Genomic DNA, 72,089 nt, shown 5'->3' with positions numbered 1-72,089 from the left:
GCCCAGAGAAGCTGTGGCTGCCCTATCCCTGGCAGTGTTCAAAGAAAAACACAAAAGAAAAAGACAAACCACATTTTACCCATTGATGGTTGCCAAAGAAAAAGAATTTCAGAAGTCTCCTGCACCTGATACTTGGGCCCACTTAGGACCTGTTATTTGTGTCTACTGAATTTAAATTATGAGCAAGAGATGAATTTATGTTATGTTGTGAAGTATCTGAACAGAGAAGAAAATTTGCATCTCTAGATGAAATCAAGGCAGACAACTGTATACCCCTCCATACTAAGAGTAGGGGAAGAACAGATGAGAAACAGTGTCCTCTTCTTGACTGACACTGGATCGGTGCCTGATCAAAGCCTGGTGTTTTGGGAGCATTTCTGAACTTACTATCCACTTGCTGTTGACCTCACAAAGCTACCTTCCCAAAGGAAAACACAATTTTCCTCACCTCTGGATACACAGGGAGGTTGATATGACTTTCACTATTTTGTGGGTAGTCCTGCCCAGACACCCATTTACCAGAGGCAAAGATTGAAAGTATTCTTGAAGCCTTGCGAAGCTTTACTTTGTCATCTTCATTGATACCCCAAGCTTTACCCTTCGTTCTCAGTCCCAGACATGAATATACAGTCTGCCTACATCACTCCTTGTGTTTTAATAAATTCTTATTCATATTGCCTTATCCAGTCTATACAGCAGGCAGCCAGTTGTACCTGATGTTATTATAATACCTTCGGAATTCTTCCGCAGCCCTCTCCTAACTTCCTTCCTGTCTTCTGTTCCACCATATCACATAGAATCTGCTTTGTAATTTTTCCTTGGCCTTATTATCAAACCATGTCCTACATCAAAAATATCCTCTTTCTTGGTACGTCTGAGTGTAACCAAGCTAGTGAAGCTTTAATGTAGTATTTAGACATTTCTACCATTTGTTCCTGGTAAAATCCTGTACAGATTTTCTTTTCCACACTCATTACTCCTCCATAAATAATCCTTCCTGAATCCATGTTCATGACTAAAGCAAAAATACTTCATATTTACCAAAGGTTAAGAGCACAAACAACCTGTCACTGGCGACTGTAAGGTCCTATTCCAGGAGGTCTTGCTGTATCTTGTTTATGTAGCCTTGTTCAACTTCAGCATCTCAAAACAGGCTGGGTCTATCCTGCCAAGCTTTTATGCTGCACAGTATGTCCTGCATCCTCCCCTGCGTACTCTTGCTGTAATTCAGCTGCACAGGCAGATGCTGTGCACCTTCCTCTGTACACTCTGATTTCCTGTTAGAAAAACTGGCTCTGTGTGTAGGAGGAATAGTACTAAATATCCCAAAGTCCCACAGCTGAAGTTGCAGGGGATTTGTCTGTGCATTATCTGGCTATTACAAAAGATCACCAAGACACGTCATACATTTAGTGACCATACCCTATGATCCCATGTCTCCTCTGCTGTTCTCTGTGTTGCTCTTTTGGAGAGCTAGCTATGTACACAAACACTTCCCTGCAGGTCAGACCGAAAACCATTTTTGCCCCATATCCTGTCTTTGGGTTATTAGCAAGAGATTCTGAGAGGACAAGAATAAGAAACATGGCAAATCAGAAATCCCTGTGCATACTCTGTCAGCTTCCAGCAATCAGCTGCTTAAAGGACTTTCTGAAGCAGAGCTTGCCACAGTACCATCATGTTAATAGTCCCCCATGGACTTATCATCAGTAATATATCTTTTTTTATGAACTCATAACATCCTGTGGAATGAGTTCCACAAAATAATTATGCCCTGCATGACAAAAGTTTGCTTTAAATTCCCTGTGTGATAATATTGGAACCCCCTTAGGTCCTGTATTGTCAGAAACAATGCATTAGTCACTATCACTTTCTCCATGACATTCATTATTGTGCATGTCTGTCTTTTTCCCCTTAGTAGATCCTCTGAAGGGTCTAGATTATTTACTCTCTCCCTGTTATCTTTCCCTGTACCTTTCCTAGTTCCATCCCTTTGAAATACAGAAATCAAGCAAATACAAGATTCAAGATGAGGGCACATGAGAAATGGGAATGGCATAGATTTTATCAGTCTGATTTGACTGGCCTTTCTCGTGACTGAATTGCACTTAGCAAGTTTGGCCATCACCAGGACAAAAATAAAGACAACAATTAAAAGAATATTGGCTGGCAAATGGTAGCAGAAAACAGACAGGTTTCTCAAGGAACTACTTGGAACAAAAATAAACGGGTGCAATAAAAAATAATCACAAGATAATTTCCAAACTGAACAGTCAGTTCTTTTCTCCAACCTATAGTGAAAGCTTCTTTGCTCTGGGAGGAAATTCTCATGGAATTTCTCCCCCGCTTCAGGGGAATGAAAAATCAAGGGAAATGCATAGCTGACTCTTGAGGTCTCTGTGATATCACAGACAATTGCATCTGCTCTGCTGTTGACCCCTTGAACAGGGTTTCAGAAAATCTGTGCATTTAAGAAACACTACATGACAGCTTATTACTTGCTAGAACTGTCATTTATATCTGGTTGCAAGTGACTCAGCTGAACACATATCATCCCCTACATTATGATGTATTTGTTACCAGCAAGATTGGTTTTCTTATGCATCGTCAGCACAACACTTTTTCTCTTCCAAAGGCAAAAAGCTAAGATATATTTAGGTTGAAGAGCTCAGTATTTTAATAAGACCCTTCTTTGACGCAGCTGCACCTCTGGACACTCTCAAAGCACCTATACCAGGAGTTGGGCTCCTCAGTATTACTTGATTTGTGACAACAAACTCTAGTCATTCCTTCCTCATTCAGAGCAGAATGGAGGCACCTCTTCACTAGGACAAAGCGTGTTTGCAGTCACAGGTAGCAGGAGGCAAAATCCTAGCAAGGGTGTAACAGCCTGCAACTGGTTCAGTCCTGCCACAGGCTGAGTCTGACACAGCCCATGTGACCATTACAGACTGCCTTGTCCTCATTATGGTTTTCTCTTACTCTTTTTCCCTAGTGAAACAAAAATTTCTTCTTCAAAAACGTGTTTTTTATAGAGCAGCTGATAACCAATTTAACAGCAAGTAATTGAGGTACTTCACTGGGATCTGGAATTGCCTTCCTCAAACCACCCTCAAGAATTAGCACCCTTAATGACCTCTAGAATTAAGCACCAAGGCTCTTGTCTGGTGCAGAGACCCTGTGCAGGTGGCAGAGATCAAGACAAGCTGTCAATAATTATGGAAGAATATACTTCCATGTATCATGCCAGCATAACTGAAATCTTTGATCTTTTAGGTCTGTAGATACTTGGATATTCTTCGAGGAAACGTTATAACATTATATTATGCCAAATCTCCTGTTATCATTAAGAAAACATTAAACAAGTTAAATAGACATCTCTTGTTCTGCTGGCTTTACTAACCTAAAAGTTCATCTGTCAGTTGACAGAGAGCTGTGGCAAATTCCATGAAAAATGTATGTGACAATAACGTATTTCCCTATGCTTCTGAATAGAGATGGAAAAATGGGGTATGCTGTTATTTGTTACTGAATAAAAGTTTCAAATGTTTTGTCAAGCACTGAAGTACTTGCATCTAACCCCAGTGAGCGTTTAACCCACTGCAAATGAAAACCCCAAGCACTGCCATTTCCTAAGGGCAAAGCCTCCTCTGCCACAGCCGTAAACCTGGCTGGACTTCAGAGCCCTCCTGCCATCAAGGCTACATCAAACTCATGCCATGGGTCCAAGCTGAGAAGAATGACTCTTTAGAGAGAGCATCCAGCCAGAACCTTCTGACCTCCACACACTCTTTCCTTCTTTCTTGCTCTCACCTTTAAGGTTGAGCATAATTGTTTTTGCAATAGAAGCAATGCTGATTTGAAAAATGAGTCCTCAGGGCAGTAGGAAGACACTAATGAATATCACTAGTGCAACACTAGCAAACCAGATCAGCAAGCCAAGACTGGCGAGCCAGCTTCTTGACAGGACAATGACTAGTTCAATACTGCCTGTTCTGTGGCTTAAGATACTAAGTTTGAATGGTAATTTACACTGCACAGATAAAACAAGACATGGTGTGAGGTGACAGAATCATATAATCATTTGGGTTGGAAAAGATCTTGAAGATTGTTAAATCCAACCATTGATGTAACACTGCCAAGTCCACCACTAAACCATGTCCCTAGGCACCACATCTACATGTCTTTAAAGTACCTCCAGGGATGGTAGCTCCACCACTTCCCTGGGCAGCCTGTTCCAGTGCTTGACAACTCTTTCAGTGAAGAAATTGTTCCTAATATCCAGCCTAAGCTTCCCCTGGCACAGCTTGAGGTCTTTATCTCTACTACTATCACTTGTTACTTGGGACAAGAGACCAATATGGAAGATGAAGTATTTTCTCCGTCTGGAATTTTTAAGGGACTTTTAGGGGATCTGTTCACAGGATATGGCCATGGAAGAAGGCAAAGAAAGACTGCATAAGCCAGTTTTGATGCGAGCTTGTGGCATGGGGCATACAGTGATGCAGGAAGGAGGACAAAAAGATTCTGGTAACCACCTAAAATAACCTGCTGTCAAAAATAATTGCATCTGCATTTTGAATTAATTTTTTTTTTAAAGTTTTGCATCACATTCTGTTAAATAACAATACTACTCAAAATATGTAACAGTAAAACATTAAAAAAATGATGAAACCACTGCTGTTGTTTATCATATGTGAATACAGGTGCATACAGCAGTATTTCCAGTGTTTCTATTGAGTTTTCTAAAACCCGTTTTTGAATGCATTCAGAACAGGAATTGATGGAAATACATTTATCTGTCCAGGAGAGAAAATACTTCAAACTGTCTACTGAAAAGGCATGCAAGGAAAAAAATTGGTAAAAAAAAAACCCAACAACCCCCCCCCCCCAAAAAAAAAACCAAGAAACAAAACCCAAAAAAACCCTGACATTGAAGAGATAAGGATTAGTCAGCTGTAATATGCTATTTGAATCAGCTTGTAAAACAAAGTAATAATCTTAAAAAGGCTTTAATATAGGCAGACACGAAGTCAGATATGTCAAAAGAGAAAATGTAGGTCACACTAACAACACAGAATACCATATCCTGAAATGCAGTGACACTGAAAAGGACTTCAGGAAGTCAATTTACCATGAATTCCCTATGCAATCTATGGGCTAAGGTTAATGCAATACTTGCATGATTATGCAGGAGACCATGATATTACAGGTATGTATCGCTGACGGGACCAGCATTGCTATGTCTGGTTCTGGTATCCAATTTTCAAATAATGATGACTCTGGAATATTGCAAGGGAGTCAAGAATGAGTCACTAAATTACTTGAAACCATGGAAACCTTACCTGTGCATATTAAACTGCAGACAGTTTAATATCAAAAAAGGCAGGGATATCTCGTCACAGTGCCAGGGAAGTGCTGGAAAGGGACAGCCCTGACACCAGTGGATTTTCAGCTAGGAAGCAAAGTAATTAATGATTAAGAAATAGGAAGTAGACAAATGCAGGTTGGAAAACAATTTGTCTTTTTTTTTAATGACTAAATATTAGGTTAAAATTAATTGCTTGAAAGCAGTGGATGCAATAAGCTGATGTCTTTTCAGTATGAACAGCAGCCTTTAACAAAAGATACACTGCAGCTTATCTGTGACCCAGGGGCTGAAATCACATGGCTGGCATGATGCAAAAAATAACACTAGATGTTCTTAATAACTGTTAAGCCTTAAAATCATGATACATTCACTAGAGTATAGATATTTTGACACAAACAGGAAGCAGAAGTGAGGGGAAAAAAATGTTTATGTTTACATGGCAAGCTGTTTACCAGCTAGCTTTCAAGACAGAACCCCCCACCTCAGCTGAAACCCAAACAGAAATACACATGCCACTGCCTTAAAAAACACAGGACAGGAATTAGGTCTGCGAAAGAACTTCACAATCAAGCAGTCAAAATAAAAATAAATAATATTTTCATGCATGCACACAGACTGAGGCATATACCTAAGAAGGAGGAGGACTGAAGGAGGAACAAATGAGGTTTTAAGGATGACATGTTCAAAGATCCCAAATATTCTATTTACACCGGTATTCAAAATTTGATTCTAAGTTATCATTTCAGCACATCTGTTCTCCCACGTAAGAAAAATAAATCACTATTAAAGCCTGTTTTCATGGCAGAAGGTGCTGCAACATTTGTGTCTGGGAGCAACAGCTCTCCAGAACTGGCTGGTGTGCGTGCAAACATTTGTGAGGAAGTGTTGGAGAAACTAATTACACCCCCCTACATCCTTGCTCATTGCCATCAGCTGCTGGAGAGCTGGAAGCTGCTATATGAGTATTAGCTTTAAAAACCCTGTTAAGCTAGCCTTGAAAATTGTAGCCTACTAAACTTGACTGCCAGGAAAACATAACTGTCAAAACAAAAATAAAGTATGAAAACAACCAGATTTTCATTACATAAAAGACAAAGAAGAGTGCAGAGCTTTTTAAAGGAAAAAGAAGACTCAGAAACTTAAATATTTCAGAACTGCCTCAAGTATTAGCACGTCCGATTAATCTACTGGTCTTTCTGGAAACAGTTGATAGCCTTCATCACAAAAAGCGACAAAGGGAACAAAACCAACTTGGGAAGTAAAAGTCACCAAAGAGGAGGAAGAAGAAAAGGCTTTCAATTGCTTTGACAATGAAGTGACTTAAAGAACTGTGTTAGGTGCAGTGTTGTTTAATATGTTAGCAAACAGAAGGGGCTTCAAAATCCTGCTGATAACATTGGAATTTGATAGAATTATTGAGACTTGTCCAATATTATGAACAACTTCAGAAGGACCTAATGAACTAAACAGGCAGAAAGATGGCAAATGAAGGTCACTGGAGAGAGACACATGTGAATGCATATTAGAAAGAATTACTCCCATGCATCTGTGCTAAAAGGCCTGCACTGACACCGCCTTCAAGCACGTACAAAATGGTATTTGTGGGTAGTGCTATTGACGTTGCTAGAAGAGCTCCGGTAGGGAAACAACATACTTGTCTGGATCAGAACCCACGCTGAATTTGTGACTGTTGTAGGGGGAGGTGAAACAGAGTAAAACTGGGGGCAGCTGGCTGACAATCTGTCTGCATGCAAGAACAGGCAAAGAAATAAAGCAAACCAAAACGTGCTCTTTCTGCTCCACCATAAACAACTCGACCACGAAAAGAAAGACTAGGTACAGCTAAATTAGGAAATAGTGGGGCCATTACAATTTCTTTTTGTAAAGGAGTGATTTGGCCTTTTCGCATAGCCCAAGGAATTGCAGAAATTAAATGGGTTCCAGAAGTGGCCACAGAAATTATTAGCTTGCTGAGGAGAGAGCAGAGGGAGGCTCACCCCCGGTGATGTGTCCATCCGCTCCCTGCAAGAGCCAAGCTGCCATCAGGAGACTCTGGTAAGAAGCTGTAGCAAATGATCCTTAGGGAATTATCCTGGTGAATTACCCTGGGGACCCAGGGGAGGGTTGGAGAAGTGTGGTGGAGTCACATCTCCTGCAGCATGCTCCCAGTCCCTGAGAGAAAACTAAACCCAGGGAGGCTGTAAGCCTTCCACAAGCCAGAACTGGTACCAGGGGACCACAGCTCAGGAGGCCCAGCCATGAGCACCTCCACCCCTTGCATGAGGAGGACTTGCTGACACAAGGGATTTTGAAGCCTTCTTCAGGATAAGAGCCAAAGGCATTAAGCACCTCAGGAAATGTAGCTAAGCTCCAGAGATGCTATAATAATACCAGCTTCGTTTACATGAAAATGGGGGCTCCATGCAGGCTTCAGTGCCTGACTATGGAGCAAGTTTTAAGACTAGGCAAAAAGGGTCTATCTTCATAATGGAAAAAATAACATTGTCATATAACTAAGTTTCAGAAGGTATTAGCGACAAAACAGAAATTGTTCAGTATTTTCTGGTATAATAAACAGATACAGAACAGAATAAAAAGATATCTGCGTGTTTTACATTGTGCTTTTATGTACTGTGCATTGAGCTTGCCTAAGAGCTAAACAGCATTTGATTTGTGCCTAGCAGTAACTAGGAAAAGGATTGCCAATTAGGAATGTGGGGCATCTATTTTTAACGAAATGTTTTTAAACTTTTGGCTAACTACGAGAGAAAGGCAGTGCCATCTGTTGGGGAAACCCAGCCGGTTCAGGAAAGCTCAGCGGGCATGTCGCTGCACTGACTTTGGTAGAACAAAAGCCCATTTAGAGTCAGGACGTGACAAGCCTGGTTTGATGCAGGAGAAACTTTTGCTGGTGATAAGAAAGGAGAGGGAAAACAATCTGGATGGATTCAACACTGAATGGTCTTAACCAGCAGCTATTAGATGTATTTAGTACCTTTGCACTCTTTCATTTGATACTTCCGTGCACAGGCTGGAGAAGCCACCGTGGGATAAATTCACACGACCTTGGCCACTGCAGCAGCAGCAATTTTCCTTCCTTGCTGCTTCATGAGTCAGCACTTCTGATGTCAAGACTTCACCCTCAAATTGAAATGAGCAGCAGTCCTGTGTGGGAGGAAGATAAAGCTGAGCTCCACAAAGGGACAAGCTGGCAAGCTTAGGTGGTCTGCCAATAACTGGGACTTGTGTAATTTTTACTCAGCATTTGCAGACTGCTAGTGATTTTGCTTTAAATACATAGCAGCCAGATGGTTGTAGTCAAGTGCAAGTTTTGATCCTTGCACTGAATTTGAAAGCCAACGTATTTAACATTTAAATACACTGCACTCACCTTGTGCATTATTTAGTCACACCAGCCTTTCTAGAGATGAACGTATATTCTCACACCCACACATGCATAGCAGCACAAACACACCTATGCATATCAGCTGAGTCTTTCAGCTAACCGTGCTTTTCTGTAGCTATTTAGCATGTTTGTGTTTAGCATATCTTCATTTACAGGTCAGGGTAGGGCAATGGATATCAAACATGGACCTTTATTTTTTCCCAGTGAAGGACTGACACATTGGCTACAATCATGTTGACGGTTATTCAACAGAACTGTGGTAGCCGCTATTTTTGCTCTGTTCCCACAGCAGCAATAAAACAGTAGCACAAAACGGAAAGTGACACACCAGATACATTGAACAGCAGCTGTCCTTAAAAACCAAGCAGCCCCCATGGACTGATTTGCCATTAGCAAATGGCTATTTAATTCTTCTTTTTTTTTTTTTCTGTACTAAGGGGTGTAATTAAAGAAGGGCAAAAAGTGGGATCATATGGCAGGAAGAGACCAGAAATACATTTCTTCAGTTGAATAACTGTGCTTTGAGAGATGCGTGGAGAGGAACGCATCCATAAGGTGTTTTCTTTAAGAAAAGATTATCAGGAATAGCAGGTGACAGTCTCAAGCTTCACTCTCCAGTCCTTGCCTGATTGGTAAAAAAAATTTTAAATCATTTTTTAGCCAATACCAAAGCAAGCAGTTGTGAATAAAAGCCACAAAAATGGTAAAAGCATACATCAAATGTGCCCTTGGGCAGGATTAATGTATAGACAAGCTTTTGGAAAAGAATCTTTTTCTTTTTTTCAAGATAAAAGTATTTGGAACTAAGCCAGGAAGACTTATTTTTACGGTGTTGCATGCTGCCCTGTTTTAAGTATTGTACATCATAAGCTATGAAATGAAAAAAGCACTTCTCTGGTACCAAAGGGGAGAGGTAGTTTAAAGTACCACTCACAGAAATACCACCTCACTTGTACCAAGTGTACTTAGATTATTTTTTCTTGCACACTTACAGAGTTCAGCTGGGAAATCCAAGCACAGAGAATATTAATCTTTGATGAAACAAACCTAAAATTGTATAGGCTTGGATTGCACCATAATTATATTGTATTCAAATGCCAGGGCTTCTTTCTGAATAAATGCACTGAAAGTATTATGTGGAACAGTGTTCTGCGGGGAGACTGAACTAAACAGCACTTTCGAACTCAAGATGAAAATCCAGGCCAACCAGAATGGGAGCTAAAAATATTCAATGACCCTACCACTGCATAGCTTGTGATAGTAGCCTTTTTTTTTTCATAGCATATGTTCACAGATTTGTCATCATCATCTGCTGTCAGACTAGTGGCAAATAAAGACTTACAGATTTTCCTAGATTTTTCACATCTCTGCTTGTTCCAGCAGTAACATCTCCTGCTTGCCTTTTATTCAGTATGTCTGGCATGTTCTAGTAATTCTCAGTCCTGATAAGATCTTGTGCCCTTGATACTTGTTTGCTTGGCTTTTTAAAGTAGATGTACGGCAATCACCATCATTTTTCCTCCTTCTTTTTATCTGTATTACATTTAATTCTTCTGATTTAGGAAGGACAGGAGACCCTTTCTATATCCTGTACACACTCTCAACAATTTAAGATTCAAGTCATTCTTTAATTTAATATCAACACAAAACTCCAGCTGTATTCGATAATGGATGAATATGTAACTATCAGCATAGCAAAGCTCAGCTAAAAGGCCTGCCCCCACTTCTTCTAGCCTGGGGATCTGAAAACACTTCCCAGCTTCTGTGACTGTCCTTCCTGCATGTCAGGATGAGACTCAAGTCTTACTCATCTCTCTTATTCTGATTTTCACTGGGAGAAGTCCAAGGGGTACAGGTTAGGAACATGCCACAGCATGCTGTAATAGGTCTGGATGATCTGAACAACAAGGCACTGGGACTACAGGGTACAGCCTTAGAGTGTCTTATGCATTTGGATATTTACAGCATTGGAATGGGTTTTTTATGCCCCAAACCCCAGGAGCTAGGAGAATGGAAAATTAATTTCCAAAGTGTGAAAGAAAGTGAGTATTAGCTGGCATTACATGTACCCACCATTAGAATTCTTTCATCATACAAAATAAGCCACAGTTTTACTCAAAAATTATTATTCTACCCACTCAGGCATGGATCAGCAAGCAAGGTAAATGTGTTCAGAACTTCACATCGCAGTGGGGTGACCCAAGTGAGTAAAGGCAAAATTGTATTAAAAAAAGTGTATTGTCAATGCTTACACTAGGTAAATTGCACTTATCTTACTGATGCTGTACCAAACATGCAGATTTTAAGGCCATGAGTTAGTTTCTCTGATACAGATGGCAACTTTAACCTCAGTCAAGGAAGTGTCTGTGCCTGAAGGAGCCTGAAGATGCCAATGATCACTAGCAAGTGATGAGTGTCTGTGCTGAATGATCCCATTTAAAATCCTGCCAGGCATCTATTTGCCTCTTCAGCTCCTTAGTTACTTTTGTGTATCTGGCCTTTGTTATTTGGAGAGTCTTTGGTTTATTTTTCTTTCTATAGTCTTTTGTCTTTGAAGGATTGATTTATTGCTACCTGATATGAGATACATAATCCAGCAAAATTGCCTTGTCTCAACAGTTTATAGTTCCGCTCAAGATTTATATTTCATCCATCCTTTCAAAGAAAGTACTTGCTTTCTTTTTTTAAAATGTTTGCCTATTCAGAAATAAAATCCTCTGTTAGGAAAGGAAATTAAACTAGAAACTGAATCACTTTAAACTGTGAGATAGCTCAGTTTAGGACCCGCATTTTGTAACCTAAAACCATACATGTTGCCTGCCATCCGTGTTGCCCTGTGCATTTTTCCTAATGCATTTGGATTGTTCTTCTGCCTCACTCCAGCTTTTCCACAAAACTTCCTCACTTTCCACCCAAACTTCCCTTTTTGATGTTTCACCTTTTTTAAAACGCTGTGACCAACAAAATTTTCTTTGGTCCTGTCCTGCCATTCACTCCCTCTTGAATATCTGTGATTCTTTTTCTTCCACTACCTGGGATGAGCATTCTACCTCATGGGCAACTATGGCCATGCATAATTGTCTCCTCAATTGCTTAATCTCTTATCTGTCATCTTTCACTCATCTTTCGTCACACACTGAAGTCCCTTTCTTCCTTCCCAAATATGGATTCTGTGTTAAAATCCGCAAGAAGAAAACATTCTGAAAGCTGCTGTAATAACATATTGTTTCTGATGCAATGATGAATGCTGCAGTTTAACATAAATAGCTATTTTACTTATTGGTAAACGATTCTATTAGAACAGCCTAAACAGAGTTCTGCAATGCACCTTGCCTTGCCACCAAATACAGCACAGAAAGGGACAGTCTGAGAACAGTAGCTTTATGCTTACTTGTGCATCAACAAATTGTGGAATCGCATGGGAAAACCGTGAAAAATTCTGTAGCTCAGAGAGCTTCAAGAAAGGGAACTCCAACCAAGGACTTCTCACCACCTTCCAAAATTGCCAAGTGTCTAAGCTGACTCTCCGTTACCCCTGTTTGGAGCCCTAAGGCTGCTGGAGAGTTCTAACACCTCACAGCACCATTGCACCAAGGAATGGCTGGAAGAATAGAACATGGTCCTATAGATCTAAATGTCCAGTGAAGCAGTGAGGCTGTGGAGAGGTGAAAGGGGACATGGCTTGGGTTTTTCTCCTGCAGAATTTTAGGTCCCAGCTATTGAGTCTGGAAGAGAGTCACATTGGTACTTTAAGAACCCAAAAGAATCTTCAACATCCTCTCCTTTGTGGATACACTCATAAACAAATACAGAAAGGTGGCCAAACATGCAGTTTTCACAGCAATAAAACACACATTCAGAGTGAGAATGTTTTAGAAATGAGAAGCCTATGAAAAAACAGGTGACCTTTACATGGACCCTTTGACTCACCTGTACAGCTACACTTTTTTTTTGCCTCAGCTACTTTTCTTCAAAGGTGTCAGAAATCCTGCAGCCTCTACATCAGCAGAAGGCACAGATACCTGCTGTCTTTTAATGATCAGCCCATTAAGTTTGATGCCATTGATCCCTGCAGCAGTGCTTACTATGCACAAAATACAATATTAAACATTTTAAGAGTGTTTTTTATGTTTTTTTCAAAGAAAGTATTTTTGATTAAGTCAGTTCAATTCCTATCACAGTTTGCATCTAAAGCTTTATGAGGTTTACAATAATCTTCTGTACCTAAAGCAAGAGTGATGACTAACTTTAGGTGTGCATGCAAATATTTTTAAGTACATAACACAATTAGGAGTAGCCATATAGGCTTTGCTGCTCTCAACTAAGCTACATATGGGATTTCTGATGTGATCATTCATGTTTATAATGACTGTTGATCCAACATCTGCTTTTACCATATCGAACTGTGAATATTTCAGATCAACAACTGAAATCCAGATGTGTTTGTGTCATGAGCTCTGTGCACTCTATTTGAAATGATTTGTCTTTAAAAACAGAACTAAGGATGCACTCACACTTGCAACAGTATCCTGAAATGTTCCCTGTGCACAGCAGAGCTTTTGTGGCAGAATCCAGCCACCTGGGTCCAAATTTCCTAGCACCCTGGGCAAGAGGCATGTGCATTCTCAGTCCGCAGCTGTAAGTACAAAACAAACCATCATCACATTCTATGCCATTATTATCCCCACTTCTAATTTAATTCTTTTGCATTAACCCCCCCAAACTTCTATACTGTCTCCCCTCTAAGGATAGCATACACTTTATACATGGTCACAAAACCAATAAAAGTGATACAATTTTTTTCCCATGTCTCTCTACACAGCTGGATAATTTGAAAAAGAAAATGGTTTAAACAAGCAGTACATTTGTAATCTGCCATGTTTTATCAATTATCCTGTCTCTGTCTGTTTCTTACTGTTCAAGTTTAGGATTTCTGTCCTGGTCAATGGCTTCCCCCTCTTTCCCTCATGTAGGAGGAGAGAAGGGATGAGAGCTGTAGGAGAGCTGGAGCAGTGATGACATGTAAGGAACAAAAGGGGCAGGATGGGCTATGGATCAAACCTTATAAACTGTGGGTACAGCTATGGGAATTTTTTAGACTGACTTTGTGAGGACCATGAGGTAAATACTAAACATAGGTAATTTTGCATACACCAAATGCTTTAACATCCCCCCCAGAATAGTGAAATGTTTCTGGTTACAACACAGGAAAGTTGTTGTTAAGGCTTAACTCCTACCAGAACTTCTTAAGAGCAATTATTAGCTTTTTTTCTTCATTTTATCATTTCATCAAGCCTGGGTACTAACTGGTTCCATAGCTGGAATTCATGTGCATGCGAGAGCAGCACATCCAGCAGCTCACTTGCACATGAAATCAAACATGGATGCCCGGACACTGGCATCCAGCTCGTACTAAGGTCCTCTATTTGCAAGAGAAAATAGCTGTTCAGAGATTTGACCAGCTCCATCTGGAGTTTAAAGCATTGCTACTTTCACAGGAGTACAGAGGACTGTTCATTTCTCTGTGTGCGGTAAAACATGCAGACTTGCTCTCTTGTTTACCATTTGTGTATTCCAATGTGGTTTTCAAACTCTCAGCAACATGATGGGAGCATGGGAGTGTGCACAGCTACACAGCAGCTCTCCCCCAGTCACCAGGGCAGCCGTGCACAGCCCTGCTCCAGGCTCTAGGGAGAAGTATATCTTGAAGACAGAGAATGAACTCACTCTTACTAGAGCTGCACTTCAGAACTATGCCACAGAGCTTAAAAACACAGCACTGAGTAAGGTGAAAAGATGGGAAAGAAATACAGATAGTGCTCACCATTAGCCAAAAGACATATTTACCAATCTGGGTCACAAATGCAGTTTATTTTCCCAGTTTCTGCTCATTAATACATTTATTGCATCACCTAGTTCAGACTTTACTAACTTCAGAAGCACATTCCTTGTTTGTTAAAGGTACCTGGCACTTCCCATATTCTATGGAGAATTCATATTTTTAGACAAGAGCTCAAGCAATAGTGCTTTTAAGACAGCAGCTACAACCAATCAGGAGTTATTTAGACAAAAGTTTTTCACTGGAAAATACTGATTCATGGAATCCTGCCCTTTCTTTTCTCTTCTCCTTTTTTTTTTTTTTTTTTAGTAGGAAGAAGGTCAAAGAAATATTTTTCAGAACTTTCTGGGAAAAAAAAAAAGAAAGCTATACAGAATAAAGACATTACTGTTTTCACCTGAGACACAGGAGACCCAGATTCAACTTAGAGCTTTACCTGATTTGATTTTAGCCTCAGTACATCCCAGGTGTATGCCCTGACTGACTGCATGCATCTCAGACACTGATACTGGCCCAGGGTATTGATGAAGGCTGGGAGTTAAAAATGTTCCTTGGATGCTCATTGAGAAAATTAAATAGAAAAATGAAAAATAGAATTTCTTCCAACAGGGCTAAAATGCCCATTTACAGTGATAAATATGCTTTAGCAAGCCTCTTGAAAAAAAACTAAGGAGCATCAAATCCTAATATCCCTAAGTCTGAGGAAAACTCCCAGTGACTTTATTAAGGGTTTTGTTTTGATCAATAGAGATTTTGGAGTTCAGGAGATGGCCCTGAAATTTCAGGGTCAGATCTCTTCAGTAGCACAACTGAACAGAAAAAAACCAAGCTCAAAGGAATCACCCAGGACTCTGAGATCCTCCTCCTCCCCCTAGGGCATCACGCAGCAATGTATGAGTTGCAAATGGGATGTGTGATTTGGCTTCTATTTGCCAAGACTTGGATTCCTGTTCTGATCCAGATTGTTGTGGTATCACACTGGATGTCACTGCAGACTCAATAAATGTCATAAGACGCTACAAGCCCATGGTTTCTCAGACTATGTTTCCCACACTGCTTAGATTTACTTGTCACTATTTTCCTGCTTGATAACTGCAGGGATGAGAATATTAGGAGTGGCAGTTTAATCAGTGACCATTCTGGGTATTCAACCTGTCAGAGTTGAAAACTCATGAATGAGCTGCAGTGGGTCAGTGATATGCTAACATACCAACCAGAGCAGAAGGTTCCTCTACAACAGGGTTTTTCTTTATCACACACCCAAGAGACAAATTGAAGCCATAGAATAAAATAAAACCCACAAGGCAAAACCAAACAAGGATCAAAAACCCATACAACATAGATAGATATCATATAACAAAATTATTTACTTGTACTTTAGACACAGTATCAGGCAGGCATTGAGCTTAAAGTTGCATTTTCTTTGCAAAGCCATATAAAAGATCTGACCCTTTCTCACATAGTGGATCCAAATGAGAGATGTGAAAAAATCCTTATAAATCTCATCAATACCTATTAAATATATACTCAACAAAACCCACAAGTGCAAGCAAATGAATTCAAACGTTCACATTACTCAATTAAAGCTCAGCCAGAGATGGGCCTGGGCAGCTATGGCCCCAGTTCAACAAACCACTTAAGCATATGCTTAAAACAAGCTCTGGATCAATTCCCAGTGAGGATTAATGCATATTCATAAATGCTTTGCTCCTTTGGTGATCACAGAATGAAATATTCCTGAAAAAGCCTTACAAAGTAAAAGCACAATTTTTGCTGCTTGTTTTTAAATTAGCTTAAGCCAAACTGAATATTCTAGATGCAGCAAACTCTCCACAGACGAATGTTTATTTTCATTCTATAGCACCTTCTGCAATAAAATTAAAATTTCAGGATGTAGCACAGGGCAGCCAGAGGGAAATATGATGACAGAAGGTGGAGGTTAATGCATAAGGACTGCCTGAGCTTTCCAAGTACATTATAACAGAAGCATATGAATGGGATGGCTAAGCTGGTAAATAATGATAAATCTATTTACTGCTATTTCTTGGCTCTGCAAGATGCACATGTCCTGACACTCCTGTTTATGTATTAAATAGAGAATGTGAATTGATACAAAGTTAAAAGTTTTCTTTCCCTCAAGGTCCTTTTGTGCTTAGGCTGATGTTCACACTCCACTCTCCTCCTTTGGTTAACCTAAGAAATAAATTCTTGATTAGATCACATTATTCATGTTTTGCAGAGAATTTTTTGCCTACCCATACAAGTCCTGCTGGGATAAGCCAGCAGAGACCTATTGACTTAGTGTCATACCAAATTACATGGACCTATAGTCAGATGAAATATTAACTCAAGGGACTGATATTTTCACTGGATCAAAGACCAACTAATTGGAAACAGAATACTTATTTTCAAAGAGGTTTTTTTTAGAACGAAACACAGACCACTTAATATAGTGCAAAAGTTACAGTAACTTCCCAATAGTTTGCTTGCCTATAAATCTCTTAGCCTTGATTTATTAATACTAGATGCTGTGCCAAGTTCATGTCATAAAGGATAGATGCTGTGTGCCCACGCTCTGCTTGGAACTGCATAAACATGATCATCAACTAGATTTGACATCATAATCAAAACAATGAAAATAAGCTAAAGGTGGCAGGCAATATCCTAGAAACTGTATTAAGAAGCTCTGTCTACATTAAGAGAAACAAAATTTGTCTCCACTGGTGGAGAGAAGGACCTGTTTTTTAAAGGAATTCAGGTGCTTAAAGAAGCAGATGGGTGCACAGTAGGATTTTTAGAAGCTCTTAGATGGCAACTCCCACTGAAATCGCTGTATATTAGGCAGCTAGGTATTTTGGAAAATTCACATTACCTGCATCTTTAAGCACCTAAATACCTTTAAATATTTGGCCCAAAGACAGCTTACTGTAATGTCATCAGAAACAGAACAGTCCCTGCTCAAGGGAAAATAGTTTATAGTATGGCCAATTAATTTTCAAGCAAGACAAATCCATATAAACAATTTGTAAGAGAAATAAGGCCACAGAACTCCCGAGCTACGACTTTTGAACAGTAGTTCGTAATTGAAAGAAGAGGTATGGTACACAAAGAAATCTTGGGCACTTTTTGGAGAGATTATAACAGAGATGATACAGCTACAGATGAGGTGCTCATATTAAACTGGAGCACAACTGGAATGCAAGGGCCTTAATCTCATAAAGAGTAAAAGATAAATGGGAGACCTTGGTGTTTGCGAAGGGAGTTGGGAGCTGGTAAGTGCAAGGGCTACAGGAGAGACACACACCCTGCAGAGAAGGCAGGCAAATGGACATAGGTGTCATTTGTCTCTTTATTCTCAGAGAAAGACATCTGCAGTTGCTCTTGTTCTGTCCTGAGGAAGCTCAGGAATTACAAAGATTTTTAGGGACATCTATGTCCGTCACTGTGATGGGAAGGGGGCACCATGGAGGTGACACTGCATCCAACCTGGCTCACTGCCATTTAGTTTTCTAATTCCACTGGTCCAAGTGTGGACTGAAGAGGCCTAAGAAAAAATCCCACACAAATCCCTTGACTCCTATTCAGCAGTGGGAGCCACAAATAAAGAAGGCCATCTATAGCAGGACTGCCATTCAGGCTTTTCCATATTAGCCTGAGGCCCAGGAAATCCAACAAGTTTCTTGGCTTACCTCTTGCAGAAGAGGAAGATAAGTTATAGTTTTGCACTGTGTCATCTTTCAGTGGCAGAAGAGGATTTCTCCTGCATCACCAATCTGTGTATCCCTTCCAAGTCACTACATTTAATGTAGAAAACAGTGACAGAACAGGGCCCTTAGAGTAAGGCTCCCAGCATAATGCAGTCACAAGGATTTAACAAGTGGGATATACTTAACTGGTCACTAACATTAGCATTGCTTTAAAGATACATGGCTGAAAGTGTTTCTCTGGTCATAAAGAAAGAGAACTGAGAGAGCAGAGAAAATGCCTGGCAAGCAAACTCTCCCCTTTTTGTTTAATAGCTCTCTTCAGACTTGTAAGCCTAGAAAAAGCTTCATTAGAGTTAATGGACAAATCTTCCAGGAAAAAAAAAAAAGTACTTAAATGTTACTAGTTTTGGTCTGAACACGCAAAATTTCCCTCACTTGCTGGCCTTGCCTTAGAATAGCAATCTTCAGGGAGGATTACATAAATATTGACAGCTTTCAGGCTGGCTTTGTACCTCAGCGACAAATGACTGATTGGCAGAGTTCACAGGCCAGGTTCACAAGCCCAGTAAGTGGGCACAGCTTCACTGAAGTCAGTGGGGGACTTGCACACATTACAGGAACCTTCCATAAATAGAACAGAACTGTGTCAATTCGTACAAGAAATGACTGCAAATTACTGCCAGCAACTTCACAGAGAACATTTTTCACTCTGTAGACTTCAGGCAAGCAGTTCCTGAAGATATACAAAAATACTCCCTCACCCTCCCAAGTCACTTCCTTACCTGCTGCAATATAGCAGCCTCTCTCTTAACATTTAAATCTTTTTTTTTTACACACTTATGCCCATTGCAATTAGCCTTGCTACACCTCCAGGTGTGCTGCTATGCTTATTTTTTCAGTAGACGACTCAGGCACAGGCTGTGACATTCACTGGGTCCCAGTGAGTCAATGGAGAGAAACAGCAAGGTGCTGGGGTAAAGAAAGTTTAATATAATCCCTTATACACTGCGCTTAGTACTCAGTCTTTACACACAACAGTCATTTCACAGAAGAAATGCTTTAAAAGCTTCTTTATAGATTCACAGAAGAGAAAGAAATAAACTTACCCTGCTTTATGTGTCTAAAGCAAAATTTACAAAGCTCAGTTAAACTCAGAGGACCCATACATACTGCCATTTGAGGTCTTAAATGGGTGGCCATTAAAAAAAGGATGCAAAATAAAACTGCAACAAAGGATGGGACTCTGCACAAAGGCTGCATTCTAGTACCACACAACCTGAGGTGAGACACAGCAAACATAATCCACAGTTCCCATTTGGGTGTTAAGAAGTGTAAGACCAGTGTTTGAGATGTCCTATTCTTGCCAGACATGAATGATGCAATCAAAGATCAAGTATCCTGCTGTGAAGTCTGCAGTTCATACAGGGAGCAGAATGTAACAGAGACCACTTACACAACATGAGACTCCTGACTGCCCTTGGTACAAGGTTGGCAGAAACCTTTTGGGATAAACAAGAAGGAAAAATTTCTCATTACTGGCCTGTTCCCAAAATTTTACACACTCTCTTCTTACAAGACAGTATGATATTACTAACTGCTGTTCGCCCAAAATGAATACAGTTAAAACAATAGAAGAAGGGGTGGGTTGTAATGCATATGTGACTTGCTTTGTCAATTTTCAGCAGTACATCAGTAAAGTGCATTGTGTTGTGGCTTTGTTAAGCAGAGTCAAGTGCATTAGCAGAACAGTCAGTGAAGTACTCCTAAAGGGATTTTAAAAATCTGAAAGGATATAAAGGATCTCCTGGCAGCACTGTAGGCTCCTCAGCAAAACCCACAGAGTTTTAATAGACTGTCTGCTCTCCAGCTTATAAACTGAGGCCAAAAAATATGGGTCTGATGATCCTGCTTTAAGCCAGAAGACTGAACACTCATGTAGGCACCAGGAAAAGCTGTTCTAGACAGGAAAAAAAATTTAAAATAAATAAGTAAACTTTGGGGGGTTCAACCTGACAAACCTCACATCTTTCCCATCAAAACTGAGGGGGAGAAATCCAATACTTCACTGTGCAAACTCAGTAGTCCAGGCGGGGAGCTGACAGTACAGGACAGAATGGGATCCACAGGGGACCTGATGTTTGCAGCTTTGCCTTTGGATCCCCAGCACCTGTTGAAGTTTCAGCAAAGCTATTCTAATTTACTCCTGAAAGCACACTCACCCAAACAAGCTGTAGGAGCTCAGGTTGCTGCAGACATTATGTTGACATTTATATGTCCTGAATGACCTCCTGAAGAAAGTTGAGTGAATACCTGCTTTTCAAGGACGAGCTTCATGCTTTAGGCATAATCTAGTTTATGCAGACTCTAGCTTTTTTATTCTTTACTTTCAGCTCCAAAAACTCCTTAACACTGAGTTGTCTAATTTTAATGTCCATCTTTATGACTTTGTAACCCCTGAAATGCAGTGTCAGAAGGCTTTCAGAGCTCCCAACTGCCCTTAAAGATGGAGACAAGTGTGTCCTAGCCCATGGGAAACACAGGGAAAGGTTATCAGCTAATAGCAACTTTCCTTCCCCATTGCAGCTCAGGGCTCTACTCCCTGTGTGCAGCTGCAGTCACTGCAGCTTTCATGTTCATTGTTCCTGCAGCTGTTGAGCTGCACACTCCTCCCGCATGTATCCACCTGAGCAGCAGCCCTAGTTCACACCTCCCACTCCCTGAAGAGGTTGTTCACTTGAGATATTTTTTACCAGTCACTAGCTTTTAGTTCTCTTTGGGTTAGACACACAAAACTCATTCTCTGGACTAATCTACCATCTGTAATTTTAGATCTGGATTGAGAATTCCCTGGGGCAGGGCCAGCTTTCTGTTCGGTTTGTACAGTGCCTCCCTTAAGCTTTAAGGGCTTTTCCGTGATAAATGAAATAGTGAATACATAAACCTCCATGGCATTAAAGGGAGACATTGGCAAAAGGAGGAAATAATTGCTAATACCCATTACGTTAATCTGTGGATTATGCTTCCTCTCTACAACCATAGTGATCCAATGAAAAAATTGATCAGTTTAATTGTTTCAACGTTAGATGCAGAATTTGAAATCAGAAAGTGAGCAGCTGCTTGAAAGCCAGTGTAAGTATCACCATCTCACCTGTAGATAAACTGGTGAGAGTGAAGATAATATTCTGAATCACAGTACTTTACTTGAACATTTTCCAGTAGGCTTCCCTGAAAAGCTGCTATAAGTAAAGTGAATTTGAAAAGGTGCTTTTCAAGAACTCCACATAAAAGACAGGGGGAGGAATTTTACCACTTTTCTCCAAAGCCCACTAGTATCACTTGGCAATTTTTTGTCACATTGATTCACATTCACATTTCCTCTTGAGAAGTATAAGAATTCACCATCTTTCCCTCTCTGACTTCTCCTGTCAAACACATCAGGAAGCATGTACCTCTCCATAATTCAAATTCTTTCCTGCCCACCTTAATTGTATGTCTCTTTCCTAGATGTAACATAGCAAGAATGGGCTGTCTTGAAGGGAGATTTCTTCTAGATGTCCTTATATGGCAGGTATACATGATCACTGGAGGATGAGTCCTATGTATAATTCTTCTGTCATCAATTTATTTTATGTCCCCATGCTTCATGACAGCCATTTTGTCTACAGGGAATATTGCTATGAGCTTCTTAGACATTGCAAGGAATGAAAGGAAATTTGTACCTCCAAGTAATTCCAGCTGTTCAAGGAGAATGCAAAATGGTAAATTCACGCTCCTCAGAAGCAATAAAACAGATCTTAATTTAGCTAATTGAATTAACATAGGAGTTGAGGATAACTGCACATTTCTGTGGAAGACAGTTAAGATCTCACCTATATCCATTTACCTTTAGTAGCTTCCAGTCAGCTGATAAACAGATCTGTTGACAAGAGGTTGGTATGAGAGACAGTAATTGCTAGAAAAGAGTAGGTATTCATCTCTGCGCTTCAAGTTTCACTGAGCTTCAACAGATTCTAGATCCTGGAATTTGGATGCACAAGGCTTTTTGGTTATACTGACTGTCCCCAGTGTTAAACAGAAGGCATGTGGGCCCCCATGGTATTTGTGCTACAGCTTCAGGGATTAGGGCTCTGCAGCTCTGCACCTCCACCTTTTGGACTCCAGATGTCACACAGTGCTGGGGAGGATCTTTACAAATACCCAAAATTTTATTTGCAGTACTTTATTCGTTCAACACAGTATCTTTCTGAAACATCTTCACCATGAGAACCTGTGGTACCCACTGAGGATTTTAAACATCGGTACAGGTAAGGAGAGGAGTAGAGGGGAAGAAATTCCTTTGCACCAACTAAGTATCATAAAAATATTGAACAAAAAAGAGAGAGAAAAGAAAGAAAAGAGAAAGAAGACAAGCCAACTGTGATGTGGAAAGATGTTCTTACCCTAATACATTTGGGACTTCTGAAAAGAGTTCAAAACTCAGCAGTGTGAAAAAACGTCAAGGTTATCAAACCTAAGGTATGTCTTTGCTACCTGTTGCTTAATCCTTTTACTCTTTAAGTGACTCCCTGCCCAGCTTCCCTAGAACTTTGTAAAGTGTACAAAATGCATCCTTTACACTAGATGATCAATACTTTGGGCTAAATTCCCATCGCTTACTGTGCAATCAAAGAGCTGTCCCCTTGTTTTTGTACCACATTTAAAGAAACTGAACAGATACACAAAGGAGGCGTTAAGCCTGTTTCTGTCCATACAGAATAAATCTGGCAGAGGGGTTGTGCACATGTGTGTTTGGTAGTGGAGAAGCTAGGAAGTTCTGCCATTGATTATCTTCAAACTGTCAATCTCTTCAACAGAAAAAAATACACCCCACAATAAAAAAACCCAGCACATGAAGTAAAAAGCTGTTCCATTCTTTTTGTATACTCCCAGTATTCCAGAATATCTATAGTGGAGATTTCCCCTCTTTTAAAAGAAGAATCTTCTTAAGACTTCCAATTCTATGAGACCTGCTCAGGCTTATCATCATTCAAAGAATTTCTTATTCAGTTAAATCACTGCATATTTAGAAACCTAGCATTCAGTTCTGTATATTACTCCTTGGTGCTCTCAGCATCTAAAGTTATGGCTCTATGGACCACCACCACCACCACCACACACCCCCCTCAAAACCTGACAGAAAAGGCACCAGCAGCTGTGCTTGAGTTGCTGTTCTTGCCTTTTACTTCCATGCCCTGTTCAGACAGATTCAACCTTGAAAGAATCCTGCCATTGCCTACTGCTGGCTGAAGCCCCTTCCTGCTCAAGTCAGAGAGAATCAGAATAACGTTTGGAAAAAAACTGAGAATAAAAATAAAACCATCACCCAGCAAACAGAGTAAAAAGATATTGTAAGCAAGTATTTGTATCAGTAAACCTGAACAACATCATCTGCTGTCTTCACTTAATGTCAATAGTTACTGATGTCCACTCTCATAAATATCATCTTGTAACTGGCTTTTCGTCCCTTTCCATATATGCCATCCCTCCCCTTCAACACCACTTTGCTGTGACACACAGAAAAATTGAGCTCTTTTAAGTAAATTCCAGGCTGGTGCATTGGCAAACTTCAACAGATTTCCATGCAGTGCTGGCAATTTACACTTATAGCTAATTTGACCCATTAAAGAAGTTATTCTGGTCAATGAATTAGTTTGTTTATGAGTAAAAGGAAGTAGTAGCTGTAAACTAAAGTGTTATTTGAATATTCTTTATTTACAAACTCTGATTCAGCAAGGCTTACACTGCAGCTACATTTGATTTACAACCGATTCTGTTGAGCAACTTGAGCACAGGTTATCTAACGTCTAACTAAAATGACACATTTTACTAATAAATAGTAATACTGAATTCTACCTCTGTTCCTCCAACTCTTTCAGAAAAAAAGAATAAATCCATAAATATACATGTACTGTTCATATGCCTGAAGGCTGAGTGAATATACTTAGTGCTAGTTGAAATAAGACAGTTGAAGGCTGCTGAAATCTTACTGAAGTAGCTAGCGAAAGGCCTCAGGAACTGAACACAAGAAGCGTTCAGAAAGATCTCACAATGTAATAATCAATGTGTAATATGAGCTAGGGGTTAGTTAAATAAAATGTGAAAGCTGTATTAATGAACCCTTCCGCTGTCCAACACAGCATTTCATTTTCTTTCATAGGCTGCATAATGCAGGGTTTGGGAATAAATTATAGATGAAACCCCCATCATATGTTTATAAATACACTAACATTAGCATTTTACTTCCTCATAAATCTGCACCAAACATTCAGGCACAAGATAGAAAGCCCTGTAAAACAATGATATATTCTCTGCTTGCAAGACTTGCCTAGTGGCCCATTCATTTCTACTGCTGTTCTTCAAACATTACTTCCTTCGCTCATGCCCCCTCATTTAAAATCCATTTTAATTTAAAGATGTTCGATGCAGTCCTAGTGGTACATTTACTCATCCTGGTTATACATCATGGAGCAGGGAAAAGAAAATTGTTTAATCTACAGATACGGTTCACTGTGGTCACCACTGAACAGTGGAGTAATTACGAGATCAGCTCTGCTAAAAATGCACTCAGGGTGTTCTGTGACCTATCATCTTCTAATCTGCATAGTGAAGTATAGCTTCATAACTATAAATTGCTGACTTAATTAAAACCAGGACCTTTCTGTCATTTAATTACAGGGAGAAAGGTTATTGCTTAAATGCAATTTTCCAAATGTGATTTCTTAACAGTTATTAACTGCTTCACCATCATTTATTGTTTCAGATTTTTCAATTTGAAAATAGTCCCTGTGACAGAAGTAATGACTTCATGAAAAACTCAATCTAGATGGAGCTGAGCAGACCCATTTGTTTCTCGTAAGTGGAGCAGACAGAAAACTTGAAAATGTCACAGGAGGATCCTGTGATTGCTCCACTTTACAGAAGTAATTAAAAACCAAAAGGTTGTATTAAAGGTGAAGAGAAGAGGTTTATGACAATTTCAAGGCTTTTCCCCCCTTACCGAAACATAGTGCTTGTATTTTCAACTCTATTAGGAGAGGTACAGATTAATAATTGTTAACCTAGCCCAGTCCAATACACGATACTAGTATCAATACACTAAAATAAGCCAGGTAGCTCTGCAGGTCTTCTACTGAGCTCCCAAGAGCCACCTTAATTTGAAGAAAAATGAGTTCCATGTAATTTCCCTCTGCACATAAAGCTTTTCACTTCCAAGAACTGTTGTCACCACAAAGTGTGCAAATGCTTTTTAACTAAAAAAAGATTAAAAAAAAGACAACCCAAACCAGATGATTGCTGTTGCTAGGATCATTTTTTGCTCCCAATAAGAACAGGTTTTTAATGTGAATTTTCCTTGCATCCCATTTTGTGTAATTAACACTGCTTTCAAAATACATGTAAATGTTACATGCAAGAGGTTTGGCAGATCAAGGTAAGCTTCATTACTCAAGTATACCTTAGGGAGATAAGAAGCTTTCTACCAGGCAGCCACATAGTCCTTTGCCCTTGTGGCAAGACACCTCCATTCACATAAAGCTTCACTGATGTCTCTGATGGGGTCTTTAAGGTATGAGAGGAGCTAGGAGTGGATATGGCAGGCAGCACTACAGGAGCCAACCATTTTAAACAGCTTTGTGATCCCATAGTACATAAATACTCCAAGATCACCCACACTGGTGACAGGAGAGCTGCTGTCCCCTCACTGTCATTGGTGTGGAGCTGAAGGAGAGAGGACATGTCCCAGACCATAGGCTGGGACCTCCAGCTCCTGGGTTAGGAGCAAAGGCTCTCTTTTCCTGAACAATCAAGTCACAAGGATTCATTTTATGACCACTTTTCTGATCTGTTCATCTGCATATGTACTGATTGTGACAATCTGAAACTTGGGGGAAACTGTTTGTTAGTACTTAAATTCTGCAGAGCAGTTTGCTGCAGATGCTCACCATATGCATGGTGCTGGATTGCATAAACCATGTGGCAATGTTTCCTCTCCCTGCAGCAACACAGCTGAATATTGCCCATTCAGAATTTGCTCTGGATTTACCACTAACGCAATACAAAATATTTTCAAACCATGTGTCACCTCTCTTCCAAATTGCATTACTAAGTGGAAAACAAGCTTTTGACTCTCTTTTCCTCCTTTTGTACTGAGAACAAATCCTATTTTTGTGTAGTCACCAAACATATGTGGTATTGGTTTTGTTCCCTGACTGGTAGCCTTGCATAACTTAGCAATGAAATCAAAACTGTAAACAAACAACATATGTGCATGTACAATGTGCAGTTTGCTTTCAGCTAATGATCAAGCACTCTGGGTTACAGTTTGCCCTTGGCAAGTATCTGTACCAGCATAGCTTGAATCCTTACATGTTTACACTCAGTGCTGGCAGGGGAGTGGCAGTGTGGCACAGGAAATAGCACGAGGGAACACGAATTATCTATTTTCAGACTCTCTGGAGATGGCCTCTGCAAGAATAAAAACTACGGAGAAAGAAAATGCAAAAGAGAGAGAGAGAAAACGGAAGCGCTTAGGAGAAAATGGGAAAGACAAAATGCAGCCACTATAGACAGAGAACAGGAAAAGGGACTGGGGGAATACAGCCACATTCTTTGGAATGAAAATGCAGCAGCTTTCAGCAGAAAGCATCAGACAGACAGTCTTGACAAGGACTCAAAATCTGGACTACCCTGCCAAGCCAAAGCATCATCTTAGTGATATATACTGTGGCCTTAACTATTTAGAAACCAGTGTTATTGCCAGGTTCATGGAATTACATGGTAGTGCTAATAAATTACGTGACTTTTGCGACATTCTCACTACACAGAAGAAAGGCTCCCTTGTTGCTGAGAGTTCATCAGAGTACATCAGTATCTCCTGAAGAAAACAATGCATCTTCCATCCTCGTTTGAAATGAGGTTAGCAATTGCACTCTAAGGAATGTTCACTACTCCAGTGCACTGGAGAAGTCTGGTGACAATTTTCTAGTTTCAGTTCTACACTCAATACACTTCTGCTTAATTCCCTAAATCTAGTAGCTACTCCACAGGCAAAAAAAAGGGAAAGCCAGTGCCTGACATTGCAGACTTTCTGCTGAATTGTGTCCTATGGAAGTTGCAGAAGAGCTACTTACTATCACATCCATGCTGGCTGCGAGATTTTATACTTGTACAAGTCTCCTAGGGAACAGACATTTTGTAGAAGTTCCTAAAGTGCACTTGTAAAATAGACTGGTACCTTTTGACTCCAACCCTTCTCAAATACTTTTCTGATGCCATTGTAGATTGATTTGACTAATCTGAGAATCAGAGACCAAGTTCCTAATAGCAGAGGGCAGGTCCTCTTCACAGAAGAGAGAATATTTCCAAACTTTGATCACTCTTACCCAAGTTTAACTGAAATTCACAAAGAAGTAAACCTAATAAATTCCAGGTGGCATTTTCCATTTGCCTTGCAGCTGCTAAGGCTCAGAAGGCAACAGGACACCTACCACAATTCTTGGACTTAGGAAAGTGCACTGGATACAGCGACAGTTACTTTATGAATACTTGAGGACTAAATTCAAGTGAACCCATAACATCTAAGCTATTTCTTCTTTAGTATCTGGCAGATTCTTGTGGGTTTTTATAAAGTAGATACTCTTTTAGTGAACACCAAAATAGCAATGGATGCCATAGGTCAGTTAAATTCATCACTTAACTTTGGATATGCTGGGGACCAGTTATCTGCTCTGAAGCAAACCTCTCATGCTCACCTATTCAGGAATACATAGTCCTATTTTACAGGCAGGATTGGCTAGATCACATGAAACAAGACCTGCTTTCAGTGGAATCTGCCCAAGCATGTTGTTACAAAAGCCATCATGCCTTGCCATCTTAAGAGCTTCACATATGACCCCATGAATTACAAAAACAAATACTCTCAGGGAAGCAACACATGCATTGCGAGCCACACCATTGTAACAGGACATAATGGCCATGCAGGTTAATAGCCTGAAAATATAGAATGAGCCTTTTTTGTAATTCTCTTTAGTTTTTTCATTTGATTAATTGAACCCATTCATTGAAGACTATTAAGAAGTCTGTAGCTCTAGCTATTTTTGTCTGCAACACTCAGCTTGGAGATTTCAGAAGCTTAACATTCTAGCTGCATGTCACTGCCACCATTGTCTCTTGTCACAATTCTAATTCTATGTTCTGATAATAAAATTTCATTAGTGTCTGCACATCCTTTGCCTTACCTTTGAAGTACTGTCTTGTGCTGAAACGATTAGTGGTACTTTACGTCATATCACTTGACTGTTTGACAGCCATTGTGAGTGAGCTAAACGGGGAGAAATTAAAATTTCTGACAATTTCCATTACATCTAAATTGCTGAGAAATTAAGGGATATTTACTTTTACAAATATTAAAGGTTGTTTAAAATGTAAACTGACTTCATTTTATTAGTAGATTCCACAATGTGCTAATTCAAAATGACTACATGGCCTTATGTGAATAAATTACCAACTCATTTTCCAGGAGAGAAGGACATTTCCTCCAGGCTGCTTCTTGACTGTTTGTGTCAGTGGAAAAAGAAAACAAAAAAACTTATGAATATTTCAGAACAGAAGATATTCCTTGGTGCCTGTATTCCTTGTTTCATTTCAACAGAATAATAAGGTTGTTCCTGTATGATAGTATGATTGTATTCCATACAATGACTGAGCTTCATTTTAAAACTAAGTTTTTCTATTCCCCTCCTTCTATGCACTCTGCACAAGAATCTCCCCACTTTGAGAGGTATATACATATGTACATATGCGGACTTTTGCAAATTGTGTTGTTCTTTCCAAATGAACTGGCCACCTTTCCCTCTGAATGCACCAGCCATCTTCCCAGGCCTTAATGGCTGGCCACCAAGTTAGACCACCTGTGCTGTGCCTCAAGGCCACAAAACTGAGAATTTACATGTTTGGTGTCACAGTTGCTTCCATGATTCAGTGTTTCCTCAAAACTAAGTGGTCATTATCAATGCAGACTCCGAAGAGACTTCAAACACTTAAGCAAGAGAGATCCTAAGAGGTTTAGCACACCTGCGTGGGCTTGGGAGGTGCCATCAGTCAGCTACCTATTTCAGACATAAATATAACCAGGTCTGATTTGTCATTTAACTGCACAGAGATGTAGCTCAGTTCTTCTGCTGACTTAAAAACTGAGCTAGTAGAGCTGCCTACAGTTATTTAGGTTTCAGGTTTGGAATGAGTGTTGTTAACAATAGTCACAACTTCCTTTTATCTAAGCTGAAGTATTACAGGGAGGCTAGACTTGCCTATACATTTTGAATTGCAGCCAAGAACATGTGATCATGGCTCCTCTACTCTAAAACCTTTCCTTTGATTCCTGTCATGGTTTAAACCCAGGACAATTCCCCAGACCCTCTTCCACACTAGCTTTATTCCTATACTGCTGAATCTCCACTCCATCATTTATTAGGGATTTATCTTGAACTCTTTCCAAGACTTTTTCTTAGTGTCTAATCACAGCTTTCTTCACAAAATTATTTTTTAAAGCTCCTTGAAAAAGGCCCAAAGACAAACACTGCTCCTAAAAGTCCTAATGCTTTGCCATGTAGGTACCTCTTTTATAGACTCAATCGTAGATAGCATTCACATGATCATTCTAGGATGAAATCCGTAATGGCTGCTTATAGTGTGCTAAATGCAGATTATTCCATGAAGTCTGGCACTCATAAAATGTATATAATAGTCACGTACCACATAGAATGTTGTAAGGCTTAATTTGTTACTGCTGTAAAGCATTTTAGACCCTTAGAAGAAGGGTATTATGAAAACAGAAAGTGCTATTGCCAGAAAACATTTTCTGGCTGAAAGTTCTCTTGTAACACTGGTCCGCTTGAAACACAGAGAGAGATGTAGGGAATCAGTGTCTTACCAGGCATTTTCCATTAAGAAAATAAAGAAGTACCGCTTTATTTGGTGTCACCACATATATTCTAAGATTCTTGGTGACGGAGAAGGAGGAAGAGCACTGAGTATGTCTATTGCATAAAGCATATGTGACTAAAACATTACTAGGACATAGACAAGCTATTTCTCACCAGCTAAGTGCATTTACCAAGAAAAGCAGGTATGTAAATGCAGGAACTTTTAAAACTTTAAGTCCTTCAGATTAAAGCAAATAATAATGAATAATGCAAACTGTGTAAGAAATACTGACTGAGAATGTGAAACTGAAGAATGATTACAGTATTTTTGATGACTTGTTTGTGGGCTAGTGTTTTGTTTTGTTGGGATTTTTGAGAAGCAACAATCACAGAGGTAAATGTAACCATGTTCAGTGGCTGCTACCAAAGTTCACTGTGTTTGAAATTCTTTTTTACATGCTTTGCTGAATCAGGACTTTGGAACACAAAATGTACTTTGATCTTGGCAGTGTTTGATCTTTGTCTTTTGATCTTCAATTATTTTTGTTAAAGTCAAAGACCATTTTGGCTTGGTTTTGGTTTTGTTGCTTTTTTTTTTTTTTCCACTTTGATGCACCACCAAGATCATGCACATTCATTCTCAAAATATATCCACATAATAGGGTTATAATAAATAGTTCTTTTAACAATTTGTTTAGGATTCCAAAATTATGAGGTTTGCAAAATGCAAAGAAAAATCAGATCAATATTTTTAAGCAAACTGTAACTCCTGAATTAATACTACAACTAAAAGAAAATTAAATCTAAGTATACGTGACCCAAAGGCTCTGGGGCAGCATACAGTAATATGCTAAAAACAGACTCACAACTACAAGGTACATTTCAGACTCAAATCACATACAAGTGGCACATTTCAAATGTTGTTCTACTTAAAACAGATGTACTTACCAGATGCTGACAAATGGCAACTCCATAAATGGGTAAAGAAAGATTTCTTCCTGCTCATATTTGATATTCACTTGCATTCTATGTCACATCCAGGTTCTGCTCACATGACACTGAGTCAAGAATAGAGCTATTTCATGAGAAATGTTGATGTGTGATATTTTTGGTCTGCCCAGAAGACAACACACCATGTGACAACACACATTTCATACAAGACTTTTGTTGAGTTCACTAGAAATCCTCATAGAGGTGCTCATAACCTGGGCTTTACATTTTGAATCAAAAAATCAGAGGTTGTTAAGTCTCAAAAGGAACTCTAAAACCCTGAGCTGTCCTGAGCAAAACAAACACCACAATATTCCTCCAGCAAATTGGAAAGATTCAGAAGAGCATTTCAATTTTCAGGAATATACTAGATCAAACTTCCAAACCTCTTCCAACAATGTAGAAACAGAAATAAATCTGGCAGGTGCATCTTTTGCAATGTCCTCTAACATAAAAGTCATAGGTCACTTAACTGAAGAGATTGGAAGTCAAAGAAGATAACCTAAATATATACAGCCATTCTGTGAAGTCTGCTATATCACAGCTGGACTTCCAAAAAGTTGCAGTGAATCCAGTAATAATATTTAAAATTAAATAGAACAAAATAAGCTTTACTTTAAATTCTGATAAAACTGAAGAGTGATATTGTATCCTAGAGTACAACTATAAGAACAAATCATTGCAAGAAGAGCTTAGGTGAATTCTCTATGTAATGACCAGCTTCACAACCAGTTGCCTATGTTGCCTGTGCTCTCCCTCACTGCAAATGGCTAACACTGCTGTATAGATATATTTATACCAAGTCCACACCTTACCTTGCCTCTCAATAATTTGTATAAGCATACCTGGAGAAGGGATTACTGTTACGATCATGTCAACAGATTCTGATCTCAAGACACTAACATATGGAGTACTCATTGCTAGTAAACCTGTGGCTGCCCTAAGTGGAATGTGGGATATTGCCACCATTAAAATGCCAGCACTCCAGCTCTGAGAAAAACTCTAGAATTTATGACCTTGTGCCACTACTCTGCAAGTGTCTGCCCCAGTGTTACAAGATCTTTGGCAAGTGTTTCTAAATACGTAAACACAGGTAATTTTACATTCAGATCACAGCCTTTACCCTTACAGAAAGTACTATTAAGCAAATTTAGCACACAACTTGGTTGGTATGCTGCCTACCTCTTACCACCAGTATACAGAGTCATTTCTGCATTTGTTTCATGTGGGACTAACAACTTCTAGTACCCTACTCTAACTAATTTTAGCCTTAGAGATTTCCATCTTAACAGAAGAGTTTCACTGACTGCATAGTGGCAAACGGAAGACTGTCACTTGTTTTTAAAGTGTTTGATTTTTACAGTGAAGAGCATGAAGTGTACCAGCAACGTTAACCTTCCGGAAACACACAATATTTAAATTACACTGCTCACAGCACAGTAATTGAGCCAAACAGACATAAGTTCATATCCACTGAGCTTTCAAATAGCAAATGTTGCCATCAATCCCTCTGAAATGCCCTAAGGATGTTTTATATGCCCAGAATGTTATGGGATTTTTTTTTTCCAAATCTAGCAGTATATTTAATAAGCTAATAACATCCCCTTGCAAACCTTACCTCAGTCATGTACTCTAGGGATATTCAGAGACTTGGCTAACTCAGGCCTTTCAAACATACTTAGCTAAAATCCTGAGTAAACAATAAAATACCTCTCTATGTACTTTCTTTGCCCCATTCTTGATTGAGCAGACAGACTGCAGCCCATGCATAGACAAGATCATACAGTTCTAAACTGCGATGTAGATGAAGAGTCATCATGTTATTAACAAACATTTTAAGAAAAGATTAATCAATCACTTCAGATGCCTGATTTGTTTATGACTTGTACCTAATACCAGTAACAATACTGTACACAAAGGCTGTCATATTTTTATCATTCATGGGTCCAGATCCCTGTTCATCAGCCTTTACTCCACTATTTGCAAACCAAAGTATAACAACAGATGAGCTGCTTGCCTACTGAATTCCTCAGGAAAAACATACTTTAATTCCTGTTGTAATTTTCCATCATCTGAATCTACTTTGGGCACACATAGGAGTATCACAGACACCAGAACACTTAGTTGCCACACAGATGTTACCAGATGTCTCAGCCTGGGTGCTGCTGGATTCCAGGGTAAATGAATACTAATATTGCTAGAAAAGGAAGGATTATCTTGCCTGTAAGGTAAAGTCAGCATGCATTCTTACTTGTTACACACCACTGCAATGACTCTGGCATCAGAGTTACCTACAAAGCTGCCTTGAACTAAGAAAACAAGTAAGGCAACTTCCAGCTTCTTAGTATCTTGCAGTGAAACATAATATATATAATCTAACAAACTTTTATTTCCCTATCTCCTCTTTACTTTGCATGTCATGCGCTGAGCTTCTGCAATCACTACACTTTGCAGCAGTAGTGACATTTCAAGGTGTTTCAGGGTTAAGTGTAACCTCTATGGAGAACCTGCACGTGGTGTTATGAACCACTATGGTGCCTCCCTTATCTTCAAAGCAAGGTACATTCACCCCTTCTGAGAATACCAAAAAGTGTTGTGCTCACCCTGCTGGGTTACACAGGCACAAAGCAGATTAGGCAGAGACACAAGCAAACACATTTACCCGGCCAAGAAATCCAAACATCTTCTTAAAAATTAAGGCCTAAACTAGCTTTTGGGGGAAAGTGTATTATATACATGAATAAATAAATATCTTTATTATCTGTTAAGAATCTGTGCTAAAGCATTGTTTTACTCACTTTAAAAATCTTGTTTCACTGATGTATCCAGCTCTCAATACACAAGAAATAAGCAGATGCTCAATGCTGTCTATTAGCTCTCGTATCAGTTTATTAGAATGACATACTGAGGCTTAATAGCAGATTTTAAATAAGAATTCTGTAAGCCCAGGTGCAAAGCACGTGTTGTGTCACAAATATCCAGGTTTCACAATGTCATCCAAAGCCAATTTTGCTGACTCTTTGCAGATTATGTATCTTGGAAGAAGCTCTGTTCATCTCCGATAACACTAGAACTTTAGTTCTACTTGTTTAGTAACAGATTAAATTCTATCAACTATCCTGAACCCTCACACTCTCACAAACTAAATAACAACACCTTTTCACTCTCCTTCTACCTTTACATATCCTATCCTACAAGCAGGAAGAACACCACATACATTCATGCACTTTCAATTTCACATTCCTAATGTCTGAGTCTAAAGAATGCTCATAACCAAATCTCATTCCAGAACCCAGTTTTGCTGGATTGAGTCCCTCTGTAATCCCAAATTCAAAGTAATGGGTCACACTGCAGGCCAAATTCTTCTAAAATAACATACTTGGGGAGATAGTGATTTAACTGTAGGTTTATTCTAGGGGAAGAAAAGTTGATGGCCTAGATCCTGATTCAGCAACATTCATGTTGACTGAAACAGAATTGTTATTGAAACCAGCCATGAACTGAAGCACCTTGCAGAATTTGTCCCTAAAATATATAAATGATAAAAAAAAAGAAACCCTTCAGATGTAAGTCTTTTTCTGCTCCAAAAGCACACCTCATACTCCTAAAAGCAGCAGTTCAATTTAAGGAAAAGACTCTGAGTACATCATTTAACACCCTATCCTTTCTATGAGCATTGGTCAATTAAAAACCCTCATATTTATTTATTTTCTTATTCTAGGCAGACTTGTTTATGGTTCTCTCTTTTCTAAAAAGAAAAAAAAAAAACAAAAAACCACAACCACTATAAAGTCACCCTCCTCAGATTAGATTAAAACCAACTCAGGAACCCTAATTATACCTTTGCCTTTGTAACTTTTTCTCATTCAGATTCACAGAGAATTCTTGAAATCTTGTTGATGAAAGCAAAAGATCCAGGTTACTACTATCAAGCACTTAGATTGTGTGTAAATTTACTTAGTGTTTTACAAATAGAGATAAGATATACTTCCTACCCCCTTGGAATCAACGTAAGATATGACAAGCATAAAGGCATACGGATGTAAAAGGAAGAATGCAAGGGTGAAATAGGGCGATTAGAGAGAGTGTAATCTGAAGGGACTCGTCTCTCATAATCGAAGTGCATTAAATGACCAAGCCGCTTCCTTCCTATCCAACAGCAGGTGGGGCTACTGCAGTACCCTGCGCTGGCGTTTCAGCCTTGCCGGGACCGTCAGAAACGGGAATATTTGGCATTTCAAACTTACCTGTAGAAAACAGAAGTCTCGGATTCACAAAGTAACACAAAGGGCCTGATTTTCAGATTACTTATTTCAGTTCCTGTTGGCTTCAGCAAGGTTTATCAAAACTCCAGGGCACTGATCCAGAAAGATACAGGCTATAGACTTGTCCGAAGTCTGGATTGGATCTTCAGTGGCAAAGGTACAAAGTAAGTCTACACCAGTTGACGAGCACATTTGAATGACTTCTAAAAATTTTCAGTGCATTTCATTTAGAACACATACTGCAGATCAAAGCTAGCTATGTATAATATGTATAATAATGGTCAACTCTATGTGAAGATCATTCCCATTACCCTAACAAAGTCAGGAATCATGTTCAAAGTAGAATGCAAGAAGTCCTGAGGACAAATCTTGTTAACTGAAAGACAGATTATTTTCAAATCCAAAGGTCTAATTCTGCTGAACAGGAAACAGAGCCCTTTTTCAGGACAGGAAATAGGCACACACAGGTGGTGCTGGGTTTAGCATCCAAAAACTACCTGCAAGGATAATAGATCCAAATTCTAGACTCCATCAAGCAGGCACACATCAGTGAGGAGAGGTACTGGCTGGCTTTGCAGAGCCCAGATATTCAGTTCAGCTCTGTGGACCTTCATTAGCCTAACAGCTTACACAAGCTATGCCACAGGGTAACACGAGAACTTCAGGGATCAGTCTGTGGCAGGTAATATCCATATATCTTTGGTTGGGGTTTGAAGCCCAGTTTTCATGCTCTATTTCTACCATTTTCAAGTCAGTGGCAGGTTGTTCTGCAGCTTGACAGTGTCTTCCAGTGCTTTCTGTCTTCCAGAATCATGCACCATGGGAAAATTTTAACAGTCCTGGTCATCATTTTTCCAGCACGGGCTGGAAATATACGTCCAGCACTAGAGTGAAAGCATCACTGTCTCCCCATCCCTTCTCTGACATGCCAGCCACAAAACTGCTCTATGTAGAAGCCAGTATTACCTTTGCCTCTTTTTCTAGCTTTGATCTCATAGCATTTACTCTGTATGTGCTGAGGGTGTGTCTGGATGAACATTTATACCACTCATCCAAACCACTGTCACTGTTTCCTATTAGCTAGAACAGCTACATCCCATCCAGAGCAGTGTGGTACCCAGGACAAGCTGCAAAACTCACCCAAGAAGCAAAATAAACACTGTGGCACTTATTTCACTCATTGCTAAGTAACAATTCATTGTGAAATTGTTAACAGCTACCTCAGGGTATCCCTGCAAGCAGCAGTTGCTGCAGCGTCAACGTACCTTGAGATACACACACAAGGTCTCTGGAGACATTTATAACTTGGTTGCCAGCCAGTGCTGCTGCATCCTCACTGCTACTATTACCTCTGCTGGTTAAATTAAGACAGGCCAACATGCTACAATCACACCTTCATTTCGCTGGTAGACCTATGGAGATAAAGACAGCCCCAAATCAAAAGAAAGTCCCTGATCACAGTGAGAGACAGATGCATAAAGGACAGCACAAACTGTAATTCTTTTAGAGAACATAGTAATTCTACTCTTTGAAGAGCAGCATACAGAACCAAAAGATGCTAAACAAGGCGTGGGGCTGGCCATGTCTCAAACACCACTGAGGTAGGCAAAGCTGCTTCCTAGCAAGTGCACAGCACCTCTTACAGGCTCAGCCAGCCAGCCACAGCAGGACAGCATGGGGGTGTGTGGAACAGGATGAGTAAGAGGGCTTGGTGCCAAAGTTAAGGACTCTCCTGACCTTTTTTCACTCAGTGATCCTGCCTTTCCTCACCTTTCGTCACCTGTCTGATGCTACTGTGTGTAGTGACATGCACAGCGCCCTGATAACCAGAGAGCTCAGAGATCATGGAATCATAGAATAGTAGAGTAGGTAGGGTTGGAAAGAACCTTAAGATCATCTAGTTCCAACTCCCCAGCCATGGGCAGACACACCTCACACTAAACCATGTCACCCAAGGCTCTGTCCAACCTGACCTTGAACACCGCCAGGGATGGAGCATTCACAGCTTCCCTGGGCAACCCATTCCAGTGCCTCACCACCCTTACAGTAAAGAACTTCCTCCTTATAGCCAATCTGAACTTCCCCTGTTTTAAGTTTTAACCCCTTGCCCCTTGTCCTATCACTACAGTCCCTAATGAAGAGTCCCTCCCCAGTATCCTTATAGGGCCCCTTCAGATACTGGAAGGCTGCCATGAGGTCTCCACACAGCCTTCTGCAGGCTGAACAGCCCCAACTTTCTCAGCCTGTCTTCATATGGGAGGTGCTCCAGTCCCCTGATCATCCTCGTGGCCCTCCTCTGGACTTGTTCCAACAGTTCCATGTCCTTTTTATGTTGAGGACACCAGAACTGCACACAATACTCCAGGTGAGGTCTCACAAGAGCAGAATAGAGGGGCAGGGTCACCTCCTTCGACCTGCTGGTCACGCTCCTTTTGATGCAGCCCAGGATACGGTTGGCTTTCTGGGCTGCGAGCGCACACTGAGGCCGGCTCATGTTCATTTTCTCATCGCCCAACACCCCCAAGTCCTTCTCTGCAGGGCTGCTCTGAATCTCTTCTCTGCCCAACCTGTAGCTGTGCCTGGGATTGCTCCAACCCAGGTGTAGGACCTTGCACTTGGCATGGTTAAACTTCATGAGGTTGGCATCAGCCCACCTCACAAGTGTGTCAAGGTCCCTCTGGATGGCATTCTTTCCCTCCAGCGTTATCAACCGAACCACACAGCTTGGTGTCACTGGCAAACTTGCTGAGGGCGCACTCAATCCCACTGCCCATGTCACCGGCACAGATGTTGAACAAGACCGGTCCCAACACCGATCCCTGAGGGACACCACTCATTACTGGTATCCAGCTGGACATTGAGCCATTGACCACAACTCTTTGCGTGCGGCCACCCAGCCAGTTCTTTATCCACCGAGTGGTCCATCCATCAAATTGACGTCTCTCCAATTTAGAGACAAGCATGCCATGTGGGACAGTGTCGAATGCTTTGCACAAATCCAGGTAGATGACATCAACAGCTCTACCCCTGTCCATCACTTCCGTAGCCCCATCATAGAAAACCACCAAATTGGTCAGGCAGGATTTCCCCTTAGTGAAGCCATGCTGGCTGTCACCGAGCACCTCATTGTTTTTCATGTGCTTTAGCATGCCTTCCAGGAGAATCTGCTCCAAGATTTTGCCAGGCACAGAGGTGAGACTGACTGGTCTGTGGTTCCCTGGGTCATCCATTTTCCCCTTCTTGAAAATGGGGGTTATATTTCCCTTTTTCTATTCGTTGGGAACTTCACCTGACTGCCATGATTTTTCAAGTATGATGGACAGTGGCTTAGCAACTTCATTTGCCAGCTTCTTCAGGACCTGCGGATGGATTTCATCAGGTCGCATGGACTTGGGCACGTTCAGGTTCTTAAGATGGTCTCGAACCAGATCCTCTCCTACAGTATCACAGTATCACAGTATGCTAGAGATTGGAAGGGACCTCAAAAGATCATCTAGTCCAATCCCCCTGCCGGAGCAGGAACACCTAGATAATGTTATACAGGAATGTGTCCAGGCGAGTTTTGAATGTCTCCAGGGAAGGACACTCCACAACCTCCCTGGGCAGCCTGTTCCAGTGCTCTGTCACCCTCACTGAGAAGAAGTTTCTTCTCAAGTTTAAGTGAAACCTCTTGTGTTCCAGTTTGTACCCATTACCCCTTGTCCTATCATTGTTTGCCACTGAGTAGAGCCTGGCTCCATCCTCGTGACACTCCCCCTTTATATATTTATAGACACTAATAAGGTCACCCCTCAGTCTCCTCTTCTCTAAACTATAGAGACCCAGCTCCCTCAGTCTTTCCTCATAAGGGAGATGCTCCACTCCCTTAATCATCTTCGTTGCCCTGCGCTGGACTCTCTCCAGCAGGTCCCTGTCCTTCTTGAACTGAGGGGCCCAGAACTGGACACAATATTCCAGATGCGGTCTCACCAGGGCAGAGTAGAGGGGAAGGAGGACCTCTCTCGACCTACTAACCACCCCCCTTCTAATACACCCCAGGATGCCATTGGCCTTCTTAGCCACAAGGGCACAGTGCTGGCTCATGGTCATCCCGTCGTCCACTAGGACCCCCAGGTCCCTCTCCCCTACACTGCTCTCTAACAGGTCGTTCCCCAACCTATACTGGAACCTGGGGCTGTTCCTGCCCAGATGCAGGACTCTACACTTTCCCTTGTTATATTTCATCAAGTTATTCCCTGCCCAACTCTCCAGCCTGTCCAGGTCTCGCTGGATGGCAGCACAGCCTTCTGGCGTGTCAGCCACTCCTCCCAGCTTAGTGTCATCAGCAAACTTGCTGATAGTACACTCAATTCCCTCATCTAAATCATTGATGAATATATGATGAATGTACAAAGGGGCCTTCTTGGATTTCTGTATTGGAGCAGTATAGAAGGGAGATAGGATGTCCTGTGGCATTAATACTATGTATTTTTTTCCATGGGTGAGGCTGCTTGTAGTTCAGCACAGCTAGAGAGAGCAGTATCTAAGGCAGATGAAGAGAGAGGACCACCTGTTGTTTGGATATTTAAGCTTTGACTTCTGCAGGGACTAAGCAAGGAACTTTATTCTAGGTGGTGTAGTTGGGCTTCCTTGCAGGCATTTGTCTGATGTGGGTGAGGAAGTTTCCCTGTGCCATATGGTTTTGGCTTTCTGTGGGAAATGTGAATTGCCGATTCCAAATTGCAGCATGTAAGAACTCCTGGGCTGTGTTGAGGGTGTGTAGCAGACCATTCAGCTTTCCTCAGCTGATTAGGTTACTGCTTTAGTACAAAATGCATGGCAAAGCAGTCATTTCTATGCATGTTCTACAGAGGTACATTATTGCATTTTAGCACTTGACATTGAGAGTAATTTACACACAGTCACTGCTTTGTCTTCCATGAAAAACAAACCGTCTACTAACAGATGCAAAAAAGTCTGCTAAAGATTTCGTATTATTAATGTTCAGGGCACTTGTTGTAGTGCTGCCTGTTAATTACCATATTGAAAAGTGTGTCCTTCTATGAGGGGCAGGAGTCTACTTGGAATGATGCTTCTTGAAAAAAGATGTTGACACTAATTCAATGTTGCTGCATCTCAAAAGGTTTGTGGGCCTGACTCTCCCTCAAGCAAAGTGCAAATCAGGACTAAGCCTGCTGAAGAAAGTAAAATTGGCCTGATGTAAAAATGGCTTTGGGGAAGAATCAGACCCTCTGATTTCAAAGGCTCCTCTCAGACCCAGTGCAAAACAAGTCAATGAGAAAAAACAGGCTGTGTGCTGGAGGGGGCGCATTGGCTAAACTTGTGAGGCAGGGACTGACCAAAAAAATGTGTATGAAACCTGAAGCTCTGTCTTTAGCACTTATCGTTGCTCAGACAGCAGCTTCTTCCTCTTCTCCTCTCCCTATGGAGTGCCTCTATTGTAGCCAGACACTTTACTGGCAGTGCGAAAATTTGCACTTTCTTTTCTTTGTTTTCCTTCTGAAAGTGACTCAATTGCTTGTTTCTTCCTTTGACTGCCCTCATCTAGAATGGGCTGCTTCCATCTGGCCATTAGTCTTGGAGGGCAGACACAGGGACTGTGAGAATGAAGACCGTGGGCCCACTACTCTGCCCTGGTGAGACTGCATCTGGAATATTGTGTCCAGTTCTGGGCCCCTCAGTTCAAGAAGGACAGGGACCTGCTGGAGAGAGTCCAGCGCAGGGCAACGAAGATGATTAAGGGAGTGGAGCATCTCCCTTATGAGGAAAGACTGAGGGAGCTGGGTCTCTATAGTTTAGAGAAGAGGAGACTGAGGGGTGACCTTATTAGTGTCTATAAATATATAAAGGGGGAGTGTCACGAGGATGGAGCCAGGCTCTACTCAGTGGCAAACAATGATAGGACAAGGGGTAATGGGTACAAACTGGAACACAAGAGGTTTCACTTAAACTTGAGAAGAAACTTCTTCTCAGTGAGGGTGACAGAGCACTGGAACAGGCTGCCCAGGGAGGTTGTGGAGTGTCCTTCCCTGGAGACATTCAAAACTCGCCTGGACACATTCCTGTGTAACATTATCTAGGTGTTCCTGCTCCGGCAGGGGGATTGGACTAGATGATCTTTTGAGGTCCCTTCCAATCTCTAGCATACTGTGATACTGTGATACATGGGATTTCTTCCTTCTCAGCATTTGTGCTTTGAAGTAGCAGAGAAAAAGTCACAGTCAAAACCTAGTCTTTTGTGAAGAAGTCTGGATTTGCCAATGTCACAGATTTCTCCGCCCCCCCCCCCCCCCCCCCATCATGATTTGTCCTATTCCTCTAACTCCGTGCTCCAGAGCTGCCAGCACAGGGCAGAGATTGCTGCCACTTAGGAAATCCCTGCTGGGAAGGGTGAGCTGTGGTTTGTGAACTGGTCCAGGCAGTGTCTGACATTTCCTTGCTGTGGTTGCCCTCACACAGGGGGAAGTTGACTTTGGCTGGAGGACTGTGTGTTCTGGCTAACCCAGCTGGCAGACAAATTCACAGGGACTCCTGGCAGTTTGACCCGCAGCACCCTCAGGCTGCACTCCTATATTCAGGAAAGCCTGGGGCAGAGACACTGAGTCCAGCACAGAGCCCAGCCTTTCCTACCCCTATAAAAGCCTGAGCCAGCTTACTGGAGGTCAGTGCCAAGACTCCTGTATGAAAGGGAATCCAGCTTGTTCAGAGCAGCATCTTCTCTGTCACTGCCAAACCCCACAGGATATCACGTCCAGTGTCAGTCATGCTGCTGGTGGTAGTACACATTTATGGGGTCTGTTGTTGAGGCTCTGCCATTTACTTTTTTGTTCATTCAAGAAAGTCAAGTTGGCTTAATCTTATTGTGTTAATAGATCTAAAAATGGATAAAGAACTTGAGCACACATAATGAATATCAGTCTCTCATTCATTCCTGCATAGTACAAGGTAAATTGCCAGTGCAGTCCTTTCAGCTAACCAACATCTTTAGACTTGGCCTCACAAAGATTACATCCCCCACTCAGCAATTCAACCTCTTTCTAATACTTTTAAAACAGAAGAAAGGCCAAGACCCTTGGAGAAGATGCCAAAGATTGAATGGTTTTCCCTGAAAGCAGATGAACTGCAATAGCCAGGAAAGCAAACAAACCATGCCAACAGTAGTGCTCCCAAGCAAACGAAGTACAGTTTCTGTTCTGGCATCGACATAACCCAAACACTTACACACAGAATGCAGACTCTGCAAGGCAACAGTGAGTATCTGCTTGGAAAGTGTATTTGCTGCTTGAATATTTTTCAGGCTTCGTTGATGCTGTGACTTTTCTTATGCTTCCCTGACCCTTGTGGTCATTTTGGGGAAAAAAAAATTAAAAAATCACTGACCCCAGGATCTCACACTTATGGGCCCCAGAAGGCTGCAACAGGCTAGAATATATTGGGCAATACTTTGTTTTCTTTCAAATTATAAAGGTCTTTCGTTTCCCTCTGAACCACAATAAGCACACATCAAGTAACGAGAAATCTCAACATTGAGCATTATTTAAATTTGTAGGACTATTTAATGTTCATCACGCAACTGATCCTAACAGTGCAAGTTAGGATTTTCTACCTGATTTTCTCTGATTTTCTATCTGAGCATTTTTTTCCCCACTCCACCAAGGAAAACTGCTCCTCCAAGTATAAGCACTGCTTGTTATTTTGAGGCAGTGAGGCAAAACATACAGCACACAGACCACGTTTGGCTTGCTTAGCAGATGTCTACAGATCACTTGATGTTAATTTCAACATAAAAGCTATTATATTTCTGGCCTTGCCTTATTAGTTGTTAAATAATTATTTATGCTTGGCAGAAAAATTCTAGGAACCTTGAAAAAAGCCCATCAACCCTACTAAGCTAACCATATTTGACACAACAGTTTTCACTCATGGAAGACCCTAGGTGTAATGTTTGTTTCCTATATAATTCTGTTTCACAATTTAAAAGGTAATCCCATATTTATATTTAAACATAATCCACATGTAATACGCATTCCAACATTACTTCACAGGCAAAGAATTAGCTTGTCTGGTTCACTGACATTTACAACTGCATACTATAGCTACTTTCAGTTCATAACTCAGTTTGTTTAAATAACCTCCTATTTGTTTCACAGTCCTGGTACTAGTTAATTTTTCCACAGATGTTTTGGCTTTGCATATCTAGTTCCCTAAACTTGAGATCAGTGAGGAACTGGTGTGCTGCAGCCTCGACAGCAACAAAACAGGACAATAACTGGGAATGTAGATTTCCCTTAATTAATATATTTAAGCAGCTAACCCTTCTTACATGAGTGCTATCTATACACATTCAAAACTGAAATTGTTATGTATTCTGGTTGAACAGTTTGCAAATTCCAAATAGACAACCTACAACAAAACTAAGGAAAGGTACAGAGCGCAATGCCTTGTATGAAAGTCTTTCAACCAAATCTTTGGACATTCATATGTCATTGTCTGATGAAATTTAGTTGATGTGTTGTCCTTTTTGAGCACATTTTAGTGTAATTACACATTTTGTATTCTTGACAGACAAGTTAGAATTTAAAGATCTGGAAAAATAAGGAATGTGAACGTTCCATGGAGGAGAACTCATTCAATATGCCTATTTCTAGTTCATCTGTCTGGTTAAAAGAGCATAGCTCCTCTATTATCATAGTAGCGTACATTATGTCTGCATTTAACGTTGTGTGCAGTTTATGATGTTTGTGTGATAAATAAAAATTAGTGATCCAAAAAAGAGCGAAAGGAATTCATATTGCTTACAGCATGCTGCTCTTCCTCTCCTAAAAGCTGCAGCAACATTGTTTTGCATTGTTGACAAACTAAACTCACTAAAAGTACTAAAATGCCTCCAGCTGATTTCAGTGGTTATTGGGCAGACCTCTTTGCAGCTGCTATACCTCTGTTCTACAGGAGCTTAATTTCAGTGGGTAATTATGCTATATGTTATCAGCAGAAAATGTCTAAGCATAAAGACATTTTCCCCCTTTAGGTTCTAAGCCAAATTGTCTACTGAGGGATGAGCCTTTCTGGTTTCTCTCACGCTCCAAACCCCAGAGGTGTGAGCCTGCAGCACCTCTGCTATAGCTGGCTTTAGAACTGCAAGTGATTTTGTTAAACCCCAGTATTTGTTAAAATGAGACTCTAATCCAAGCAGGAAAATCACCTGCAGGTCTGAAGGCTGATAGGAAGAACCTAGAGGCAGCCACTGGAATGTGTATCACACAGCCGCCACTGCTCAGAAACATGCCAGCCTTTCAGAAATCTGCATGTGTAACCAAGGAATTGACAGGTATTTCAAGGAGCAAACTGTTACCAGGGCTTCTTCTGACATTTTTGTCCTGGCATAACAGACACAAGTTGATCAGTCTTAACTAGAAGCTTGCCAGTTAATGATACCCTAAGAAAGAGCTTGGAAAGAAAGCTGTGTTCCCCCATTCTCCTGGACACCGATATTCCAGGCTGCTCTGCAGCTATGGCCTTTATGCATCTCTGAGTCCCATGACAAGCCATACCCACACTTAACCTTGGCACATGGAGCTTTTAACCCTAGGTTAAAAATGATCCACAGATGAGAGCTGTGGATGTGGTTTCACTTCTGCACCCAGGAGGCAGAGGCTGTGGCCAAAACCAGGGCTTTCTGTAGGGTTGGATTTACAGTTTTTATTAATGATAAGCCAATTTCTTTCTGTTGATGTCTGCTGCGTGTGATAAAGCAATGTTTTCTTGAACATCATGTCATGAACTAGCAAAGGTTGAGCAACTGGTGAGGCGGAAAAAGTGAGGAGAAAAGACAGTAAATAAAACCATGCGCATCAGATATTATTTATTAAACACACATGCTTTTTTTGACACATGGATTTGATGTTATTATTTCCTCTGCTTTCTGATAAAATAAACCCACTTGTCAAACACTAACTGCACAGCTGGCTAACATAGTGAGCTTTCACCACAAAGGCAGGATCCCTTAGTCTTGTTAGCTAGAAGCAAATTAATATGTGGAGATTATGTAGCGCAGGGAGGAAAGCAACACCCTTGCTACAGCAGGCAACCAGAATCATTAAATCCAACATTAACCCCACATATAGCATTAACCTAGGCAGGTCTTTTTTCATGCACACCCTTTTTCCTGTTTGAAATGATACTGCAGCTCTGAGGGAAGCTTTGCAATGTCAGCAGTTTCTGTGATGGAACTGTTAAGATCTCCAATTGAATGCCTGTGCTATTGGGCTATGAGTTTCATTAACAACTAACATAATTTCTCAGGTTACTTGCAGCCTTTTCATTTTTAATCCAGTGTTAATAATACCTCACTCTCTGAATAAAAATATTAAATCAAAACCACCAAGACATACGCTCTAACAAGACCAGAAGGAAACAAACAAATATTCCAAAGATGATCCCCACTGTCCCCTGAATTTACATAGAAAGAGATCAGTTCAGCCCTGAAGAACACATCCTAGCCAAGGAAATCAAAGGACTGGATAATCACAGTCAAGTGTTTTGTCTGGCTGAGATAATAGTCAGTCAAAGACACTGGCCAATGAAGACGGTTTCAGGAGGTCTTGCAGTGCTACTGTTATGAATTTCATTTTGAAGAGAGTGTGTATTTAACTTGCTAGGACCCCAGCTTGGCTATTGCTATAATTGCAAGGCATCTACTATTCCCTTCAATCTGTTAATGGAGCTAAGGAGAGACCATCCTCAGACAATCACATGCTGAATATTGAAATGATGAAGTGTCCATTATATGCAAAATAGGCAGACAGGCAAAAACTCCTGCAGACAATTAGGCTCAATAGTTTCTGTCACATGATAAAAAGCCTAACTTTATATATTTCTTTCTAGTGCAGCTTGTTTTTCTTAGGGATCCTAGCAGATGTTTCTAAAAAACCTCCAGCATAAATCAGGGATGTCTGTAGCTCCAAGCACTGTTGCAAGGTTCAACCACAACCTGGATTACCTGGACATTAGTACCTTTCAAATTCCACTGCCATCAACAGCTGTTCTTAGCAGGCTGACACAGCTGAACAGTGCTGTCAGTACTACTATTGGGCAAAATATTGAATTGCTAATTCACAGAGAAATTAGAAGGTAGAAGATTAAACCTCACAGTCTGGGATTTGTAGGCAGACCTGTAAGAGCAGCAAACACCCCTCTACAGATACCAAGGGATAAGGATTGGCAGTATTTTAATCTCCAATTAATTAATGCTCTCCACATCTACTACCTTTAGCATAAATAAAGTTGCTCAGTGACTTACAGTCTCCATCATGGTTCTGTTTGAGAAAGTCCATGTTTTTATGATGAAAACAGTTCAGTGCTGGCCTAATGCATAGCTCAACTTGCTTCGGGAACACCTTCCTTACAAACTGGGATCTGACTACATATGTGCCCCTGACTGGCTGCATAGTCTTCCTCTGACTCTCTGCAAACCTCCACTCTCTTTTTATGAGGGTATCTCCTCATTTAATGGCTGGGGCAGTACAGCCTTCAGTAATCAGTAATTCCAGCACTGATTTCAGGATTAACACCTACATTCCCACTATTTGACCACAAATCAAAAAAAGGATTCAGTAACAATTTCATTCTTCACCACAAGCACAAAACCTTTACTTCAACAGTTTTCTTGCTTGCTTTTTTTATCTTTAACAGAAGACTCTACCTCAAAGTTCTAAGGCTAAACAAGGACTAGTGTATATGCAGATCAGCATTCATATCGATTTTTTAATTCTTTTGCTGATAACCAAGCAAATGATAACTTTTACCAGCTCCTTCTCCCCTATTTTTCATTTCAGCACCAACGCATGGGCCCTGATAAGCATTCAGCTACAGTGTGCCTACGTTGAAAAACAAAGCTGCTCTCCCACATCCTCTGTAAATGATTTGAGGAGGTTTACACCTCAGTCCAAATGTCTGTGGCCACAATTCCACCCCCACATGCTCACACTCCGTGTTTACAAATGCAAGAACTTGGGTTTAAGCACAACACAGCCCTGCAGTATATCCAAGTCTCTAGACTTTTATGCCCTACATACACTGTGGAATTTCCACTGTGCATACAAAATTATTCAGGACAGAAACATTGAAGGACCACCCTCCCCCTCCCTCTGTGTGAATACCAATTGAGAAACATAACAAGAGGTTTTCTTTTCCTTCCTGATCATAGGGAGAAAGGAGATTTAAAAACAATGTGTATGGGGGAGGAGAAGGGAGTCACTGCAAAATGCTGAAGACCAGGGGTGCGAGTACATGCTTGTATTAACATCTTCCACCCCTGGAGCTGCAGTAATTTGCATGACATTATCTACCTGGGATGTTGCTATGGTTATCACCATACATAAGTAATTACCAGGGCAAATTGCACATACAGCACATGGATTCACGCTGTCAGAAGCAAAGGATCTTTTTATACACTTGAAAATGTAAATGTTTGAAAAAATCACTAATCACAAAGATTCCTGATAGGAGAAAACCTTGAAGACTGCTTCCGAGTGATCTAAAATTCTTGTTAACTACACTAACACCTTAAGGGCCAACTCAGCCCATGCCCCAGTGAGCGAGACAATGCACAGGCTCAGGGGAAAAATCAGTAGAAGCAGTAACCTGTGGTAGTAAACAGAAACGAATTAGTAGAAATAGTAGAAAAATCCCTCCTCAAAGAGTTTACACTGCAGTTGGATGAGAAAGATATAAAGCAAGAGAAGTGGTATATCACACTCTCCTGGTTTCAGCTGTAACTGTTACTGTTTTCCTTCCTAGCAGCTGGTGCAGTGCTGCGGTTTGGCTTTAGTCGGAGAAGAACGCTGATAACACACCAATTTGCCGCTAAGTACTGCTTACTCCGATGAAGGATTTTTTCAGTCTCATGCTCTGCCAGTGAGGAGGGATGTGGGAAACTGGGAGGAAGCAGAAACAGGACACCTGACCCAAACTAGCCAAAGAGGTATTCCATGCCACAGCACACCATGCCCAGGGGGCGAGCTACCCAGAAGGCCCAGATCACTGCTTGGGTTGGGTTGGGTATCGGTTCGCGAGTGGTGAGCAGTTGTATTCTCTCCCCTTGTTATTTCCCTTATCATTATTATTATTTTCATTAGTAGTAGTATTGTACTTTAGTTATTGGACTGTTCTTATCTCAATCTATCTCTTATATTCTATTCTCCTCCCTTTCCTATCCGGAGAGGCGGGGAAAAGAGGGGAGAGTGTGAGCACGTCTCCGAAAGTTCCCTAGTTCCCCCTCCTGCAATGTTTCTGCTGCTGCTTGCAGGCTGGGATCTAACTGTTCTCTGATCTCTTCGATTTTCTCACAGGAGCTAAGACCTGCATTTATATATCCAAGCTGAAGAGAGCAATGAACAACTGGCAAAACCTGTATGGAAGTACAAATACAGAGTATCTCATGCCGGATCATCCAAAATACATTAGACATAAAAAGCTCATTCAGAAATCCTGCTACAATTACATTTGCAGTACAATACAGCAGCACTGTATACAAACAGCTTGAGCTGCAGTCTATTGTTGTCAATGGAAATTTTCCAGCAACTTTGATGAAGGTGTTCCGTGCCCTAAGGAAAAGACAGGGTTTTAAAAAATATTGCAGTTGCCATGACCTGAGTAAAGTATATTAAACTAACTGGAATGTAAAATATAAATCTGGAAAATACAACATAGGCTTCTATAATTTAATTTGAAGTGACATAAATTAGTCTCATATCCATCCAAAGTAATCATATGTTCTGTGTACAGAGGAATACTGTAATTTAGTTACCCTGGATTTAGAAAGTATAGTAAAATTGAGGAGGGAAATGGTTATATTTTCCTCTTGTAGTTGCTCTGAAAAACAAATTCTTCTGTTTACTTGGAAGTCATATGCTTCTCACAGACATTTATCTTTACTATGTATCTTTCACAATAACAGAATTATCAAAGATCACCATTCTCCCTGAGCTGCACAATACATTTTATCAGTGCTGAAATAGGCTCTAGTCCTAGACCTAGACTTCCACAGTTCTCCCTGGGAAACTAGGCAGTCCGCCACGCTAGGAATGATGGTACCTTCCTACCCTCACCATTAAGTTAAGCTTTTAACATAAGTTAAGCTTACTTGTGTTTCAGCATCCAGCCCCAGAAAACTATTATACCCTGATAACAAAGTGCCACCATGAAAGTCTGAACTGCTGACCTAAATCCACTCTCTCATTCCTCCAGGTTCCCTCAGAGGACTATCAATCACAGCTACATGAGACCCTGGAATGTACATGATTTGCTGATGAGAAACCTGGTGAGTATATTAGTGCTTTATGTATTTACACAGGGATCTCTCTGTAAATGCAGCCAACCTCCATAAGGTACTGCATGTAAGCAGGAAACAAACACATGGATTTTGCAAAGGACAGAAGTATCAGCACCAGGGTATGTGTGTCTTTGTGTGATGGTTAGGGATGCTGTAGGGATGCCTTTAGACAAGGCAGAAGATTTCAAGCAGTTTTGCATATAAAATATATATATATTTATATATATATATTTAACCAAATATATATTGGCACTCCAAGAACTGCTGGGTGCTACATCACTCTTACTTTCACCATATCCTTTTAAACCAAGCTTTGACTCGGTCTTTAGGTCTGAATCTCATTCTAGTTTTAATACAGACTTCAAATGTAAGAGTACACAAAGTTCCTACCTTAGAAAGCTACAGTATGATGCTGTCAAGTATTTTGACTATTTGAACAGATAGGACTCAAAAAATAGGTAGAGATGGTAATGTTTGAGAACAGTTTTGCTACTGAAAGCATGAGAAGACAGGTGTTAGGCAGCAGGCAGTCATAAAACACGGCATCCCTTAGGGATCATTTACATGGCCACAGGAAAGGCACAATGAATGATTTCCAGAAATACTGACTAAAGATGCAAGATATAAATGCACCCTCAGTAGAATAAATGCAAACTGAAGACAAAGTACTATATGAAAATAGTTAGAGGGATTCTTCATCAGGGACTGTAGTGATAGGACAAGGGGTAATGGGTTTAAACTAAAACAGGGGAACTTCAAGTTAGATATAAGGAAGTTCTTCACTGTGAGGGGCTGAGGCACTGGAACAGGCTGCCCAAAGAAGCAGTAAATGCTTCATCCCTGGCAGTGTTTGAGGCCAGGTTGGACAGAACCTTGGGTAACATGGTCTAGTGTGAGGGTTTGGAACTAAATGATCTTAAGGTCCTTTTCAGCCCAAACTGTTCTATGATTCTATGATCTCAGGCTCTATCCAGGTAACTGGACCAACATGATGACAGGCATATTGTAGCTGTAAGTATATTTCATACAAAATAGTTTGTTGACTGTAAATCTATCAGCAAAAGGCAAAGTAAATATGTGAAGAGCAAAATGCAAGATGGAAAAAGTGAGATAAATATTGTCAGATTCAGGGGAAAAATGCTATAAACAGTAAGCAAAGCTCTTTGATTTGCACTGTTTTCCAGCCCATAAACCCCTAATATCTGCCAGCGTTTCATTAAAAGCTTATAAACTACCCAGCATGCCTGCTGCTGCTTAAATGTATTGCTAAAAAACACTGTCGATGTTGCAGACCTGGTATTTCAAAGAAACCTTGTGTGTATAAAACTCAGGCACATTACTGGAAGAAGTGTGGATTACAAAAGTAGCATCTTAAACCCTAAACCTAATTAATATTAATCGTTCAGTAGCAGCAGATTTCTCTCAGCAGAGATGTTCATAGCAATACTGCTAAAATAGAAAATACTAACATTTCAGCGAAAACTAGTATTTTAAGAAACAAGTGTTGTGGACAAAGGATTTAAGAGAAAACTTCTACCATTTTGTGAATTGAGTAAAAGGAGTAAAAGTCATGACTTTCCACAAAGGATTGAGAGTACAAGTTGTTTAATGAAGCCACAACAGCCCAAAGGAATAATCTGTAAATGCTAAACTGAGTGATACAAATAACTGGCAACACTAAGACTGACCAGACCGACAAGTGTTTTGGCTGAACACAGTATATTCTCAGCATCAAAATCTGAGACCTCAGGCCTCTAAGGACAAGTAACTGCAGTACCTTTCTTATTCCACAAAAAATTATATTGAATCAATCAAACTTTGTTATTACCAGTTGTCCCGAACCAAGTCTGGAGGGATCAGAATATTGAGATTCCCATCTTTCTTAAGATCACCATATTTCAGGGCTCACTCACACTTGAGCCCAAACACAGGGCAGCTCCAACAGCCAGAACCCGTATTTATGAGGCAGTGTCTGGAGGCTCCCAGACATCTGCCTGCCCATGTCGGGAGGCTTTCAAGTAAATGACCATGTACTCACTTCACTCGTTCTGCATTGCCATCACTGCAGCTTTTCTCATAGATACAACTTCAACTTGTTCTGACAACAGAACATACAGATTCATTTCACACATCACACAAATAACTTCATATTCCTTTGTTATTTAGATCAAACATCAAGCTGATGATTGATTACAACACCGACTACAACACAGTGGGCAGTAAGATATAGCTGTTACCCACACAAACGGCTTATCTCTTAGCTAGCAGCACACTCCACCACCAGGTGGATAAAGAAGGTAAAAATTCAGCACCTTGGCACAGCCTTGCCTCTGGAATAACGTTAGAAACTGTCTAATATAGAGGTAAGAACCACTGAGAGGAGCGTTAGAAGACTGAGTGACAGAAAAGAGCTGTATTTGAATTGTATGAGATTTCTGAATATGTTAATGAAAACTTTGTTTTACAGGTACATGCCTAATAGAAAAATAAATAAAAATTGCATAGCCTCTCACTAGCTTTGAAAATTCAGACACAGCTGGTATGATCAGCATCTATTTTCATGCCACTCACATACTAGGTGCAAACGTCAATTACCTCTGTCTAGAAGTAATTTGCTCAAGCTGAAGAAAATAAATTATGACTTAAGGAAAAAACTGGATCTTTTTCTCTGCTAAATGGTTTGGGCTTTCTTTTTCCTCCAATCCTCACTTCCCTTAGAGTAGTAGTGACCCTGTTACAACAAATATCCTCTACGAGAGTGCTGCCAACCCTCTATTATTTTTTTTTCCTGCGTTTTGGGTTATCAGCTTGCTGTGACACTCAAGACCCACAGGGGTGTTTTTGGTTTGTTTGTTTGTTGGGGTTTTTTTTTTACTTGTATCCTTATTGTTGCTTGCCTTGAAAACTAAAAATAAATCATACTTTAGTCCTTTTCTAACCAATTTCGGACGACAGCAGAAACCATCAACCTGGCAGGCGGCTGGAAGCACATGATCCTTAAGGTCCCTTCCAATTCAAACCATTCTGTTATACTCTGGGCGAACAAACTACACCGAATAGCAGAGGAACAGGCATGAATGATCGGGTGGTTGCGCTGACACGGTTCTTAGCTGTATAAACTCAGAACGCTTCCATGAGGAACGAGCGGAAAGGGTCTCCAAGCTCCCAACCTCGTTGTGCCGCAGGGGTTCTCCGGCGCTACCGGACGAGCCGCTGCGACCCCCCCCGCCACCGTTGGGCGGCTCTCGCCACTCTGCAGACGTGGCGTCGGGCCGGGCCGGGCCCCGCTGCTGGCGACCGCTGCCCAATCGCGTCGGCGCCGCTAACCGGCCAAGGGAGGAGCGGGGCTGGGGAGCGGCGGGGTGGGGCAGAGCCGGGCTCGGCGGGCGCCGGGCAGCGGAGGGGTGAGGGGTGGTGGGTACGCGGCGGGGTATGGGGGCAGGCGGGGCGCAGTGGTGTATAGCGCTGGCGTTGCTGCCGCTGCTGCCGGGAGGCCTGGGCAAACCTACAGCGCGGCAGGAGCGGGCGCGGCAGCACGAAGACCGGCCGGGCTTCCAGTACGATCACGAGGCCTTCCTGGGCAAGGAGGAGGCGCGGAGCTTTGACCAGCTCAGCCCGGAGGAGAGCCGGGAGAAGCTGGGGTAAGAGCCGCGGCAGCGCGGCGGCCTGCGGAAACGTGGCAGCAGAGGGAGGGCCCGGCGGGGCGGCGGGGCAGGAGCCGCTGTTCCCTCGGCAAAAGGAGACCGGCGGGAGGGTAGGGGGTGCCGCCCGGCCACGGCCGAGACTGGCCCCTTGCTGTCAGGAGGGGCTCGTGGAATGGGTCCTTGTAGCGCAGAATGGGTGAAAGGGACCTCTGGAGATCATCTAGTTAACACCCTTGCTAAAGCAGGGTCACCTAGAGCAGGTCACGCAGGAATGTGTCCAGGCAGGCTGTGAATATCTCCAGAGGACTTTCCACAGCCTCTCTGGGCAGCCCATTCCAGTGCCACCCTTAAAGTAAAGAAGTTTTTCCTCATATTGACATGGAAGTTTCTGAATTTGAGTTTTAGCCCACTGTACCTTATCCTGTTAGTGGGCACCACCAAAAAGAGTCTGGTCCCATCCTCTTGACACCCGCCCTTAAGATACTTGCATTCATTGATAAGATCCTCTCTCAGTCATCTCTAGGCTAAATAGGCCCATCTCTCAGCCTTTCCTCATTGAGATGCTCCAGTCTTCTAATCTGCATAGCACTCCACTGGACCCTCTCCAGCAGTTCCTTGTCTTTCTTGAACTGGTGAGCCCAGAACCAGACACAGTACTCCAGATGCAGCCTCACAAGAGCAGAGTGGGTGGATAACCTCCCTCAACCTGCTGGGCACATTCTTCTTAATGAACCCCAGGACACTTAGCTTTCTTGTCCACAGCAGTACATGTCTGGGTCATGGTTAAGTTTCCACTAGGACTCCCAGGTCCTTCTCCACAGAGCAGCTTTCCAGCTGGCCAACCCCTAACCTGTACTGCTGCATGGGGTTATGCCTAGGTGCAGGACCCTACACTTGCCTTTGTTCAGCTTAAGTTCCTCTTCACCCAGCTCTCTAGCCTGTCCAGGTCTCATTACTGTACAGTCAGTGGTATCTCTTCAATTAGACTTCTTTCACACCTGCTGATTTTACAAACAAGCAACCAACAATTCATTGCTTCCATATTTTTCTCTCCTGCCTTTTCTGGTCCTACAGCAATAAGCTTTGTGGAGGGAGCTGCTGTGTGTGGTGCTGTGCTCAGTGTTGGACAGACCTCACCCACTGCTGGAGGGTTTTGCTGCTACAACTCCTTATCTCTGGGTCACTTGCCTGGACCATATTAGTGTGAATCAAGTTTAAACTATTCCTCTTTTATAGCTCCATTTACAAGTCCACTTGAAGTTATCTTCCCATAGCTTTTCCATGACTTACAGTATTGCTCATGCTTCCATGCTACACTTCACACCAAGAGTAGGGTCCATCCAACAGCTGCCTTATTTTACTGCTTCTCCCTTCTGTGCATCTAAAGAAAATCAGATCACTAGTTAGAACCAAGTTTAACAGTAAAGAAAAATCCTTTATATAGTTACTGACAAAATTGTTTAAAACATCTGCATGCTTTCACTAAGATTACCTTTGCTTCACTAAGATTACCTTACACTTCCCTTCCATAGGGAGAGGTACTTATTTGATGTCTGTCTAGTTCCACATTAATATGTTAGTGCAGTATCACTATTATCCCACTGACTAACCTCTTGATGCTCTGGAAGCTGTCACTGCTATTTACATGTATCTCAGTAAGTAAACAGATAAAGTGGTTATAAGAAATGAGCATACGTGATCTATGACTTAAATTCTCATAAAGCGTATCACTAAAATGGACATGCCTCTTTAAATTGGTCTACACTTGTACTGACCTGGGAGTGTTCCTGCCCTTATGACAAACTCCATGACAGGTCATCCCTTCTCCCTGTCCTGCCACACTGGATCATTTGACAAGGGAAGAATGGCATATTGCCCACCTAATGTGCAGCACCACAACTCATTTGGCTTTCAAGAAACATGACAATCCTGGTGCAGCATCCAAGGACTGCATTAAGAGGCTGGAGATGAGATAAGAAGAAGGGGAGTGGGGCTGCAGTCCTCTGAACCTTCTCCCTGCCATTTCTTGTGTGCCTGTCATTTTCAGAGAATTGCTACAGATTCTCACAATATAAATATGTGAGACCTAAATATAAATGTCTCTGGTTTGTATACAGGCTAAGGCCAGAGTTTATAATCAGCAGGCAGCTGTACTCACATCAGGTGCAGAGGAGAAGCCTTCCTTTTCTAGCCACTTCGTAGCAATAATTTCCTTGCCCCAGCTGTCTTTCATCATCAGAGGTCTTTGTAGTCTGGCAGCTTAAATCTCTGTAGCAGCAGTTGCATGTACCTACCCTCTAGCTTCTTTATTATGATTCGGGATACTGACTGTAACCCCAGTTACAGTCAGTCTCTCTCATTTAAAGGGAGAAAGTAAGCTTGCAGGTATTACACACTTGCGCATGTCAATTCCTATGTATGAGCTGGAATTTTGTGTCTGTTAACATGCTCCTTGAATTTTTGCTGTATTCAAGAATTAACTATTTAAAATAGAGGCACTAAGGCTTTTCAGTCTGATCAATGCACATTAGCTCCACTACAAAGCTTAGAATAAGCCTGAGCTATTTTACAGGTGACTATCAGTATAAAAAGCAAGGTCCACAGTCCCAATATCATGTTATCATAGAATAGTTAGGGTTGGAAAGAACCTTAAGATCATCTAGTTCCAACTCCCCAGCCATGGGCAGACACACCTCACACTAAACCATGTCACCCAAGGCTCTGTCCAACCTGACCTTGAACACCGCCAGGGATGGAGCATTCACAGCTTCCCTGGGCAACCCATTCCAGTGCCTCACCACCCTTACAGTAAAGAACTTCCTCCTTATAGCCAATCTGAACTTCCCCTGTTTTAAGTTTTAACCCCTTGCCCCTTGTCCTATCACTACAGTCCCTAATGAAGAGTCCCTCCCCAGCATCCTTATAGGGCCCCTTCAGATACTGGAAGGCTGCCATGAGGTCTCCACACAGCCTTCTGCAGGCTGAACAGCCCCAACTTTCTCAGCCTGTCTTCATATGGGAGGCGCTCCAGTCCCCTGATCATCCTCGTGGCCCTCCTCTGGACTTGTTCCAACAGTTCCATGTCCTTTTTATGTTGAGGACACCAGAACTGCACACAATACTCCAGGTGGGGTCTCACAAGAGCAGAGTAGAGGGGCAGGATCACCTCCTTCGACCTGCTGGACACGCTCCTTTTGATGCAGCCCAGGATACGGTTGGCTTTCTGGGCTGCGAGCGCACACTGAGGCCGGCTCATGTTCATTTTCTCATCGCCCAACACGCCCAAGTCCTTCTCTGCAGGGCTGCTCTGAATCTCTTCTCTGCCCAACCTGTAGCTGTGCCTGGGATTGCTCCAACCCAGGTGTAGGACCTTGCACTTGGCATGGTTAAACTTCATGAGGTTGGCATCAGCCCACCTCACAAGTGTGTCCAGGTCCCTCTGGATGGCATTCTTTCCCTCCAGCGTTATCAACCGAACCACACAGCTTGGTGTCACTGGCAAACTTGCTGAGGGCACACTCAATCCCACTGCCCATGTCACCGGCACAGATGTTGAACAAGACCGGTCCCAACACCGATCCCTGAGGGACACCACTCATTACTGGTATCCAGCTGGACATTGAGCCATTGACCACAACTCTTTGCGTGCGGCCACCCAGCCAGTTCTTTATCCACCGAGTGGTCCATCCATCAAATTGACGTCTCTCCAATTTAGAGACAAGCATGCCATGTGGGACAGTGTCGAATGCTTTGCACAAATCCAGGTAGATGACATCAACAGCTCTACCCCTGTCCATCACTTCCGTAGCCCCATCATAGAAAACCACCAAATTGGTCAGGCAGGATTTCCCCTTAGTGAAGCCATGCTGGCTGTCACCGAGCACCTCATTGTTTTTCATGTGCTTTAGCATGCCTTCCAGGAGAATCTGCTCCAAGATTTTGCCAGGCACAGAGGTGAGACTGACTGGTCTGTAGTTCCCTGGGTCATCCATTTTCCCCTTCTTGAAAATGTGGTTATATTTCCCTTTTTCTATTCGTTGGGAACTTCACCTGACTGCCATGATTTTTCAAGTATGATGGACAGTGGCTTAGCAACTTCATTTGCCAGCTTCTTCAGGACCTGCGGATGGATTTCATCAGGTCGCATGGACTTGGGCACGTTCAGGTTCTTAAGATGGTCTCGAACCAGATCCTCTCCTACAGTGGGCCCAAGGTCTTCATTCTCACAGTCCCTGCATCTGCCTTCCAAGACTTGGGTGGTGTGGTCAGAGCTTTTGCCAGTGAAGACTGAGGCAAAGAAGTCATTAAGAACCTCAGCCTTCTCTGCATCCAGGGTAGCCAGTTCTCCCGAGAGCTTCCGGAGGGGGCCTACATTGTCCCTAGTCTGCCTTTTATTTGCTATGTACCTGTAGAATCCCTTCCTGGTTTCCTTAACATCCCTAGCCAAGTTTAATTCTAACTGGGCCTTAGCTTTCCTAACCTGGTCCCTAGCTTCCCAGACACATCCCTGTGTTCTTCTCAGACTGCCTCTCCTTGCTACCACCCTTTATAAGCCTCTTTTTTTCCTTCTAAATTTCCTCAGCAGCTTCTTATCCGTCCAAGGAGGTCTCCTGGCCCTCCTGCTGCACTTCCTTCTAGTTGGGATGCAACACTCCTGAGCTTGTAGCAGGTGATCCTTGAATATCAACCAACAGTCTTGGGGCCCCCTTGCCCTCTAGGGCTATATCCCATGGAACCTTACTAAGCAGGTTCCTGAAGAGGCCAAAGTCTGCTCTCTTGAAGTCCAGGGCAGTGAGCTTGCTGCATGCTCTTCTCACTGTTCTGAGGATCTTGAACTCAACCATCTCATGATCGCTACAAGCAAGGCTGCCCTGGAGCATCAAGTTTCCAACCAGCCCTTCCCTGTTGGTGAGCATGAGGTCAAGCATGGCACCTCTCCTTGTCAGCTCCTCTATTACTTGCAGAAGGAAGTTGTCTTCCACACAATCGAGGAACCTCCTGCATTGCTTGTGCTGGGCTGTACCATCATTCCAACAGATGCCAGGGTGGTTGAAGTCCCCTGTGAGGACAAGGGCCTGTGAGTGTGAGGCTGTTCCTATCTGTCTTAGAGCGCTGCATCCACAGTCCTCTTGATCAGGCAGTCTGTAAGAGATCCCCACAGTAATGTCTCCTGTAGCTGTTCTCCCTTTAATCCTGACCCACAAACTCTCTTGTTGACTGCTCACCTGTTCCCAGACAGAATTCCATACTCTCCAGCCTATTCCTAATATAAATAGCAATTCCCCCTCCTCGCCTGCCGGGCCTATCTTTTTCTAAATAGCCTGTAACCTTCCATTCCAACACTCCTGTCGTAGGAGCCATCCCACCATGTTTCTGTGATGCCTATTATATCATACCCCTGTAGATGTGCACACATCTCTAATTCCTTGTTTGTTCCCCATACTGTGGGTGTTTGTATAGAGGCATCTGAGCCGAGCTCCAAATGAAGTCGGCTCATTGGCTGGAGCAGCTGGAATATCTCTACATTGCTCCGAGCATTTATTATAGGTGCTGGCAACTGACTGGGTGTGTTGGGATGGAATTATGCCCCCCTCCTCCAACACATCTAGTTTAAAACATCCTTGACCAGCCTGGCAGGCCTTCTTCCAAAACCACTCTTCTCCTTTGTCGGACCAGCTCCACCAGCCCCCAGTAGACATGGCCTACTAATTTGTGTCCCATGTTCAAGATACCTAAACCTTTGACTATGGCACTACTGTTGTAACCATTTATTAACATGGCCAATCCTCCTAGCCTTTTTAGGGTCCTCCCCTGTATCCTGGAGAATTGATGAAAAGACTATCTGAGCTCCAAAGCCCCTAACCACCTCTCCCAGGGCTCTGTAGTCCTTCTTTATGTTCTCCAGGCTACTGCTATCTATATCCCTAGCACCCACGTGGATCACTAAAAGTGGGTAATAGTCCATGGGACTTACTAGAGCAGGCAGCCTCCCTGCCACATCCCTGATCCGTGCCCCTGGTAGGCAACAGACCTCCCTTGAGACCGGGTTAGGCTGACAGACGAGTGCTTCTGTGCCTTTCAGAGTCCTCTGCTACTGCAACCCACTGCTTTTTCCTGGCAGCACCATTAGAGATCTTCTTTACCAGTGCATCAGCCGGTTGTTCATGTGGTGAGGTGTGCGTTTCCTCATCAGCCCCCTGCAGGACAACAAAGCGGTTCTGGGTGGGGACAACAGATTTAGGAGGAAGCCCCTTGCTTTTAATTGTCCTCTTCCTCCTTTTTTTTTTTTTTGTTGCTGTTTCCCAGCTTCCCGGGTTAACGGCCTCCTTCTTTCCTCCATGAACTACAGGGGACGCTTGAGGCCCCTGCACAGCTCGGGCCTGGAGCAAACACTCCTGCTTCCTCTCAGCTTCCACCTGACATCTTGCAGCCTATTGACAGCATCCCGCAGCTCAGCCCCTGCTGCAGGAGGACCTCCACCAGGGAGCACCGAGCGCAGCCCTGCGCGTTGTGCACCCTCCCCTCACCAGACCAGTGCAGGCACTCTCTGCACCCCGAGCTCTGCACTGCAGCCTCCCCTCTCACCGGCTCTGTCTGGGTGCCTACGCTGGCCACCGCCGGGGCAGCCCGAGCAGAGCTCCCGGACCGGGCCCTGGTCATGAGGCGAGTGCTCACCACCCCGCTCGCCTGCCCGCACAAGTCGCCCCGCCTGGCTCCCGCTCGCCCGCGCTCCCTGGGGCAGATTTTACCCGGTCAGGGCTGGTGCCGCCCCTCCTGGCTGCGCCCCCTTGTGCGTCCCTGCTCGCTCTCGTCAGCTGAGCTGCCGGCTCCTGGGCACGGCCTGGCTAGGGGTTGAGGCTCCCTCGGGGTCTCTCGCCGCTCTGAGTTGAGGCTCCTGGACGCTGAACTTCCCCCGCTCCGGTGTTGAAGGAGTCCGCTCTCGAGCTACTCACCTCAGCAGTATTATACATATTATGGATATACTTGTAAGCAAGACTAATATTCGCTCAGCATCTTCAACTGGAAAGCAGAGTGAAATACTTAACACAGACCTATAAAAACAGGTGAAAAGGAAGATATATGAGACATTTTCTGCTAAACAGGCCTGACTTCTTTAACCTTAAAAATACCAAAGAGCAACTAACAGAATTATTTATTATAAGTAATACATTTAGCATTAGAAATATCAGCAAAACCAATTAAATCAAATTCATCGTGGGGCAAATATATTGACAAATACAGTCCATTGTTCATTGAAAGTGACCCTTGGCAGTCAATTCCCTGTGAGACTTATACAAAATAAGTTTCCCAGTCAGTTGATTCATACTTCACTACTTCAGAAAGCAAATTCAGCAGCCCCTTTTCCCCCTTTTAGCTCAGAAATAGCATACTTTTGAATTCAGTCTGATCCTGTCAAACTCGCACGAGATTGCTGGAAATTCAGCAGAAACTACTGTTGTTAATTGATTCTACTTGCTACTGTCATAACTAAGGCTTTGGAAAGACATCTCTTCACTAGTTGAGCATTTCCAGTTGGCCAGGGTTGATTTCTTTGTGGAGAACCAAGGCACTGAATTGTAATAAATTCTTAAAAGTGCAGAACTTCTCCCTATGTCCTGTGGCTACCTGGAGGTTTAGGGAGCTCACATGTGAATCTCAAGTCAGAATTCAGAGAAGTCAGTTCCTGCTTCTGTTGAATTGCCAGCAATCTGCCCCAGATCCAAGGGCAGCGTACATAGCTTCCCACAGGCCGGTGCCCAGAATATAGTAACACTATGACTAGTTTATCTACAAGTTGTGGAATTAAAGCTGTATTCCTGTTTTAGACAAAGTTTTTATCACCTAGTCTACCACTGTAGCTGGGAGAGAAGCATTTTACATGCTCAAACCCAAACTGGTGGTATTTAGCAATTACAGGTAGCCCTTGAGAGATTTATTGCAGAGAATCTAAATGTTAGAGGAGAATGTTGACTGTTTGTTAACGTAGCTTTTCCGTGTCTGTTTTACCTGCAGCTTTGTGCAGACTTTTTTTCAGAAACTTTGCAGAAGTTTCCTTGGGAGTACACCAGTACCTTTCACTTCTACTGATTTCAACAGGACTTGAGGCTAGCAGCTTTACACAGGACAGTGGCTCATTACACAGTTGTATAACTCACTCCACTCTAGTACCAATCTGCTGTCAAGCCACAGGAGAAACTACAGGTGTCCTCAAAATCCTAGATTTTTGCCCTAGTTGCCTCCAGCAAGCTCTAGTACAGGGTTTCTCCAGAGATGAAGTTGTTGTCTCCTACTCTGAGCCCAGCATGGCTAGTCCCTACTGACAGTTAAGAACATATCCCCTGAAGTTAGTAGATGCAACCTAAATCCAGATATTATGTGAGGTACTTTGTTCACTAACTTTGATCATGCAAGCTCCATTTCAATTATTCATAGCAATTTGAATAAAGAATAGAGATATGTCCCTTAAAATAATCTGTAAAATGCAAGAAAGTCTTAGCCAGTACGACAACTTTATAAGTTTGGGGCACTACTTCATTTTTTTTGTGGAAAATTGGGGCCAGCTAAAGATTACTAAAATTGGGCTGACCTGTAGTTTGTTGTTCTGTCAATGATTAAGGATGCTGGTCTTTTTTTACAGGAAGATTGTGGATAGAATAGATGACAACAAAGATGGCTATCTCACAACAGAGGAATTAAAGAACTGGATTAAGCGGGTACAGAAACGCTATATCTATGAAAATGTGGCTAAAGTTTGGAAAGACTACGATCTCAATAAGGATGATAAAATTGCCTGGGAAGAATACAAACAAGCCACATACGGTTATTATCTAGGTAAAATAACGTTTTCAGATTATATGATCGAAGACTGTTGAGATTATAAAGCATGATTTTGTGCCTTACAGTCGGCAGGAGTTTGGTGTCACATTGAGGACTCTTGAAGATTGCATTAAATGTTATAGATAGAAGTCAAAAGCACTTCCTAGTTCTTGCAGCCATTTCCACGAGTCACCAGTACGTGGAAAGTTTTGTAGAGGGATTATTAAATGTACTGGCAAAGCTGAATTAAAGTCTCCTCCAATTAGAAATATATTACTTTTTAATATTAAAGATGGTAATTTAAAATAATACATTGTGTAATTAATCAGTATTTGTTAATTCAGTCTTTCATAAAGAGTCTAGATGCTAAAACTTTAGGCTGGGTCTAAGCTATAGCAAAGTTATTGATTAACATAGTTCTTGCAGAATAATATGCTTAAGACTGCAAATGAAAATCCTTAACAAATCAGGCAAAAGAAGCACATTAAAAATATACCTGCATCTTTTGTTTGCCCCACATACTTTTCCTTTGCTTTTTGTAAGTTAATGAAGGAGGAGAAGAGATCACTAAATGGCAATGCTGACAGAAAAACAAATCAGTATTAATTGACCATTTATACTTACTGGAAATAGAAGAAAATATCTATTTGGCATAGAGGCAGTTTCTGGAATAAGCTTCCAGTAGCAGTAGTAATTCCAAAGACTATCTTAAAGAGGAGCTTATTACATTTGTGAAAGGAAATATTTAATGCACGATCCCTGTAGCAGTATTCCTGGGAGCCCTTCTCAGCCCTTTGTCTTTGCTCTCTATAATCCCCAAGATTTGGAGAACATCTACTACATTGTGGTCTTGTGTTTATGCACACTTAAAATTCCAGTTGTAATTCCTGGCCCGGTCTTTTTCGACTGCATTTGTCTTCCAATATGTGAATTGAGAAATTGTTATGAGTACTTTTCATATTTGAAGTCAGTTTAGTGATCCTATTTTAAAAAATTAGTCTTCCACCTTGTGAAACCACTTTTCTTTAGTTTGCTTGCTTTTTGAAACAGAAATGTTGTTTAGATCATATAAACTCTTAAGAAGAATAAAGCTTGTGTGAATGAAATCTACCCCAAATACTGCCTAAGCAGTACTTATAAAAGCAGATTAGAAAGGAAAAAAAACCCAAATCTATGAAGGGCAATACACAATACTGCAAAATCCATTATCCTGGGTTGCAGCAGAAGGCTTAGTCAAGGATTTACCTATTCTACTAAATCACCTTTGAAAATCAAACCAAGTACTCGGCTCCTGAATTTAAAACTTCACAGGAAAGATATGTTCCATTTTAACATGGCAGCTATTCTGACAATAAACCTTTGTATTTCTAGACTTTAAGAGCAAATTGTGGTGCTTCATTGTGGTAATATGTTTTAAAATGAACATGCTTTTGAGATTGTCTTGATGAATTTGCAGAAAATCCAGAAGAATTCCAAGATGCAACTGATCAGCACAGCTTTAAGAAAATGCTACCCAGAGATGAAAGACGATTCAAAACTGCAGATCTGGATGGAGACGTAGCTGCAACTCGTGAAGAATTCACAGCTTTCCTTCACCCAGAAGAGTTTGAGCATATGAAAAACATTGTTGTCTTAGTAAGCAGAACAAACCCAATATCATTATTTTTGCTTTTATTTTTTGGATGAGCTATGAAGTCTTCCTCTATCCAACCTTTCCGTACAGGGTTCAGAAAGGGACACACACATAACAGCTAAGTGGGGAACAGAAAGGGATGCCTTTCCTCAAATTCACTTGATTTAGAGCTCTCAGTACTTGTTAAATGCCCTTAAACAGCTCCTAAATGGATTCAAGAAACAGCACCAACTTAAACCAGAATAAAAGGAAGGCTTTGCTGAAATGCAGCAACTAAGTGTTTGATACTTGTATCTGCATTTAACTTTAGTGTCCAGTTCATTCATGCAGGAATCTTTTTCAGCATGAAAGAGTATATGTATATTCATTGCATAAACAACAGTCACACTGCAGTCAGAAAGAGTACCTTTGCCTCTGTACAAGGGCAAGTTAAGGCCTCAAAACATTAGATGATCAAAGAGGTGAGTAGTCAGAATTCTAAATTCGCTTAATTATGTTGATTCAAAACTGTTTTCCAGGAAACCTTAGAAGACATAGACAAAAATGAGGATGGTTTTGTGGATCAAGATGAGTACATTGGTAAGTGTTAAGATTTGTTTCTTATATAATCGCCAGTCTCCTTGTCCCTCTTCTCTCAAATTTACAGCAGTATTACACAAAGATGAACATTTCTGTGCTCCAGTTCTATTGTTTTAAACCAACCATCCAACCCGGAAAGTTTTAACTTTATTTTAGGGAGATAGCCACATCACCAGCAAAAGGTTCCTCGCACATTACAGCATAAAATTCTCCTCTTACTATTGTAATTTGGCTAAGAGGCTCTGGAATACAATATTTTTCTTGACGGGAATATTCTCTGTAAACATGACCATATTAACAGCTTTTTGAAGGCATTGTTTAGAAATGCAGGAGGATCAGAGAGTGAGTTAATCTCTTCCCAGTTTGAATGGTACCTGACTATGCAAAATAGCTTGGAAGCACACATTGCAAAACACAAAATTGACCTTTTTTCTACTAGTTATTTTCCTAGTGCAATAGTAAGCAAAACCCAATACTTCTCTAGCAGTGATGCCATTATGTTTCTTAGAGGAATAGAAAATGCATTCAAAATGAACTGTGCAAAACCAGCACCAAGATTTAAGATTCTTAGAGAAGTTGTGAAGTGTGTGAAAGTTAGCTGTGCATTACTTCAGTGGCAGAAAGAGCACAAAATGGGAAACATCAACAGCAGATCAGTCACAGTTAATTTGCACAAACCTCAGCCACACGAGGAAGTTAACTGCTGTCTTGCACTTGGATGTATGAAGGCAGAACAGAAGCAGGACTAGATAGCAGCAGTACAGAATATGTTTTAGCCTTTTTGAATCATTATGCTGATACCAAAAGCTACCTTCTCCCACTGCACTCATTTTGGTGGGTTTTAAATGAAGAAAGTAGCACTAGGAAAGCATGAGTGCATACTCAAGGTGAATCTTTCTGTTTCTGATGGTGCTATAAAGATCACTTCCCATATAATCAGGAACAATATACACACATTAATTAATGGCAGGAGGTTCTATTCCTTGTTAATTATATTTAGCCTCAGAATGTGAATGCTGTTCATTTATGACTGAAATAACAGAGCAGCATAATTTCCTCAGTAATTTCAGTTCATTCAGTGACATTACCTACGTATAATTATAAGGTAATTGTCAACATTTGTTACCATGTGAATGCTGTTTTTTCATGTCTTCTATAGATAGGAACATAGAATGTTCTAGTCACGATCACCCCACACTGGCAAGGATGATAAAAATCAAATTGACAGGACGTGTCAGTTGCTTCAAATAAACAATATAATTTGCACTTTGAAAAAAGAAAGTGAATGTGTTGTCTGAAGTTTTCGTCATGAGCTGAGGAATTCGATGCTTTAAATACTCCTACTTCCACTTTTCAGATGTAATCTTTTTTTATGAAGTTGGGGTTAAAAAACAAAGAGAAAACTAAATTTCTTCTTTGGTAAATCTCTTCACCTGTGTGGAGCATCAGACACCTCAGGGGGCTTTCTCTGCATAAACTCTAGTTTTAACACCATGGTGCCAGAGACCTAGAGCACTTCCCTGGGTTGTGGACATACACAAGCAGGGTGAATGGCCCTTTTCATGTGCCCTTCTCCACCAAGTGTGGTGCCCTCTCAATACCTGTTTGCCCACCCTGCTCATAATCCCAGGCCAGTTGAGCTCTCCCATGATTGGTCATCATGATGCCCAAGATGCATCAGCCTCTCTAGTGAGGGCTGCCTGGCAGGGCCTTGTGCTTTTCCTCTGGTTTCCCTAGCTCCAGGAGCCCCCTGTACATGTCAATCCAGTGCTCAGCCACAGAACTCACTGTTGCCACAGCTGAATGCCTCACAGGCTGAGCACAAGATACAGTGTAGGACTGATCAGAGCAGCTCATGTAATCTCTGCATCCTGTGTCACAGATGGTACACCACCATTCCAAGGTACCAGTCGACAACACAGAACACACCACTGATTTGTGACTTCTCCAGGCCTTTTTTCAGTGGAATATTTTCTACTGAAGGGGTATGCTGCAACATGTTTTAAAAAAGGACTCATCTACTCAAAATTAAATTCTCTTGCAGATATCTCTCTAAAAACAGGACAAAAGCAGTGAAGATACCTGCCCAAGATAAACACAGCTAATCTATTTAGACCCACATTTCATTTTCTGTACAAAGAAACACTGTGCAAAGAGTGAAAAGTTTAGTATTCTGAGGAACACTATGTAAATGTCTTTAGTTTGTGAATAATTTGCAAATTAAATATGACTTGAGCAAGACCTTTTCTTTGCTCTCCAGCTGATATGTTTGCAAATGAAGAGGGTGGACCAGAGCCTGACTGGGTGATTACAGAGCGTGAACAGTTTGCAGATTTTCGTGACATCAACAAGGATGGAAAGATGGACAAAGAGGAAATTCAGCACTGGATTCTCCCACAAGACTATGATCATGCACTGGCTGAAGCCAGGCACTTGGTCTATGAATCGGATGTAGACAAGGTACTTAGAGTTCTAGTATACTTTAAAAATAAAGTTATATAAGTTGTTATGGTTTTGGGTTTTGTTTGCTTTTTTGGGGGGAGGGGTTGTGTTTTTGTTTGTTTGTTTGTTTTTTACCATACCAGCTTGCAGGAATTTATTAATAAATTTTCTTACTGATACACTTTAAATGCAGTTTTAGAGGCTAGAATTGCTAGTGCATTAATATATCAATGCCACCTTCAGTTGGTAAGGTTAGAATCTCAAAGTAGTAAAATACAGTTTATCAGTTCTGGAAGTCCATTGGATTAGATAAATTATTTATCATCTTAAACTTGGAAGTTTTAACACGGTAAAAAAAATACTCTTAAGAGCGGTCACAGTTTTTTTAATGCTAATCTAGACTACAAGAGAAAAATAAAAGATACATTACATAGGAGGTAGCAAAACCAACCCCCAAACCATTTCTATAATCAAACATAGATTTTTGGCTTAAAGACTGGCTCATTACATTCACTTCCTCCACCTGAAAAGCCAAAACACTCTTACACAGAGAGCGTGTAAATTGCTAATATAAGCACCCATCTTCAGCAAAGTACATGAGAGGATTTTCATTTTTAGTGTCAGGAAGGCAAACCCAAAGCTCAGAGCAAAACTGTATACCAGAAAACCCATATGCTGTTTGGTGGCGAGTTAATAACAAGGAACTGCAATTAGCAGTTTGACCCAAGTGAAGACAGTGGGACTTCTTTCTTCCACTGCTGTTCAAATTTCACTCACCAGAGTTCCTGAACCTGCAGTCTGCTGCTTTGAAGCAGCATTTCCCAGGGCTCTTGTTAAGTCTGTACTGGTGTGTCTTTTACTTAGCTTTGAAAATGTCCTTACAGAGATTTTATTTTCCTCTCACCAGGATCAAAAACTAACAAAAGAAGAGGTTCTAGACAACTGGAACATGTTTGTTGGAAGTCAAGCTACTAATTATGGGGAGGACCTCACAAGAAACCATGATGAACTATGATACAGTATACCAGCCAGTATGCCACAGACCTTTTCTCCGCTTTAGTGAAATCAGCATGTCCATCCACTTTTTTTGGAAAGATGGGCAAAGGACACACTCAAAACCAAATTACTTGCATTAATATATTTTTAACATGCTGGCTTATTACCTCAGAAACTGCGTAGAAATAGCTTTTTACTCTTTTCACATGGTTAAATACAGTATCTAATTACTGCAGTTTAATTTGGGATTAAAAAAAAAAAGGTAACTTTTCTTTATATTAGATTCTGACCTGGAAGAGGCACTTCTAAAAACATAATCGCAAGGATCTTTAATAGTGAAATATTTTCTTCAAATACCCACTTTTACTACAGTGAAATGCAGCTAGGATTAGAAAGAAACTCAGTGTTTAAACAGACTGAATTATTTAGTTGTCTTTTTTTTATAACATTTAACAATTCAGAGCTATACTTTGACCTGCGTGATCCACAACCCTTTTCCCCACAGTTTTTCTCTCCTGGTTTTGGGTCAGAGATGCTGCAGAAGGTATCCAAACAGCCTTCTGGTTCATAGCTTCACAAGTGCAATGTGTACAACCAGCCCTTTTCTCTAATCCCCATCAAAGTGCAGAGACAGCACACGCAACCGAACAACCTGTGCCGGCGTTCCTCAGCGAGGGTGGTAGAGCTTAGAGTGACAGCTGCTCCTTCTGACAGCAGAATAACATACAGTTGTTTGTGGGTTGTTGGTCTGCTGTTTCCTGAGAGCAATTATGCCACATGGAGCATAATTTATCTCATGCTTTTTGTGCTTTACCCAAGCCATGCTCTTGTTCACACAGTGTGAATGGCAGCAGTTCTGTGATGGAGAAAGAATGAGACATATCACCCCTCTGGGCCTTCTGTCTCCTCTGCCACATAACAGGACAGATTTATGTGGCTAAACTGGTTTTATATTTATATACATATGAGTATGTGTTACTGAAGCAACTACATGAAGACAGCTTTCCTCCAAAAGAAAGGGTAAGCTTTCCACACAGGTGCTTTGTTTTTTACTGTATAATGTGAGCGGTTAAAAATATATTTTTATATACCCAACTTAGATAAGTTTAGTTGGTTTTAAATGTACTGTTTTGAAACAAGCACAATAAAACAAGTACTTTTTTTTGATACTATTAAGGTGCAATAACACTAACAAAGACTAGCATAGAGAGTTGATGTGAAAGCACACACCAAGCCTTTAGAGCCAGTAGTTCCCAAGCTCTGGGTCATTGGCAGCTTCTGCAGCACTGGGTGGTCATCTGCAAACAGCTGCTGGACAACAGCACCGTTTATTCTTCACCTCATTAAGAAAAAGTTAGAAATAAGTTGAATATACATAGTTGCTATCGCTATCACTATAATTTGTTCTGAACACTAATACTGGGAGATGAGTGTTCCACAACAGTGTTCACTTAGACGTTCCTTCAAAGTCTGGTGTACAGAATCGCACACTGGTTATTGCACAACCGTCCAGAGAGGAGCTTTTGCAATTTAGCAAGTTTTTGAAAATCATCATCAGACAATGCAGAACTGTGACCTCCATAAACAGTGTCATTTTTATAAGGTTATATATGAGCTGTGGTGAAATATTTTACATCTTCCAATTGAGGATAATTAGATACTATGGTCTGGCAGAAATTATATGTTCTTGTTAGCACAATTACTAAGCCTTTTGTGTGCACTTCTTATGGCATTGTCAACAATTTCTCCAAAAAGTCCCTACCTCTTCCATTAACATACAGTAGGACAAATGTCATAAGTGAACCGTGTTTGCTTTTCCAGTACCCTCAAGTTAAATGCCTAAATGCAGTGTTATCCGAGAAGCAATAAAATAATTGTATCTTGGCACAAGTAAAAGATTATCTGGTTTGTTTATGACTTGGATTTTGAAGTGTTGATTATATTCAGTAATCCTAACAATTCTAAGAGGTGTTTGTTGTCTTGTTTTTGTTTTTTAAGTATTTCTTTCATACAGAAATTTCATACATTTTCATATTTTAGTAACAGAACTGCAGTACTCTTTTGCACTCAGATCTTCTACTGTTCCAGGAAACAATACATTAGAAAACCTCAAAATAAAGCTTGCTTCCTGCAAATAAAACTGCAGCTCAGACTGGATAGCAAGCGGATTTTCACTGAAGCCCAAGGGAAGGTTGTTTGCTAACTCTTGTTGAAATTCAGTAGGAGGTGGGTGCTGAGACGCCAAGTGTTGCCTTCAGCTAAACATGACACTTCCAAATCCACTGCATATACTGTCCCAACACAAAATTGCATCTGAGATCTGACAAGTAATCACATTTTCTTCCATGTCACTCAATTTGGAATAGAATTAGCATTATGTGAGAGAAATCATGTTCCTGTGTTTGTTCTCAATTTTTACTAATATTTTGAACATATTTGGCATTTTCCAGTATTAAACTATATTTACATGAATAAGAAAGCTGAAATCAGAAGAATTATTCATGAAAGCAGGAACTGGAAATTTAAACCTGTAGTATTTTACAGTAAAATGTTTTTCTGCACAAGAAGAGTGATACTCTGACTATATCCAGCTGTGAAAAAGGCAAACATAACAATTAAAATGAGGTTTAAAATAATAAAGTTATTAATAATGGGTAGTGGGGTTATCATAAGATTAGGAGCTTTTTTTAAAAAGCACAATATAGAAACATATTTTTAGAGAACATCTGTATCACTGATGTGATTTCACTCTAAATGTTACCCTCTTCTTTCTACAGCTCTTCATAGTGTTTCACTTACCAGCATTCAGTAATGCACAGTACATTCTGTGCATTAAATTTTCCTTTCAAGCTCAATGCACTAAGGAAGAGTAACTCCAACAGTGACTAGAGCTTCTGGGTTTAAATTTAACACTATTTAAGGAAAGCAAACCTTTGCTAGGGGATATGACTGTTAACATTGTGATTTTTCAAGCTTAAGGTTTCTAATGGGCTTTGACTGTTCCAGAGATAACATTTTTTTCCTAGGTAACATATTTCAAGTCATATTATGAGCAAATGTTACAAAATTTTAGTGTAATGTGAAATACTGTAATGTCAGATAGCATTATTTATCTGCTTAATGTGACTAAACCCATTAATTGCTGGGAGCCATACTTCATCCCAGCAACATGAAAATCCATTTTGTGCCTATCTTGTCAGTTATTGCCTATTTTCTTAATGAATTGTGACGTAGTGAAATTATGTTGGGAAGCGTGTTTATATATTTCCAACTGCAGGTTCTGTATGGTGTCTCTTATTACATAGATCCTCCATTAACTCAATGTTTTCATTATGCCTGTGCCACAACATATCAAAGGTGCATTTTTCTTACTTGGATATCTGGAATAGCTATTATTATTGCACATGCAGTTTTAATTATTAGAATTTATGAAATGAACTAAGTGGCTCATGTTCATTCTTATATTTCCATTTAATGATTCAATCAGGTTAAGTCTATCTCCTGTTCCAGTCAAGGTGCTTCACAGAACTCCCTGAGGAAAGGAGAACACAACCCATCCTGATCTAATTATACTTACACAATTATCGTGCAATAGTTGTATATTGCTTTATTATTTGCAGTGCAGAAGTTGATCCTTATCCCAGTGAAGTTAATGGCAGAACTAGTCCCTATGTAGAGAGACTAAGGCCTTGGACACCTGAAGGCAAGCGGGAGAATAGGATGGTGGGTCTGAGGTTAGAAATGACCTTACTACCATCAGATCCTGATCTCCTTACAATGACTGAATACCAGTTTTTATGAATTTAGACTGATTCATACTCATAAAAGACAGTTAGGGCATAAGTCTAGTTCATGGAAGGCAGTGTCTAATGTTTTACTAGTCTGTTCAAATAAACTTTGCCATTTTATTGAAAGATGGTTGCACCACTGCTAGACAAGTTGCTGTCAGCAAATGGAGCTGGTTTTACAGGGTGAGAGGAGGAGCCACAAAAAACATTTCAAAGCCAAAGATCTTGCAAAACCTGACTTGGCTTGGAGTCAAATACTTGGAAACATCCACCACTAATAAGCTGTACCCTTCTGTTCATCACTCCGATTTTGTGTGTGC

The 72,089-nt window shown here is 41.2% G+C and overlaps 1 protein-coding gene across 2 annotated transcripts; it reads left to right on the top strand.

Moving 5' to 3' along the window:
* The first annotated feature begins 53,289 nt into the window (after window positions 1–53,289).
* RCN1 (reticulocalbin 1) lies at window positions 53,290–69,499 on the top strand. 2 transcript variants are annotated; one of them, XM_057410981.1, is made up of 7 exons: window positions 53,290–53,511; window positions 62,153–62,346; window positions 63,788–63,966; window positions 64,483–64,543; window positions 66,804–67,003; window positions 67,893–68,016; window positions 68,821–69,499. In XM_057410981.1, exons 1-6 carry the CDS (start codon window positions 53,303–53,305, stop codon window positions 67,998–68,000), a joined length of 951 nt encoding a protein of 316 aa, XP_057266964.1. In that variant the 5' UTR covers window positions 53,290–53,302; the 3' UTR covers window positions 68,001–68,016; window positions 68,821–69,499. The 2 variants fall into 2 exon arrangements, with proteins under 2 accessions (XP_057266964.1, XP_057266962.1); XM_057410979.1 differs by having other exon boundaries at window positions 67,893–69,499.
* The last annotated feature ends 2,590 nt before the right edge of the window (window positions 69,500–72,089 follow it).

The sequence above is a fragment of the Pezoporus wallicus genome, unplaced genomic scaffold (assembly GCF_028554395.1).
Source record: "Pezoporus wallicus isolate ANWC-B61680 ecotype Strahan unplaced genomic scaffold, APGP_CSIRO_Pwel_v1 contig_5958, whole genome shotgun sequence".
Taxonomy (NCBI): domain Eukaryota; kingdom Metazoa; phylum Chordata; class Aves; order Psittaciformes; family Psittacidae; genus Pezoporus; species Pezoporus wallicus.
The sequence above is the reverse complement of the archived record's forward strand: the minus strand, read 5'-3'. Positions and strand labels throughout refer to the sequence as shown.

What these genes read in the sequence shown, in the direction of transcription:
- RCN1 (XM_057410981.1), top strand. Translation starts at nt 53,303, where the DNA reads ATGGGGGCAGGCGGGGCGCAGTGGTGTATAGCGCTGGCGTTGCTGCCG. An exon ending in CACATACGGTTATTATCTAG is followed by an intron (nt 62,347 to 63,787) that starts GTAAAATAACGT and finishes ATGAATTTGCAG; the next exon opens with AAAATCCAGAAGAATTCCAA. An exon ending in ATGAATCGGATGTAGACAAG is followed by an intron (nt 67,004 to 67,892) that starts GTACTTAGAGTT and finishes TCCTCTCACCAG; the next exon opens with GATCAAAAACTAACAAAAGA.